The sequence below is a fragment of the Castanea sativa genome, chromosome 3, assembly GCF_040712315.1.
Source record: "Castanea sativa cultivar Marrone di Chiusa Pesio chromosome 3, ASM4071231v1".
NCBI lineage: Eukaryota > Viridiplantae > Streptophyta > Magnoliopsida > Fagales > Fagaceae > Castanea > Castanea sativa.
In genome coordinates, this window is record NC_134015.1 from 1700997 (window position 1) to 1773085 (window position 72089).

Sequence of the window (72089 nt, forward strand, 5' to 3'; positions counted from 1 at the left end):
ATTGTTTGTCTTTATTGTTAATTATAATTAGTCTGTGTCTAATACTTAAATATTGAAATTGCATTGATATTTTGCATTTTAAATTCTAAAGATTGGTGGAAAAGTAAAGGAAATCATGATCCAATGTGGGGGTATATGTGTGTGTGTGTGTGTGTGTATATATATATATAATAATAATAAATCTAGAGATGAGCCTTCTATACTCTATAGTATAAGAAACAAGTGAATTATCAACAATAACAACAGAGCCTTAGTCCTAAAATTTGGGATTGGTTATGGATCCTCAAAAGTTTAGAAAGGGTCAGCCATATGAATTCTTTTCCTCCATTCTATCCTATCTAAAGTCATGCTCTTTTACTTCCCTAATTGACAAGTCTTTTTTTTTATTACTTCTACTAATGGTTCATTACTAGCTCTCCTCTGGACCTGAATTAAGTGACTAAATTTTATAGTGTATTAACTTCATCAATTTCAGTCTTTTAGGAACAATAGATGGCATCCTTCCCAATATAACACACACACACACACAAAAACAATAAGAGTCAATCTTGATAAAGGTAGACATTAGCTTGTTGGGACTAGTTTTTTAATCTAGCAGGGAATAGAAATTTAAAAATACTGTCACTTGAATGGGCAAAATAAGGTCTTCATGAAGAAAGGTGTCCAATCAATTATAGGATGCCTTACCTTAAACCTAGCAAAAAATTTCTCCTTTTTTTTTTTAATTTAAAAAAAAAAAAAGGCATTTTAATGTCACATTTTAAACTACAAATGTGCAACATTATATCAATTCTTCATAAGCTTACCAATTGTTTGAAGTCTAACTGAGTCTATGTGCATCCATTGGTCAGCATGGTTGGACTTCAGATAAAGGGTAGGTAGTCATGGCCATAGCCACCCCCTGTAGTATGGAAGTGATGGATCAAGGGGAAAGGAGAAATTTTTTGTCATATTCTTTTTAATTCATTATGAAGAAAAGATACTAAGATAGAAAGATAGAAGCTAACTACTCTGCCAAGATGCATTATAGTATTTAACTGTTACCTGAAAAAAATTTGATACCCCATCTAATATTCTTCTATCAACATATTTCTACCAAACATTAATTAAAGATTCCCTGAATGCTCTTAAATCAACTTCCAGCTGCTACAATTTCCTTTATAAAGATCCAGCAAAATATGTCGATTATCCATTGAGACAATAACCCCCTGCACACCCTTTGAACTAGCTTCCATTTGAGCCTCTCCTCCTTGGTTGTCGCTGCTCAACTATAGCATCCAAGCAGCATACTTCTCCCTAGCTGTCCTTGCACTTGAAAAAAGAGCAATCAACAAAAGTGCTTCCAATGGTACACAATGGCCAAAATTAGGATCATCCCTTCTCCTGATACTTGAAGCAGTCCCCAAATCATCCTCAACATCAAGAGCATCTTTACAACTAACCATCCACCCCCTGCCATCCTCATGAAAAACATCAATCCAATGTTCTGTAACATTAACCCATGGATTGCGCAACTGCTGATGGGGGGGGGGGGGGGGGGAAGTGTGGCATTTTTCAGCTCATGCCCTCCACTCCTAGTGATAACATTCCTTTCTCTCCCACTCTCTACACACCTTTGTACTCGATCACCTATGTCTGTAACATTAACCCATGAAAATTGGCAAACTATATTTCATACCCTAAAACATAAGGCTAGAAATTACAAAAGTTGAAAATTGGTCAACTACCTTGCTCACCTTTCATCTGCCACCATATAATATGGATTACTCAGGAAATGGCCATGATACCCTTCCATGCTACCATATGAACTGATAAAGAAGTTTCTTCTGTAGCGTTCTCTAAAATGTGCATCCATGGGTCACAATTTGCTCCATCACTGAATCAAGCCAAGAATGAACTTTGCCCACAAACAAATCATCTTTCAGCATCATCATCCAAAAATCTTTACTTGAAGCTAAAATCATGAACCTAGAAACACAGAAATCATAGGTCCTCTTCTTCAGCGTGCTCTTCTTCGTCATCCTCTTCTTTGTCATTTTCTTCTGTCTTTGTTAAACAACCACCTCCCAAGATTCTACATGCCCAAACTGAAGGAAATTAGCAAGAGCAATTGGAGTTGTTTTCTCTATATGCAAATGAGTAAGATTTGTCACCGTGATCATTTTTTATTAGTAGAAACAATTGTAGATACATCATAGGATAACCGAATATAAGAAACCACATGCTTTGCTAGTTATGTGAATATGGCAAAATACAAATCGCCTAAATAGTAGTATAGATTACTCAGAATCTAATTAAACTTGTTATTAGATTTTAAATTTGTGGGACTGTTTGGCAATCGATTAGAATATTAGTTGATAAATTTAGCAAAATAAAAGAAGATGCCCAAGGACTAGATTTGACTAGCAACACTAAATCATGCCAAGAATGAACTTTGTCAACACACACAAACAAAAATCATCTTTCACCATCATTATCCAAAAATCTCTACTTGAAGCCATAACTCATGAACCTGGAAACACAGAGATCACAGGAACTATTTCATCATTGTCTTTCTACATGCCCAAAAGAAAACCATATGAGTTATTTGAGATTAGTCTTATATACGTAGCCTTAGATCAAGAAAATAAGCAAGACCCAAATATATAAAAATTTAACAGGAAATGAATGAGAAAGAGGTAGACGTTGGAGTTGTTTTCTTTATATATATGGAAATGACTGACATTTTAAAGGATGTTAATATGGATATATATTGAACCTATGAAGCAGTTAAACGAATCTAAGGAAGTAAGGAACCAGATGCTATGCATGCTAGTTATGTGTATAAGTACAACAATATATAATATAAATTGCCTAATTCAAATTACTGAGAACCAGATAAATTAATCAAGTAGCATTTTTTTTTTCTTTGGGAAATTTTGGCGGGCAATTAAAATGTTTAGTTGATTTTTTTTTCAAATTTTATATTCATATTTTGCAAAATAAAAGAAGTGACAGAAGAAGTTACCTCAACTGTCTATTTGCACAATCTTGTTATCAATCTTGCAATGCTGAATCAAGCTGAGAATGAACTTTACAGACACGCACACAAATGCAAATCATCTTTCACCATAATCATCCAAAAATCTGAACCTGTAGCTAAAATTGATGAGCCCAAAAACAAAGAGATCATAGGTGCTCTACTTCATCATCCTATTATTTGTCATGGAGTTCTTTGTCATCCTCTTCTTTGTCAACCTCATCTTCATCAGACTCTTTTTTTTTATCCTCAGCTTCATCAAACTCTTCTTCATAAAACTGAATATACATGCCCAAAAGAAAACCATATGAGTTATTTGAGATTAGTCAAATATACATAGCTGATTATACAAACCAATACTTACTGGAATAGGCATTTGCATAAGCTCAGGTCTTTCAGGATTTTGAAGATACATTTGATATTTATGAAAGTTTGTGTAGAAGGAACTTGTTCAAAAGGTTTAAAATATTAGAACATGTCAAACTTGCAACTCCCTATTCCCATTGCAAATCTACTCAGATTCTAAAGGTGCAGTGCAATAAAATGAAGTGCTAGTCTCCAACTCTTCCTAAGGGTGCAGCACAAGGTGAAGTGACAACTCCTCTCAAAAACAGAGGATCTTCTTCAATAAAAAAAATTTTGGGAGGGGGGGGGGGGGGCGGCGGCTGGAGGAGGCTGAATAAATAGACAAGATCGTCCAAAAAACTTCCAAAAGAAATGGTGTGTCCAAGTACATAGGCTGAATACATAACCATGTCTATGCAAAAAAGTACCAAAGAAATGGTACTCAAATTTTGCAGCCTACCCTGTACACAAACTCATAAATATATGGATTTGGGGTGACACTCATCTCTATAGGAACAGGCAATACAGCTAAGGTGCTTGACCATTCGACATGTGCCATCTAAAAATAACAAAGTAAGCCAATACAGCTAACATGAAATGCATACACACCAAGCAATATGAATACAGCAATATACAAATCGCCTAATTCAAATTACTGAGAATCTAATTAAAGTTATTATTAATTTTTTTAACTATGGGACTGTTTGGGATTCAATTAGAATATTTAATTTAATTAATATATTTAGAAAAATAAAAGAAGATGCACAAGGGCTAGATTCTTGTAACAGTGAATCAAGTCAAGAATGAACTTTGCTAACACACAAACACACACACAGAGACAAAAATCATCTTTCACCATCACATTGAACCTAGAAACATAGAGATCACAGGAACCATTTTAGTTCATCGTCTTTCTACGTGTACCAAAAGCAAAACATATGGGTTATTTGAGATTAGTCTTATATCCATAGCCTTAAATCAAGAAAATGAGCAAGACCCATATAAATGAATACGAAAGAGGTAGGTAGACATTGGAGCTGTTTTCTGTCTATACATATGCAAATGAATGAGATTTTTAAGGATATTCATTTGGATATTTATCAAGCAATTTTAGATAAATCACAAAATAACCCAATCTAAGCAACTACTTGCTAGTTATTTGAGATTAGTCTTATATACATATCCTTAAATCAAGAAAATGAGCAGGACCCATATATATATATACATATATATATATATATATATATATATATATATCTCGAAATGACTGAGATTTTTATTGAACCCATGAAGCAGTTAAAGGAATATAAGGAACCAGATGCTATGCCAATGCATGCTAGTTATGTACATGTACAAGTACAACAATATATAATATAAATCCCCTGATTCAAATCACTGAGAACCCCATAAATTCATCAACCAAGGTTTTTTTTTTTTCTGTGGGAAATTTTGGCAGACAATTAAAAAGTTCATTGATTTTTTGCCAAAAAAGAAGAAGAAGCCCAATGAGAAGAACTTACCTCTGTCTCTGCGTCAGAAGAAGTTCAATTCAAACCCAATTCATCAATTCAAATTTTGGCAGACAATAAGAATGTTAATTTATTTTGAAAAAAAAATTAATTTGATTTTTTGCAAAAGAAAAGAAGCCCAAGGAGAAAAAGAAGAAGTGCCCGAAGAAGTTACCTCTCGACCGTCTCTTTGCACAAACTCTTTATCAATTTCGATATTAGGTATGTGGGAAATCTTGGGCCACTCCTCTCCTGTCCCTCTTTTGCAGCATTCCTCCAGAATTGGACTCAGCCATAACTCCAAGTTCTGTAATGATGGAGTTGTACGAAGGAAGTTCGGCAGAGACTTTAACTTTTCGCAATTCCAGATTCTCAAATGTTGAAGACGTGGCATTATAGCGAATCTGACGCAGTCTTCTTCTTCTTGGTCCTCTTCTTCTCCTCCAATCCCATTCCATTCTTCCAACTCCTCCAAATTCAAAAAGATGAGAGATCTCAAATTTGGGAAAAGTGTTATTCTTGTATCGTCTTTCTCCCTTTCGAATTCTTCTATTCCCACAAATTCAACTCCCACCTTTTTCAATCTCTTCATATCCCCTATAGTCAATGATTCGACGTACTGAAGTTTACCTAGAGGAGGCAAATGCTCTAAAGATAACTCCGAAATTTCAAGTATTCTCAAATTTGTCAAGGACATCATCCAATTGGGAAACATGGTTGGTCCCCTGTAACTTCTAATGCTTAAATATTCCAAGTTAGGAGGTGGCTCTAAGGCATGCAGAACTAATGCATCTTTTTCCCTTATTATTTCCTCACCATCCCATTTGTCAAACGATAGGCTCAAAGTACGAAGGTTTATCTTCTTCTTCAGTTGTGCATTCGTGGCCTCACATGCATCTACCTCGCTCCCCAACCCAGTTATCTGAAAAGTCCCTTCAAGGTGGTTCAAATTTCTTAATTCTCCCAATTTACACCTTTCATTGTCATCCTTACCATTTACGTTGAAAAACTTTAATGTTCTAAGAGAAGTCAATCTCCCAAACCCTCTTGGAAACTTTACATTTAACCAACTGGAGTAGAAATCCAAATTAAGATGTCTTAGATTAATTAGCTTACTCATCCCCTGTGGCAATTTTAGGATCTCCTTGCCCTGAATTTTAATATTCAAAATTTGTAAATTGCATAGATTACAAATAGTTTCAGGCAATCCATCTCCACAATAACCGATTAATTTGAGATACCTCAAATGTATGAAATTTTCCACTGCATCTGGAAGTTCCTTTAACATACCAAGATATTTACAATTCAAAGTTAATGTCCGTAAACATCTAAAATGTTGGAATAAATTAGATAAGTTATCATTACCTTGATTGACCAGAATGAGAGTGCGTATATTTTTTCCACTATTAATGGACTCAGGAAATTTGGTATTTTCCAGAAGTTCTAACTGCAAATGGCGGGCATTTTTATAATTTACTCCCAAGCCTATGTCACTATTGATTGTGAAGCATTCATTTTTTGGCATTAATTGCGCAAAGTCATGCACTATGTCATGCATTTTGCACCTTGTTATCTTGTCATCACCTTTCACAAAATCTTGGAAGAAAGATCGAATGGCTAAATTTACAAAGTATGCTCTTGCAGTAATTTCCATCTCCATATTTGCCTCTGGCTTGATATATCCTAGTGCCATCCACATAAATGCCAACTCATCACTAGAAAAGACATAATCTTTTGGAAAGACGCCACAATATGAGAAACACTGTTTCAATGGTGAGGGCAAATCGTAATAACTTATTAACAATGGTGCAAAAAGACCTCTTTCAACATCTTTGAATTCCCACATACTACTATACAAAACCATTTCCCATTCTTCTTTACTTTTCTTGAAGCGCATTAAACTTCCTAGAGTCTTTGCAGCAAGTGGCAAGCCTTTACACTTCTTCGCTATTTTCTTGCCAATGTCTCTTAGTTGCTTACACACCTCAAAATTCTTATCACAAAATGCTATTTTACTAAACACCGACCAACAATCTTCCTCAGACAATACCTCCAAATTAATCATGCTCGCACTTTCCATCATCTTTGCAACTCTTCTTTTACGTGTGGTGACTATAATTCTACTACCTGGGGCACTATTTTGGAGTGCAAGTCTAAATGGCTCCCATGATGTGAAGTCTTCAGTCCATACATCATCAAAGACAAGAAAAATCTTTCTCCCCTTAATCAATTCACATATTTTTTCTAATAGATTTTGCAATTCAGTAATGTTGGACTCACTACCTCCAAAAGCTTGAACAATTGCTTCGGCGACCCTACACAGATCTAAAGGATCAGAAACACAAACCCACACTTTTTTTTCAAAATGAGCCTCTACCTCATGATGATTATAGGCTAGTTGGGCAAGAGCAGTTTTTCCAATACCACCCATGCCCACTAAAGAGATGACATGGGGGTTTATCTCTTCTTCACTACCCTTGCCTAATAAGATTCTCACTAGATCATCCCTAACTTTATCACGACCAAGAATTTTAGACACATCAACAAAGGAAGTAGTTCTTGGTCTCTCAACTACTTCTTCATTGTCCCTAGTCAATACAAACTTGTACATCTCTCCCTCTCTGTCAATCTCATCTAATTTTTCATTAAGTTCTTTTATCTTATGAGCAATATCACGATGCTGAAAAAGATTAGGAATTGAGATGGGGGGCCATACCTTCCTCTTCTTAGCAGCACTAGTTTCAGCTTTTTCTTCATCATCTTTTTGTTGTTTCTCAATCTCGGCTTTGATCATGGCAGTGTTCCACTCATCCAACACATCGTCCATCTGGTAGGATACGTCTTTGAGCTTATCTAACCAAAGCTTCACAGCTTCCTCCTTCACTTGCCGTTTCTCTGCATCATTGAGCATTGCCTGGATGGTGTGGAATTTGCTTTCAAGCTTCTGGACTTCTCCCTTGACATTAGCAATCGACGTGAACTCTGAAGTAATGAAATAACTAAGCTGGTCCTTGATAGCAGAAACAAGAGCCCAAGCCATTGTTTAGAAGTTGGAAATGGAAATTTGTTTGTTTAACACGAGTACTGAAAGAGCAAATGGCAACTGGCTGATGAAAGAAGAGAACAAAGAGGAGATTAAAGTTTGAGTCCCCACGTTAAAGATCTTTCATATTTAAACGAAAGCTAGTCGGAAAATGATGTAGCCAATTGATCTTTTTAGGCTAGCCCTGCTTTCGGTTATATGGCCCACTTGACTCCACTATTCCATACTTCCCCCAGTCATTTATTTTTTCTTTTTCTTTTTTTTTGGGGGGGGGGTCTTTTTTTCTTTTTTATCATTTGATGATGTTTGGGTAAAATTTATTCCATTGGTTTTCATTTGGATTATTATTATTGATATTATTTGATTATCTATATTGACAACTGGTTATTTCAACATTTTAAAATATTTTTCGTAAAAATTTGTTTGATTCTAAACTTATTGCTTACTATTTACTATTCTCATAACAAATCCTTACATATTTCCAAAATAGTGGTAAATTGATAATTTTTTTTTCTAAATAGTAGTAGTGGGCCATTTTCACCTCTCACAACATGAATTCACTATAAGCTTGAATCTTTTATAAGCGCCAATCTAAGCAAGAGAAGTTTTGCTTGGAAAGCTCAAATGTGAAATGTTTGACCATAATGACTGGTATGGTTCTTAGAAAGTCCAAAGACTTCTTTTGAGTTTCATTCTGTAACTTCCCTGATATTGCAATGTAATAAGAATTAATTGTCACTTGAAAGTTTAAAAGGTTTCATGTGCATTTTAATCTCTCTCTTTTTAACTTTTATTTGATTATTTATTGTAAGTTAACAAAAAAATAGTGCACCTAGAAAAAGTGGGTCTTTTTTATTTATTAAGCTGATAAAATAAATAAATAACTTGAACATTATTTTTCTTTTTAAAGATAATTACAATATGCTATTAACTTCATAGGTCAAATCATTTCCCCCTTAGGACCCCAAACATTTTGTGCATACAGAGGTACCAACTCACCTAATCTTCCACTTTAAGTGGCAAAAGAAAATAGTAGTCAACAAAACCAAAACAGTCTAGGTTTACAATATTTTTTGGAAAGATTAATGTCGTCGGTTGTAATTAGTAAATAATAAAAATAATATTAATGATGAGGCATATAAAAATGATGTTGCTTCAATCACATTTTTAACATATTGCAAGGTATCTCTAACTGCACTAAAAAGTAAAATAACAACAATAAGTTTTTTTTTTTTTTTTTTTTTGAGAAAACACCATTGTTGGAAAAAGTAAAGGCACCGTAATTGTATTCTAGTACAAAATTTCAAAGGTAGCCCACCTTCCTTTACTGTGTCCACTATCTTAAATCTAAGGGCCAACTTTGGTTTAATCAACCATAAGTTCACACCACGATTATCAAAATCAAAATCTTACTTCTTACATAGGATGAGAGGGAGAATCATATGGATCGGACTGTAGGGTTGAATTAAGGATCAAAAATCGCTAGAGACTATACCTAATTATCAAGATATGTTAAAGAAAAAAATTTAATAAAAATTAATTATAAAAGGAAAAAACTACTACGTTATAAATTACTAATATATAAACAAACTCCAAACTCGAACTTTCAAAATTGCATGTTCCAGCACCCAAAACAAACTTAACGTCCTAAAGTAACAATATAACGCAAAGTACAATGTTTCTGGGTACACCATGGTAATAACACAAGCATATAAGAATGAATATTTTCTAAATGGTTATCTCTCACTCATTCTAAATACAAATTGGTCAAATTTGTATTCATTTTAAAGTCTTGGATATATACTTTATAATAGATAAAGTAGCACTCAAATTTTTTAAAAGTTAGTCCTACGTTCAGATATTTCAGTAAGCAAAGCATCCATTGGAATTCACTATCTAAAAAACTTGAGGCCAACTCTAGCCAATGAAGACCACAAAAGTCATAAACTTTATTTATTTTAGACTATTGTTCTTTTTCTTTTTCTTTTTCTTTGTCCATCATCATGGGACCCAAAGAAAGAGACACATAAACCCAATTTGATGGCCACATTTTCAAAATAGGCTTTAGACAGTGCGGGATCATTTTAGGCTTTTTGTGGGCCCAATGTGGTTTTGGTGGGAGATTTTAAACAATTTCTATCGATGGTGGAAAAATGGTCGTTAGGCTTGTTTCACAAATTTGAGCATTTAGCACTTATGGCCATTTGGATTAAGGTTGGAGAGAGGGGGAGTGAAAGGGAGTACAGTAAAGTTTGTTGAAAATAGACTAATTTTGGACAAACTTTACTTACTCCCCCTCCCTCTCTCAATCCGAACATATCATTAGAGATTGTTTTAAATGGTTGTGGACTTTAAATTTTGGGTTTTGGTGGACCAAATTTAGGGAACGTTTTTACAAGGACCTAGGAAAATGGAAATTAATTTTTCCATATGTCCAAGTTATACACTTGCCTTGAACTATAGCAAAACCAATACCAATTAATTAGTGGAAAGACAAAAGCACCATAATTTTATTTCCACGTTCATCCACTAGCTTAAGCTTAAGGGCAAATTATGATTAGTAAAGTCTATTTGGTATATCATCAGTTCACAACATGGTTATTAAGATCAAAGTCCTACAAGGATTGGTGAGATGGTCATATGGATCAGATTGTAGATTGAATCAAGAATCATAGGATTCTACTTCACGTTATTAAAAAAAAAAGTGTAAAATCACCGATAATATATAATATGGAAAGAAGTGGTATCCCTAACCTTACTCGAAAGCAAAATCAACACCGATTAGTGGAAAAGGCGAAAGCACCATAATTGTAGCCTAGAAAAAGAAAAAGGTTTCAAATGTATCCCCATGTTATTTCTAGCAATCCACTAGCTCAAGTTTAAGGGATTGATATCAGGTGTCGTACCATGCAATTGCACATTAAAGATTGAGATTAAAAATTTCAAAAGTCACTTTTAGTCCTAGCTCTTGAAAAAAAAAATTAACCTTTAATTTTTCACAATTTTACTTTTACACTTATTTTTATAACTTCTCTCACACACCTTAAGGTGAATCAGGGTGTTGTCTATTCTAGTCAATGAAGTATATGTGGTATATTCCTGATTGGCTGTGTTACTTGAGGGACAACTTGTGGTGGGTATTTGCTGCCAATTGGGAGCATGTTAATTGGAAGATCCTTACCACTAGCCATTAGTAGCTGAACAAAATTACAAAAGCAAAACCCACCTAATTTTCCAATGAGTCAAAAAAGTATATTGAAAAGGCAAGAGCACCATATATAATATAATGGTGGGTCGGCTGAGTTGAATCTTTTCTTTTTGCACAGATTAACTTTAGATTTTATCTTTGATTGGATCTGCATTTCAGTGGAAAATTCATCCTAGTATTAGTGTTAGCATAAACAATGTCTTACAACCCCATCTTTAGATTAAGAGCATAAACAATTTCTTACAGCCCCATCTGTTTGACAAAATAACGAAATGTGCTCATTGATGACAATACAATGATTGTGATTAAGAGGAATTTCACATGGAGTGTGAAAATTGCCATTGATAAATACAATAAGCTGGAAATGGAATTAGAAAATGAGTCACCAAGGAGCTGAGTTTCACTTGGAGAGTTAAAATTGTTGAAAAGAAGTATGGAGAATTATCTTATAATGTTGACATTTACACTTTTGAATTTTGTTCAACTTAGTAGAGCATTTGTAGCTTTATCATTCATCCAATTTCTAAAATTTGAAGCGTAAAATTTATTGTTGTCAAGTTTCTGTTGTGCTACCTTATTCGCCACGTCATTGGCCACATAATCTTTTTTTTTTCTTATTAATTTTTTTTTCATAATTTTTTTTGACAATATTAAATATACAAATAGATTGACTTTACACATTCATCTGAGATGGTTTTAATTTTACATATAATTTTGCCTTTACATATTAATTTACTTTAATTTAGATATTTATAACTAAACAATAAAATAAAATAAAATAAAAATGTCTGTACATATTCATCTATACTATATATATATATATATATATATATATATATATATATATATATAATATTGGAAGTTTTGCAATAAAAGTTACAAAACTCTTTTTTGCACCTCATCATTAGTATCCTTTCTTATTATTTTTTTTTTCATTTTTTTATTTTGTTCAATCTTTCATCTCCTCCAATCATTGTTTTCTTAAAATTTTTGTTTGATTATTTTTATAGACATAAAATTTTCTCATTTATATATTCTTAAATTAATGCTACCGTCTCACTTTTTTCAGTCTTTTATCTACTTTCACCTTTCATCTTCCATCTTAATTTTCATATAAATTTCTTATTACTTCATTTCCACCTCTCTTCCATATTCCTTCCAAGTTGTTCACGACAAAAAATGTTTATACTCTCTCTCCCTCCAATTTTGTTTCTCTTCTGGTGATTTTTTTTTATTGTTTCAACCACTTTTTTCCATTAATTGTTTTTTTTTTTTGTTATTGTTTATTTAGTTGTCACATCACATTTGTTTCTCTTTTTGAAAAATTTGTATAAACTTTTATGTATGTTTGGGTATTTTGGTATTCCAATTCCATATCACAAGATCCTTTTCTTTACCCCATTGGTTTGATTTTATTTGGGTTAGTAATTAGTTGTTTTGCAAGTTAGAATTTATTTTTTTAGTGATTCATTTAGACGTTAAAGGACGAGACTTTGCTAAGTTTTGTTTATTTTTTAATCCTTTTGGGTTGACAAATTTGTAGTTTTTGTAAAGGAAGTACTTTTAATAGTTGTATTAGAAGTAATTTATAGCACCACTTATTCAAACAAAAGTAAAGGTCAAAGTGATATATTTTAGCTTTTGCAATTATATTATTGTTGTTGTTGTTGTTGTTGTTTTATAATGATGCATATTGAAATTTAATTATGGGATTTTGCTAATAATTGTTTATTTGATAATCTTTTTGAGTGGACGAATTAGTAGTTTTTGCAAAGGAAATTGTCTTAATAGATTATCAACATCAAATTGTTTTCCTAAATGATCCAACTAATCATTATTAAGCGACAATTGATATACGGCATTTTGTTTGTTTGCAAAGTATCTTTATATGGGTATGTTTTGATTCAATATATATTTATTAATGTATTAAGATAAACAATGTATTCATGAAGATAGATAATGATCATTTTTTGTATACTTCAAAAAGTAGAGATAATGAAAATTTAAAATGAAAATTTCTTATGATAAAAACACTTTGTTACATCTATCATATACATTAATTTACATAGAGATTCTATCATATGCTGGTAAATTGGTAGGCCATTAGTTTATTTTAATCCACTCTATGGGACCTTAGTCTAGTTCTCAACGTTGAATTATCTTATAATGTCGACATTTACACTTTTGAATTTTATTCACCTCTGTTGAGCATCTGTATCTTTATCATGCTTTGTTTCACCCATTATGCCTTTACTTTTTCAGTCAGCTAAAGAAAACGTTCTCCAATAAGATCATCATTGAAATGAAAAAGGAAACCCCACTTAATTAAAATTAGTGCATATATAGCAACTCATGCCTAGAAAAAGCTTAGGTTTTTATTTTATTTTATTTTTTCTTTGCTACATGATCTCTTCTATTAACCTATTGACAAGGAAAAAGAGTTTCCCCACTTATTAGAAAGTCATGAACTTATTTATTTATTTATTTTGTATTATATTCCCTTTTCTTTTTCTTTGTCTTCCATAATGAGACCCTGAAGAAAAAGACATTTGTGCCACATCACTAGCATCCTTTCTTATTTTTTATTTTTGCATTTTTTTACTTTGTTCAACCTTTCATCTTCTTCAACCGTTGTCTTCTTACTTCAATCTTTCATCTCCTCCAATTATTGTCTTCTTAAAATTTTCATTTGATTCTCTTTATAGATACGAATTTTTCTCCTTTATATATTCTTAAATTCTACCGTTTCACTTTTTTCAATCTTTTATCTACTTTCACCATTTATCTTCCATCTTAAATTTCATATAAATTTCTTATTATTTCATTTCGACCTCTCTCTCATATTCCTTCCAAGTTATTCACGACAAAAAATGTTTATACTCTCTCTCCCTCCAATTTTGTCTCTTTTGGTGATTTTTTAATTGTTTCAACCACTTATTTTTCCATTAATAGTTTTTTTGTTATTGTTTATTTAATTGTCACATCACATTTGTTTCTCTTTTTTGAAAATTTGTATCACTTTTATGTATATCTAGGTATTTTGGTATTCCAATTCCATATCATAAGATCTTTTTCTTTACCCATTGGTTTGATATGATTTGGGTTAATAATTAGTTGCTTTGCAAGTTAGAATTTATTTTTTAGTGATTCATTTAGATGTTAAACTATTAGACTTTACTAAGTTTTGTTTATTTTTTAATCCTTTTGGGTTGACAGATTTGTAGTTTTTGTAAAGAAAGTACTTTTAATAGTTGTATAAGAAGTAAGTTATAGCGCCACTTATTCAGACAAAAGTAAAAGTCAATTAAACGAAAATAATTGGATAAGTGATATATTTTACCTTTTGCAATTATTATTATTATTATAATAGAAACTTAATTATGAGATCTTGCTAATATATATATATTTTTTTATACAACATAGAATTTCTACTTTATCCTAATCTAAGTGTATATGTGTATGAAGCTCCCTCCTGAAGACTTGAACCCCGGCCCTTGCCCCCCACACCCCACAAGCACTTATACTTGTGGCGTGACAAATTTGTAGTTTTTGCTAAGAAAGTTATCTTAATAGATTATCAACAATAAATTGTTTTCCTAAATGATCCAACTAATCATTGTTAAGCGACAATTAATAAGGCATTTTGTTTGTTTGCAAAGTATTTTTATATGGGTATGTTTTGATTCAATATATATTTATTAATGCATTAAGATAAACAATGTATTCAAAAAGAGAGATAATGATCATACTTTGTGTGTGTGTGTATATATATATTTTTAGGGAGTTTTAACCTATGAAGTCTGCTTCTGATGATTGTTTTTTTATCATCAAGCCAAGACACCAACCAGTTTTTGGTGTAGGCGAGGATTGAACCCCAGGTCTCTTATTCAACTATCAGAAATTTTACCAATTAAGCTAACTGGAACCCACATACTTTGTATATTTCAAAAACACATTGTTACACATGACTAATTAATCATAATATAATACTTTATGAATATTTTAGAAAATAATTATATATTGTGTATTCTATTACAAAATAATCACGTATTTTTGCGCATCATGCGAGGTTGTGACTAGTTACAACTAAAATTAGAAAGTCCCTTTGAGGTCAGTTTTTTCTTTTCTTCCATTGAAGTTCTTTGATTTATTACTGCAATTTTATGGTCTGTGTTGGATTTTCTTTTGTGGGGTTGTAGACATTGTTGTTGTTGCTGTTTTTTTTTTTTTTTTTGCCAATTTTCAATTGTTAGTCTATTTCTTTGTATTCATGTTTACAATTTTTCTTTACATAATTGCATTTTTCACATTAAAATTGTTTATGTCTAATGAATTAGAATGCATTTCACTGATTTAGTACATAGTCATTAATTTGCCTCCATTTTTTATTTCAATTTTGAGTTAATTTATTGTTCTGGATTTGTCCTGATTTGTTTGTTTTTAATGGTTTTTATGCATGTTCTCTTCCTCACACCTCGACGCCCATCGTGTCAATAATTGGTGATGACCAATTACTCACGACTATTTGCAAGGTGTCTGCATTCCTCTTTCTTATTATATTTTCTTATGCATTATATCAATTTTATTTGATTCATTAAGCGTCTTTGAATTTGGAATTTTTATTTTATTTTACAATTTTACATATTAGTTTAGTTAGAGTTTTTGTTAGACAAAGTTAAGATGCTCCTGATAATTAAATTGGGATAGAAGCTTCTCACTTGTTGGCTAGATTGCGAATTTTCTCAAAATAATATACTTTAAAAAAATTAGATGTTGTACTACATCAGTTTTCTACTATTCCAACCTTGCTCCCCAATTATTATTGGAAGAGTAGTCTTAAAAATTGTATTGCGTAATAGTTTAAATATGTTCATATTAATCTATGCAAAGTTAATTTATGTGATATTATTAGTTTTTAGATAATACATCATTAAATTGAAGTTATATATAGCAGAACTTTTTTTTTTTTTTCTCATTTTGGACTTTGTGAGAAAGTTATATTTATCCATTTCAACATAATTACAACTTAGTATTTTCCACATAATCACAAAATAAAATACAAAAAGTGTTAGCATGTTCGCCTAGATCTGCATTTCGGTGGAAAATTCATCCTAGCATGTTTCACACATAGGTCTTTCCCACTCCTACAGAAGCAATATGATAAATTCCCTAAACCAAATCATATTAAAATTTACAAGCAGCCTGCCCAATATTTATTCACTAGTTCCATATGAATATTTTACTAACAGAAACAGATTTAGAGCATAAACAATGTCTTACAACCCCATCTGTTCGATAAAATAACGATATGTGCTCATTGTTGACAATATAAGAAATTGTAATTAAGAGGAATTTCACTTGGAGAGTGAAATTACAATTCACAATACAAGAAACAGGTACTGGAGTTAGAAAATGATTCACAAGGAGAAACTAAAATAGCAATAATTGTTAAAAGGAAAATGTTAACGAATGCATTAAAGACATTTTTTAGTGAACCATTTTAAAAAAGTTTTTATGGGAAAAGAATAAAAAGTGATTAATGTTCTGATAGTTTTTTCAATTTTTTCAAAAAAGTGATATAAAAATTTTTCTAAAATTGTTTATTAACAATTATCCTAAGGACATCCATTAATATGATTCATTGTTAACAAGACGTATAAAATAAAATTCAATACATATAATTGTTAACTTTTCCATCAATTTCAACATTGCTTTTTATTTTATTTTTCAATCCACTTGCATATACATTAATTTACATCGAGATTCTATCATATGGTTGGTAAATAACTAGGCCATTAGTTTATATTATTCCACTCTATGGGACCTAAACTAGTCCTTAATGTTGAATTATCTTATAATGTCGACATTTACACTTTTGAATTATCTGTAACTTTGTCATGCTTTGTTTCACCCATTATGCCTTTATTTTTTTAGTCCAATAAGGAACATCATTGAAATGAAATGGAAACCCCACTTAAATTAGTGCATAGCAACTGACGCATAGAAAAAGCTTTGGTTTTTGTTTTTTATACTTTCTTTAATTGCAACATGATCTCTTCTATTAACTTACCGACAAGAAAAAAGAGTTTCCCCCACTTATTAGAAAATCATGAACTTTTTTATTTATTTATTTTGTATTATATTTCCTTTTCTTTTTCTTTGTCCTCCATAATGAGACCCAAAAGAAAAAGACATTTGAACCTAGTTTGATGCTTACTATTACTAATGGTCAATTATGGAACCAAGATTTCAAGCCAAGGGGCTGGATTATAAGGAAAAAAAAAACACACAAACTTTAAATAAGCATTCATATAGTATTAACAAACTATCATCTAAAACAAATATAAAAAAAAAAAAATCATTATTTCTTAGTACATTAAGATTTAATCATTTACCAACAAAGACAAAAGATACAAAACATCATTGTTTCTTAATACATTACAATGCAGTCACCTATGAAAAGAGAACTTGGCGCTCTTTTAAATCTTTGAAATATTTATAATTGAATCCAAACTAAATATCAAAACTGTTGTCCCTTTCAATGTATAACATCAAAAACTAAAAAAATAAAAATAAAATAAGAATTATGTTTATTATCTTACAAAAGGAGTAATTGTAATTATTGAGTAAAAGCGAATACAAGAATGTGGGTAATATACGTGATGCATCAATTATAAATTTAAACTTCTCAATTTATAGATTTATTAGTTTCATAAATTTATCTTAGTTCAAAATAATAGTTAAAGCATTATGATGTGCGACATTTTTATTTTATGACGTATTTGTTGATCTCTTTATCTTTGTTTTTGTGATTTGTCTTTTAATTTTTATTGGCCTCAAAAATAGTATCAATAGCATTTAAATATTCAACTTATACACATTGTTGCCCCACTAACACCACTCTAAATTTATTATCCTCTGCCAGCACTATCAATCTGATGCCCCCTTTTTTTTTTTTCTTCCTTGAATCAACATGGTGAATTTTGGCTAAAATAGTGGCTTGTTAGGCTGGATTGTAATTTATAAAAATGGCCGAAAGATTGTTGCTTGGGCTGGGTTTTTTTTTGGGACTGAGAAATATTGTTGTTTTGACTGCATTATGACCTTGTTTGGGTTTAATGTTGTTATTTGGGTTAAGATTTTAGTTTTGAAGGGGGCAAGCTTTTTGAAGCAAGGGGGCCCAACTCTAATTTTTCTTGGGTCTAAATTAAATTAGGTTATATGTCTAATTTTTCTTGGTTTAATTTTTCTTGGGTAATGTCTGGAGGGAACCGGGCCCCATGGGCCCATATGTGGGTCCAACTCTAATTTATTTATTTATTTATTTTTAAGGGGAGAGATATTTGAGTTCAAGAGCTTTGATCATGTTCAAAACGACTTCTAATGAAATTTAAAATAGGTAATGGATGTATACAAATTAACAATACAATACTTCACATGCTTCACAATGCAGTTGAATCTCATCAGTACGAACTCCTCAAAAGTCAAAAGGATTATCAAAATTACAAATCAAACAAATGGCACTTGAATTTTAGCTGCACAAGCTAGCCATTTAGGCTTTTGACCATTTGATTACATTTACAGATCCACACAAAAGCGCAACCTATGTGAACAACATATATATGTATAAGACTCCAATGCGTCTTTCAGCAGCTTCTAAAGCCACCTTGTTGATTTGACCTTTAACAAACTGGCCGGTTCAAGATTATTAAGAGTCCAGTGCGTCTTTCAGTTACAATGTTTCATGTTTGGTTATTCATGGTCAGAAAAGTGAAATTTGACAGAAGTATAGCTGGCTTCTTCTTGAAATCCATGGCATGTTACATTCACGATGTTGATTGGGGCTTCATCTACAAGCATTTTTGCTTCACAGAGGAGAGAAAGGGAGCTTTGTTGTTCGACAATAATGAGCTTTGCCATTTTGCCTATGAATTTCTCTCAATCGGCTATCTTGCACCGGAACGTGTGACATGAAGGATGCATCCTTGCTTAACAATTTTCACCAGTATAGACTGCGTTTCTCCAATAGGTTTAGACTGCAATAGTTTAACAAACGAGGCCATTGATTTAGGATGAATAGGAAAAAATTGAAAAACTTATGAGTAAAGCTTGAGAATTAAAAAGTTTCAACTACAGGTTTATTATGGTGAATATAATGAAACTTTTTACTTAGGAAATCAAAATGATTCTATCAATTGACAATAAAGAGAGAACTTCTCTTCTATTTCCCTTTTCTATAAAAGAACAATTATGCTCGCAATTTCTTAAACTCTTCTAACCTCCAACCATCCAAAGATCATTCTGGTGTTTGATTCCCAACCCATCAATTCTAACAAATTCTCAATAAGAAGTACAGCATATTGACAATTCTTGTAATTGTTTTGTTATGCTGCATATAAGACCGTTCTTTGAATTAAACATTGTATGTAGACAAAATTTAATTTGAACATTATATAAAGAAATCTTGGACTAGCCCTCTTAATTCCCTGCAAATCGCAACTTATTTACTATGATTTTAAACTCACATGGACACAGAAGATTACCATTGAGCAATACTTGTGGTAATAAATAAAAATTCATATTGACAATTACATAATTATATTGCTTTCCTTCTTTAGATAATAAGAAAAAGCTAACAGGAAGCACCTTAGTATGAGAAAAAGAAGAAGAAGAAATAGGTACCTGTAGTAGATGAGATATGTAGAACCAGTCCACCAGAACCCAGAGTTTATATGGTTCACGTTCTTTGAAAAATTCATGGTCAATAACACATATGCCAGACAAAAACAAAGGAAAAAAAAAATACAAATAAAACAGAGAAGCAAGTGAGAGTTGCTATTTCAATTGAAGCTATTGTTGTAGTTTAAGAGTACAAAAAAGTTGATGAAAAAAGTACATAACTCTCAATATATCCTTCTTTTTACTTCAATTCTCTTACCAAGAACACTGATGCTACAACTGCTTGGCAATTGTAATATCATAAAGGTCATATTAAGTCCCCTTCTAAATATATGTTCAAGTCAAGGGGAAAAAAAAATTCAAACCTTCCTGATGATGGGGAGAAAACAGAGGGCATATAGGCTGGAAAGGATGAAATTGAAGGCCAATCTTTCAAATCATCATTACTATAAAACTCACTACTGTAGTGCACCATTCTCCATGCTTAATTATAACTTCAAGCGCGAGTTGTTTTATTATGTTAATGACCCTTGTCTACGGTTTAAATCATACCAACAGATTAACGCGGTGAAAGACCGCGCTAAGAATTTCACATACGGTATACGGCATTAACTACTTGAGGAGTGACTGAACCAGATTGCCCAGAGAAATCTCTCCTCGGCTTATTGTTATGGTACCTGTCCGACCTGAAATCCCTTCTCTCCTACGGGATAACCTTCGCCTTACCCTTACCTTGTTGTTGATCTTCCTCAACCCTTTTGTACTCGTCGATGCGATCCATGAGGCGACGTACACTTCACACGGGCTTTTTGGTCAGAGATTTCCTTAAATCATGATCAGTTGGGAGACCCACTTTGAAAGTGTTAATCGCCACTTCATCAAAATCTCTGTCGATTTCGTTAAACATTTTCCAGTACCTATTAAAATATGCTTTCAAAGTCTCACCCTCCCTCATGGCCATAAATAACAATGAGTCCAAAGGCCGAGGGACTCTGCTGCATGTAATGAATCAAGACGCGAATGCCCTGGTGAGTTCCATGAAAGAATCGACAGACCCCGGCTTTAGTCCGTTAAACCATCTCATAGCAACAGGTCCCAAGCTAGAGGGAAAGACTTTGCCCATCAAGGATTCATTCTGAGAATGTACCGCCATCCTCTGATTAAAATGGCTCACGTGTTCGACTGGGTCTGTCCTGCCATTATAGATGGTGAAGGTGGGCTGAGTGAACTGCCGTGGAAGCCTTTCCTTCTCGATCCTGCATGAGAAAGGGGACTTGGAGAGTTGGTGCAACGCTCGGCTCATAGCATCGTTCTCTAAGCCCCTGGAGGGAAACTTCTTATGCTTACGACTTGGAAGTTCATCCTTCTCGTAAGAGGAGGTTTCGCTAGGGGGAGTCTTGGACCTGGACTGTAATTGCTTTCCCGTGACCCCCCAGAGGAAGGATTAGACGGAGGTGAAGCCCGCCTTCGTCTGACACGGAGTAGCTTTTTCTTGAGGTGGTCAATCTCCCTCTGCATGGCCTCAGCATCATCCTCATAGGTGGCCTTACTCCCACCACGAGAGTGGCTTGTATCAGGGTGTGGCGTATGCACACTTCCCTCTCGATCCCTCCGACGCTTGAGACGCTCAAAATGATCTTCGCACTAGGACCCCTGAGACTTTGCATGACGCGAACCTAAGCCTACCATCATGTTCCAATTCCTTCAACACTTGATTTCCCACAGACGGCGCCAATTATAAGTGCACAATTTGTACCTGGACCCAAACGAGTGATGAGCTCAGGCCCAAAGAGCCTTATATAATGAAAGTTGTAGAGTATGAGTTTGAAACCTAGGTTAGAGATATTGGAAAGTTGATAAACAGGCCAGAATGCCGTAGTATGCAAGTAATAGATGAATATGACAAAAAACCCTCCTCGAACATAAGCCGAGGACAATTTGTATAGCCTTTCTTTCTCTAAGCAAAATATTACAATTTGTAACTTCCAAAAAAGATCCCCCTCTTCTTTCCTCTCTCGTCTTCATATATCCTTCTTCTTCTCCCTTGTTTCATCCACGTGTAGCATAGATTTTCTTCCTAGATACTTGTCACATCTACCACCTTCTTAAAGTCTTCCAATAATAGCTGGAAGGCTGAATACTACTGTTCAAAGGTCATTTCTCCATTAATGCGGCCAGGGAGGTAGATGCAAGGCCTTTAATACGGTAGTAGTAGCTTTTTCCTCAGATATTTCTCACACGTTCTTGCTTCTAACGGGTGCTTGGATCACACATTTACCCAACAAATCTTCCAGAATTCTGTCTCTAAACCCTTTAGCAAGTCCCATGGCCTTTACCGGGCCTGTTCGAGGAGATACTCCTCTTCGGATAACTCATCGGACCATTATAATGCAGACTGACCTGTGGGCCTAGGAGACTCTGATTGAACAGACTTATACCAACCAACCAAGCCCAAGGCCCAAATGTTCATTTTAAGCATTTTTACCCCCCACAGTCATTTTTACATAAAAAAATTATGATATATAAATTTAAATAGATGTTATTTAATTTATATCTAAATATAGATAGGAATTCGATTAAAATCATTGCTTTAGGCGTCAAATTCTATTGGGCCAGCTTTGATGATAATTGGTATATAACATAATAAAAGTAGTGTTAATGATGGATTCAGATAAAAGTAATGTCACTCTAATCACAACAAGTCATGTCAACATTTTAGAAAAATGATGTCCTTAGGAATAAAATCATACGTTTTACTCTTATGTTATACTTTGTACTCTACTATATGTCCTTTTTTTTTCATTTTAAACTTTGATTATTATTATTATTATTATTATTATTATTATTATTATATAAACATGTGACAAATTATAATTAGTAGAGCATATATAAAATGGACTATTCAATATGGGACAAAAGATTTTTATTCATGTCCCTGGTATTACTTGAAAAATCTTCACTTCCTTACTATAATTTTAATATATGTATATGTTTACTAGCTGGACACCTCATAGAAATTAAATTTAATTGGTTTGCATGTTAGTTTCAAATCACAAGAGAGAATCCATTTTACTGTACATTTTATTTATTAGATCAAACAATATATTTGCCGCCTTAGAATTATAAATGGTAAAGCAATTGATAAACTTTTAAATTTATAATATTTAATCCAAACCATGAAATATGTTCATTTTAAGCTCAAGCCTTTGACTCTTTGAAAGCAACATCCCTTTCCCTGTGTACCCTATTGATCCTACCAACCGTTACTTAGAACCAAAACTTGATCAACATGGTTCCTTTACAACTACATCAACTATTGACTATCTAAAATGGTTGGATTCCCAGCCTGCATGCTCCGCCTTGTATGTTTCATTTGGAAATTTTTTTGAGCTTTCAAGCACTCAAATGGATGAATTTGCAGTTTCGCTTTGTAGTAGTGGTGTTCGGTTCTTGTGGGTGGCGCGTGGGGAAGCTTCTAGGCTGAAAGAAACTTGTGGTGGTGATAAAGGGTTAGTAGTGCCTTGGTGTGACCAACTAAGAGTGTTGTGCCATCCTTCTGTAGGTGGATTTTGGTCCCATTCTGGATGGAATTCAGTCCAAGAAACTATTTATGCAGGCATTCCAATGCTTGCTTTTCCCTTTTTTTTGGATCAAGTTCCTAACAGTAGGAAAATTGAGGAAGACTGGAAGATTGGGTGGAGGGTAAGGAGAGCAGAGATAGGAAGTGAAATTTTGGTGGCAACAGAAGATATATTACAACACATACAAAGGTTTATGGATCTTGAAAGTTGTGAGGGAAAAGAAACTAGGCAAAGAGTAAGAGAACTTAAAAATATGTGTGATCAAGCGACTGCTAAAAGTGGATTATTTGATTTTCAATTGGATGCATTTGTTATTGACTTTTTAGAAGGCAATATCAACCATTAAGAAGTTTCGTTATTTTGTTGTCATCAATAACTAGACGAATTATAGCAATTGTAATATATGGAATTTGTGGCTTTTTTTTTTTTTTTTAAAGAGAATTGGTGGGGGTAATTATTGGGTACTCTTGGAGTACCATAAATCTGTACGCCCCCTCTTACATAATTGTGGGTCCCACTAATTAAATTTATTGTGAGATTCACAACTCATATGAAAAGAGGGAGTATGCATTTATGGTACTCCTAAAATATTCAATAATTTTCCGAATTGGTCTAACTTGTTGAACATGAATATGGAATTAGTAGTAAATGTATAATACTATTATCTCAACTAAGTTAACGTGCAAATAAGTTTTTTGCAAATGGTTGATTTAGGCCATTTAATGCAATTATGACCTTAAGTTGCTTAAGGTGATTAATGGCATTATTAATATTTTTGTAATAGTGGTGATGGTTACATACTGTGTATACGGGACACATTTTAGCTAAAATGTGTAACTCAACGTTTGTAACAATAATTAGCATTTTTGTAATTTCAAGCTTCTATATTTTGATAAACCTCAAGACAAGTGGTTGCCAACAACAGTAAGCGATAGCCAGCAACATTTAGTTGATTTGTAGTGGCAATTGGCAAATTATTAATGTTGTTGGTCCCAAATGTGGATGGCAGTCCAATTAGGGAAGAAGTCACACTATAGGATAGAATAGAGAAAAATTATGTATTGTCCAAATTGTGGACTATGTCAATCCAACCCAAGAGCCGTTCCAAATGGGTTGGATCCAATTCGATTGGAACTACTAAATTACACATTTTTAACATTTAATCTAAACTGCAAATAGTTTTTAAAATAAGAGAATATTAGGTATCGTTTACATCTCGGCCTTTTAGAACTAAATGACATATCATACCATTTTTCTTCTTGAAAATAGGTGACAGACTACATGAACGGTCTTGTAATGTTTCATACCAAAGGCATTGGTTAGAACAAAAGATGAGATACGAATTGATAAATGACTCAATTTATATTATAAGATGAGTAATTATTAGTTCACTTAACATACGTTAGTGCCCACACCATACACAATTTATTTCTTGAACTAAAATGCGTGTACATTGTAGGTAATAGATAGTGTTTAATAGACACTGCCCTTTATAAGATAGAATATGATAGATTTTTAAAGCATTGTGAGAAGACGTGACTTTGCAAAATGACAATTAGCTTAGTTCGTTGACAATGATAATTTCAAGTTATTCTGTTCTTCAAGGACTCACGAGAGTACCTTGTAGCCAACGTTGGCAGGAGGCTATCAATCCCTGGAACAGATTATACAAACCAATATTTATGAAAGTTTGTGCAAAAAGAATTTTTTCAGAAATGTTAAATATATTGGTGCATGTCTCATTCGCAACTACCTATGTAAATTCCCAATTACAAAACTACTCGGATGCTAAAGGTGGTGCAATGCAATGAAGTCCCATGTGTGAAGCACAGGGTTGAAGAATGACTCTCAAAAACAGAGCTACAAAACACTTTATTTAAATGAGAAGCAGCAATAACCATGGATTTAAGTGGAACTTAGATTTGGGTTTTTATGGTGGACCAAAATTTAGTTGATCTGATACTAGGTTGGAATTGGCCCAATACATTAAAGAACGTTTGGATAGGGACCAACGAAATGTAGTGTTGAAATTACTGTTTCCATATGCCGGGACATACATACAACCACCTAACTAGAAACCTTATGAAATCAAAATCATTTTCTTTGAACGGGCACTATCTCTAGGGAAATGCTGTTAAACCATAAATGAAAAAAGAGTTTACTACTGCTAATGAAAAAAAAGAAAAGAAAAGAAAAAGTAACTGATGTATACAATATTCTCACTACACTGCACAAGCTCTACGATACAAGATTTGGGTTTTTATGGTGGCCCAAAATTTAGTTGATCTGATAGTAGGTTGGAATTGGCCCAATACATTAACGAACGTCTGGAATCTTTGGATAGGGACCAAGGAAATGTAGTGTTGAAATCAAAATCATTTCTTTGAACAGGCACTATCTCTAGGGAAATGCTGTTACACCAATCTGGTTCTCATTGCCCAAATCTCTAAAGTCATAAATGAAAAAAAGAGTTTACCACTGCTAATGAAAAAAAAAAAAGAAAAAAGTAACTGGTGTATACAAAATTCTCACTACACTTCACAAGCTCAACAACCTCTGTACGAACTCCTCAGATGCAAAAGGATTGTATAACAATTACAAATCAACTTCAAGGCATAAATCCTTCATGAACCAAGCTAACAGGACCAACAGCAATTGAATATACATTAGCTGCACTAGCCATTTAGGCTTTTTTGATTATTTGATTACTGGTCCACACAAAGTGCACACACAAACAATTTTAATGTACTAACAACCTGCTTCTAAAGCCAAATCGTTGACTTGACCTTTAGCAAACTGGTTGATTCAAGAATATTAAGATTCCGGCATGTCTTTCAGCTGCAATATTTTATCTTTGGTTGTTGATGATCATAAAGCTGAAATTTGAAAGAAATATTGGTTATACAAATAAAATTTTCCTCTTAACAAAAGCAATCTACATACTTTTGAAATCACGTCCCTATAATGACAAACTTGATAACATTCAAACACAAAAGAACATGGAAACAGGTATTTACAGATATAGATAAAGCCAGTTGATTCCTATCCATATGTCACTGCTTGACATTGTTTCTTCTTGACATCCGTGATATGCTAGATTCAGGATGTTGATTGGAGCCTCATCTATAAGCCTTTTTGTGTCCATGACTTTGTTAAAAAGGACAATGCTTCCGGGAGGAGAGAAACAGAGCTTTGTTGTTTTGATATATAGAACTTTTCCGTTCTGCATATGGGGCCTTTTCAATTAGCTATCTCGCACCAACATGTAAGACATGGCTATATGAGGTGCATCATTGCTTAATGATTTTCACCAGCATAAGCTACACTTCTCCAATATGTTTAGACTGCATAGGTTGAACAAAGAAGGTTGTAGCTTTGGGACAAAGGGAAGAAAATACAAAAGCAAAGCCTGAGAAATAAAAAATTTCAACAGGTTTATTATGGAAAATCAAACGAAATATTTTACTTTGACATGAAAATTATTTTTTTTTTGATAAGTAATCCGGAAGCTTTTATAAATAAAGGAAAGAAAGTCATACAAGGAGTTCATGATAATGAACAATAAGAAAAAACTACTAGGAAACAAAGTTAAGGGAGGGCAAAAACTCAGCGAGAGAAGAGCAATTAGAAAACCCTCAACAACGAGACCACTCTAAGAAACTACGCTGGCATAATAGATTCAACTCAACCAAGGTCTTCTCTTTGTCTTCAAAGGAACGACGATTTCGTTCCAACCACACAGTCCACATTAGGCACCCTGGAACCAAATTCCATATGTCCGACTTATCCTTTCCATGCCACTGATGCCAACAAGGAATCAACTCTGCCACCGACCCTGGCATAACCCAAAGAATCCCAAAGGTCTGAAGCATACAAGACCAAAGAGAATGGGTAACAGGACAATGCAAAAGAAGATGGTTAACCGACTCCCCATCCTTGCAACACAAGCAACACCTATTAGCCAAGGGCCGACCCTTAAGCATAAGGTTGTCCAAGGTGAGGATCCGACCATGAGCAGCAGACCACAGAAAGAAAGCCACGCGCTTGGGGATCTTCGGTTTCCAAACCCCCTTCCAAGGAAGCCAAGAATTCGAAGCACCTCGGATCGCGAGGTAGTAAGACCGAGTGTCAAACATACCATCCCCTTTAAGCCGCCAGTAAAGGGTATCTCTCCTACTCCCCTGTGGAATGCGGGATTGGATAAGCCGGAGTAGAGAATACGAAGCAGCCAACTCCCAATCTTCAAACGCTCTATAAAACGTTAAATTCCATACTCTAACAGTACCCCCTTCTAGAATCCATAAAACCTCAAAGATACAGGCATCCTTAACCGCTGAACACACATAAAGCTCAGGATAGAGAACTTTTAGGGTATCGTCACCAATCCACCTATCATGCCAAAAACGAATACGAGTTCCTTGCCCCACTACAAAAGAAAGATGCTTAGAAAAGTCCTCCCAACCTTCGTTAATGCTTCTCCAAAGGCCGCACCCATGGGACCTCCTGCAGTCTCTAGTCCTCCACCCCCTTTGATCCTCGCCATATTTTGAAGAGATAACCCGACGCCACAAGTGGGTATCTTCATGGCCATATCTCCACAGCCACTTCCCTAATAAAGCTTGATTAAACGAAACCACCTTTCTTAACCCCAATCCACCCATCTCAACGGGTAAACACACCTTATCCCAAGCCACCAAAGGATATTTAAAACCCCCCTCAGAAGACCCCCAAAGGAAATTCCTCTGAATACTTTCCAATCTAGTCGCCACTGCTTTAGGAATAGTAAAGAGAGATAGAAAGTATGTCGGGAGACTTGAGAGAGTACTCTTAAGTAACATGAGCCTACCACCCTTCGATAAATAGAGACGCTTCCACCCAGAGAGCCTCTTCTCCATCTTTTCCAAAATAGGATTCCAGATCAAGGGAGACTTAAAAGAAGATCCCAAAGGCATCCCCAAATATTTCATAGGCAAACTGCCTACTCTACACTGAAGCACATTAGCCAAAGCATCTAGATTATTCACCTCCCCAACGGGGACAATCTCGTTTTTCCCAACATTGACCTTCAAACCCGTAAACGCCTGAAAACAAGACAACACCATCCTAATAGACAGCAGCTGCTCCCTTGAGGCCTCACAGAATATGATGGTGTCATCCGCAAATAAAAGATGGGAAATACTCACCCCAGCAGAGTTCACAGCTCCCACCTGAAATCCCCGAATAAGATTACACTCCTCTGTCTTCTTCAAAAGTCTACTTAAAACCTCCATTATCAAAAGAAACAATAACGGAGATAGGGGATCCCCTTGTCTCAACCCACGGGAGCTACCAAAAAAACCTTTAGGGGACCCATTTACTAGGACAGAGAAACGGACAGACGAAATGCAAGCCTTGATCCACCCCCTCCATTTCACCCTAAAACCCATCCGGCCCAACAAATAAAACAGGGCCTCCCAGTTCACATGATCATAGGCTTTCTCAATGTCCAGCTTGCAAACCACACCCAAAACTCTGCTCTTCAACCTACTATCCAAGCATTCATTTGCAACAAGCACTGAATCCAGAATCTGCCTTCCGCCAACAAACGAATTCTGAGTCTCAGAGATGAGATTATCCAAAACCCTCCGCATCCTATTAGCCAACACCTTGGATAACAGCTTATAAACACTACCCACCAAACTAATGGGGCGAAAGTCTTTAATATTAACGGCACTACACTTCTTAGGAATTAAAGTGAGAAACGAAGCATTCAAAGACCGTTCAAACGAAGAATGTCTATAGAAATCTTCAAAAAATTCCATTACATCCCTTTCCACGACACTCCAACATTTCTGAAAAAAGGCCAAGGTGAAGCCATCAGGACCAGGGGCTTTATCCCCCTCCATCTCCTTTAATACCTGGAAGACTTCCTCCTTCGAAAACTCCTTCTCTAATAACACCCGATCATCCTCTTCAATACTAGCAAACTCTAACCCATCCATAGAAGGACGCCCCACCTCAGTTTCCTTATACAACTCTTGGTAAAAAAGGACTATTTGAGAGCGTACATCGTGCTCATCCTCATAAAGAATACCATTCACCTCCATCCTTTTAATCTGATTAGCGTTTCTATGGGAGTTTGCTACTCTATGAAAAAACCGAGTATTATTATCTCCCTCTTTCACAAATAAGGCTCTAGACTTTTGCCTCCAAGATGTCTCCTCAAGAGAAGCCAGATGCTCTATGTCTCCTTTGAGTTGAATGCGCCAACTCTGATCCTCATTTGAGAGACCCACTAGCTCCTCTCTCACATCTAACCCCATCAGCTCAGTTAGCTTATTCTTCTTTCTAAAAGCCAAATCACCAAATTCCTCTCTGTTCCACTTTTTTAGGTCTGCTTTTAGAGCCTTCAATTTTTGGGCCAAGATGAAACTTGGAGAACCCTCAAAACTGTAGCCATCCCACCACTGCTTAACTCTATCCACAAAACCCTCATCCTTTAACCACATGTTCTCAAATTTAAAGGCACTACGACCACGCCAAACAACACCAGCAAACTTCTCTTCTATTTCCTTATTATAGTCTAAAGCTCAAACCCATCGCAAGATCAATATGGTGTTTTGATTTTTCACCCACAAATTCTAGCAAATTCTCAATTAGTACACCACCATACTGAATATCGTAGTAAATTTCTGTGTGTGCTGGACATAACCATTATAGCATGGTAGCATTATATTTAATTGATGCCAGAGGTTTAGCAAAATTCCAAACAGTGCGTGACTGAGATAAAATCAGCAATTGAAAAACAACAATATGGAAAATGTAAGCTTTGACCAGACCTCTTAATCCCCAGTAACTTCCAATTTGTTGACTATGATTTAAAACTTAGATAACCACATGGTGGAATGATGTTGAGCTATTTTATTGGAATCATATAGAACTACATAATGAGGATTACACACACAAATATACCTCCTAGATAACTTAAAAAGTCTAAAAGAAACGCACCTTAATTATGAGAAGTTAAAAACAAAGGAAAGAAAAATGCAAACCTTCAGTGTAATAACCCTGATGTTGAGGAGAAAATAGATGACATTAAGGCCTTAATATATGAAATCTGAGGTCAAAAGATGTTCATCACTATAAAACTCAACACTATAGCGCACTACACCATTCTCCGTGCTTATAACTTCAAAAACTCACTGGCTACTAGATTGATGAGCTTCTTCTGTGATCTGAATCATTAGTGACAACCATACCCAACAGATTAATGTAGAGAAAGCTATAAGAAACTAAATAGTTACATGCCAAACAGAGAACCTATAAAGCCAGCAGAGGAATAATGAAGGACTAATTCAAGAAAATTTGGTCATTGGCAATATTAGTAAGTAAAGAGGAAAAACTTACTTCCCTTGGCAGTTCAAAATCCATGCTCGCATCCCCAAGCACTCACCGAACATCCTTTCTCTGTCCTCAGAGGCCTATTGCAAAGCAAGGAATGTTTTCTAGTGGCTGGAATTAGGGCTTATTCAGGGTAACAAGCATCATCAGAAGTAAGAAGTTTGCAAAGAAGGCATAACTTTTTTAATGATTAGAATTATACTACTATTAATCACAATGGATATCAGTGTAATGATCTAAAGTGAATATATATATATATATATATAGTAGCCTAACCTTAATTTCAAGGGTCTATGACATGTTATGATGAATTTCAAAGTCTATGCAACAAACAAGGGATGAGCATCATAGGCAATCAAAGTAGTAGTCATTATGATTTTTTTTTTTTTTTCTAAATAAAGAAATGCGACTACTAGGACAGACTCCAGAAGCAGAGGGCCAATTTCTACAGCAAACTTTACTACTATGCCTTGCAACGTATTTAACTCATAAGCAATATGAGGAGCATAAAGATAATCCAGAAAATATAAACCTAATTCCTACAACAACACAGAGCTACCAAAGACTATTCAAATGAGAAGCAGAAATAAGTATGGATTTGACAATCAAACAGACAAAATGGAAGTTAAAGGAAAAATATACCATATAATATATTTGGGAGGCAACATCTTTCTTGATTTCCTTTGTGAGTGGTGGTGTCAAGATCATGTTCATTTCCTTCCTCAACTGAATTCTTGACATCCTTGATGGGGTTTCCTCTTTGAGATTGATCTTATCTTCCTTGTCCGTCAGAAATAATCTGCCCACAAGGTATATGTTAATCTGTTGGTCGAATGCTATTTGTAACACGTAGAGGACTTTGTCTAATATCTGAAAACATGAATGACAAACAGAAGAAGATTGTTTTGAGATTTAAACATAGACTACACAAGGAGATGAGCTAGAGATGACAATTGTCGATGATTTTAGGAGTTGTAGCGGCAAAAGCTTTTTAGGGTACTCCAAATTTCCTACAGAGATGAATACTGTTTAACACAAGTTTCAAACGTATAAATTATAATTTTCTAGCAAATTCTTCTTGATATCAAATAGTCCAGTCCTTTCAAAACTAGGGAACTTAAAAACTCCAATTTTAAATCCATAAAAAAAAAAAAAACAAAAGAAAAACCAATAAAATGGTAAACAAGTTACATTACCTCATAAACCAAAAACGCCACTCTTGAGCTATGTCTACTCCCATTAAATAAAACTGGTGTAGATACAAATGAAAATTTAATAAACAGATATACTGGAGCAGTTTGCAATGAAAAGTTGTCTTTACTTAGAAAATATACAATGCTTCAAGTTATAATTAATTTCTTCCAAACGAATCAATATGAGATTACATCCCAGCTTTAAGGAACATTCTTTCATTAGATAGAAAATATATCAGGCTAAGCTAAAGTGCTTTTGAAGGCTAATTAAACAGTGCTAAACAACCAATAATAATTAAATCAGATACCTTGCATTGATGTAAGGAAGAAACTTTTCTGTTTAAGCAATATCTTCATTTTAGATTTTAGCCACAGGCCAAATAAATCAGACTTGTACTCTTGATATGGTTTCCAACATCTTGAAGGAAATAAACCAAGCTGTGGAGGAAACTCCTTGAGTGAGACAGATGGAAATAAGAAAGCAAGGAAGTCACAACAAACCAATAAAGAATTTGATTTACTACCAAGAATGTTGTTCTATGATTGTTACTTGATCAAACCTTTTGTAATGTCTTCATATCTACTGCTGGTTGCTTCCCCAACTTTGCACTCATCCATGCCATGAAACACATTTGCCTCTGAGACAAAGAAAACGCACAAAATATTGACATAAGACTAGATGAATGAAAAAGGGATTGAGTGATGGGTTTGGGCTATGGGTGCTTCCCTCTTTTATCTTAAACTTGTTGAATGAAAAAAGGATTCAAGCATTCAAATTGTAGATGGCAGGCTGAGTAAAGGTGTTATTTGAAAATTAAACTTGTTTCTTTTCATATGTAACCAAATCAAATGGACTATTAAAGAAAACAAGATCAAAGGTTAAGCTTGTTTGCAGCATCTTTGAAGTGATAATAACAAGATCATATGTAACCAAATCAAATGGGCTTTTGAACCATTTTTTTTTTATAAGTAATGGGGCTTTTGTACATGAAGCCTTTCGCCTGATGTTAAGATTAAATCAAACCAAATGAGGAAAGAAGAAGATGAAGAAGAAGGTGTTACCCATGACTGGATCAGAATTGCAATGCCAAATCTGAACTTGTAGCTAAAATATGAACACCGAAAAGGGGGAATTTCTTGTCTTTTACATAGGAATAGGATTGAACTGTTGGTGTCAGTGTTTTTGAGATTTTGTCATTTTCTTCTATGTCGTCGACATCTGCCCATGGCCAGTTCCAAGGACTCTACATGCCCAAAAGAAAACCATTTGGGTATTTTGTGTTCTGTTTGTTAATAAGCAGACTTGCATTTGGAGTTCTTTCTTCAGCAATGGGTAGAGCTGGGCCGGCCCGCCCCATTTTTACCTGGCCCTTGGCCTCAATGGGTCGGGCCAAATGGAACTTGATCAAGCTTTGCATGTGAGGTAGGAATTAAAACCTGGATCAAATATAACTAATACTAAAAAAAAAAAAATTCCCTATTTTGCCAAAGGCATTAAATTCTCTAAATGCTTAAAATGTTGATAAGGGATGCCAAAATAACCTCACAAAAAAAAAAAAAAAAAAGCTAAGAGAATGTTTATTACATTATCACCTTGCTAATATACATCTCTCACCTGGTTAACAAAAAAATAAAAAGAAAAGGTAGTGTCCTTCAAAAGGAATTCTAGTAGTAAAGGGTATATGTATATGGCTTTCCAACTGAGTTTCCTTTCTTCACCTCTGCTACACTAATAATATCAGTGTGTCCAACCTTCTTCCACAGAGTAGCAGCCAAACTTACAACATTAACTCCTTCACCAATCACCACCACTTTATCTTTCTCTACTCCTTTTATACTCACAGAGTTCACACCTGCAAAGGAAAAATATATAATTTAAGTCTAGACTTCAACATATTTTATATCTTATTTTTTACTATGTGATCTGACACAATTGAGAATATACTTTAAGATGTTTCCACATCTTAGAAAACTTGATTGACAAAGAAGTTTCAACATCAACAAAATATGGTGACAGAAAATGGCAAAACTTTATACAAATTGCAAATCAAAGTCATATAGATATAAGAATATGGTAAAAATTGCATAACTATGTGTCAATTATCGTAGTTTTGAAACACATGATGAGCTTTATGATTCATATAACACTAACCGTCTACTATAGCTGCAACTTTGAGTGCCTTAGTTTGGCATTTTTCGCTATTCATTTGAACCTTTATCACAATCTTTTGCTGAAAATTAAACCATGAAAGAGATCATGAGAAATTTTTTTTTGTAAATATAAGACCCAAAAAGGAAGAAGAGAACAAAGAAGCAATATATGAATTATGATTGCAAATAATACCGTCATGCTGAAAATTTGATGTTGTTGTAACCAAAAGCTAAGAAAGTATACGATCGCAAATTTTGTCTAATGTGAGGTGAAAGCTTGAATATATGTGTGAAAACACAAAAACTGTTTAGACCCCCAAATAAAATTTACGGCTCGGTTGATTTTACTCTAACTTAAACCAATTGCAAAATAGAGTAAATGCGAGCGTACAAACAATAAAACTACTCTAAGCCATATTCATCAAATATCAACAATAAAATGAAAGCTAAAAGAGTAGGAAAGAAAGATGCAAACACAAGATAACACCGAGACGTGTTATCCAAGAGGAAACCTCAGAACTTGGCGAAAAACCTCTCCGCTGTCCTCCAAGCAGAAAATCGATCCACTAGAGAATAAGTTGGAGTACACGAATAATAAAAGACTCTCCAAGCCTAGTCTACCCTATGTACTTGAACCCTCCAAGCTCCTACTACCAACCGACTTGATGAAGTATTGTCTTCTCTAGCTCTCCGGATCACGCAATTCAGCCTAATTGCATCCACCAAACAAATGGCTTCTTCCAATGCTTCTTAGCGGCACTAAAACCTCACTTTACACTCAAAATGAGTGTGGTAAGTGTTTGGGCTATCAACCTCTCAAGGATTTGGATATGAAGAGATAGGAGTTGAGGAAAACTACAAAGGATTGTGTAGAGGATTGTGAGTATAACAATCTCTAACTCTCAAGAGTTTTTGTCTAGGGTTTTCTCTCTGAAAGGCACTCCTCTCAATATGTGGATAATGATGGTATATATAGTGTGGGTGAAGACATAGTAGAGCAGATATGCCAAAATAGTAAAACAGAATGTTTCGTTGTACTTCGCAGGTAAAGTATCTCGTGGGAAGGCCTTACCCGTGAAATACTCGCGAAAACCAGCTGTCATGACTCTTCACATTCCAGTCATGTGCTGTGCACATGGCTCACTTCGCAGGAAGTCTTCTCGCGAGCTACCCACGAAAACTCATTTGATCTTCAATGTTGTCTTAAGTCTTCACACTCTCTCTCACACACAACCTTCACAATGAAATCCCACATAAAATATAGGGTACATAAGATTGAACAAAATTCTAATCAAATTTGGCACGGAATTAAAGTCAATACAAAATAGTTTTAAATCACAACTTTACAATCTCCCCCTTTGGCTATTCTGTGACAAAACCCTTAAAACATACTCTAGACTTAAACGTGAGTTTGAGAACAGTGGTAAAACTCACTCACACCTAATCTAGAAGGTGTGAAGCACTTGCACGTATACACCTGTATCCTGAAATACTCGCACACAAACAAAACTTTCATTAAGCTTATGACAAGTTGAATACAAGGTACGTATATGAGCAAGTAAAACGCGATCAAGGTAATAAACAATATATAAACTATGAAGCATAACTTGATCAAACATGACCAGTCATTAAAGAATGACTACAATGATCATTTAACTAGTAAATGATCATCCGAGCACGCAATGCAATTAAGAGCAACGCAAAAATCAATTGCATGTCCAATAAACAACTAATGCAAAACACAAGAAGTATTTGCATCAAGTGATGAAATGGATCCTTGATGCAAATACTTTGATGCAATAAGGTCTCATCCTTCTTTACAACTAAGGTTTGATCGGCATATCCTCTTTTAAATCCTCTATCCAAAAGGTAATTTGTAAGCCGATCATACCAAGCTCTAGGTGCTTGTTTCAAACCATAGAATGCCTTCTTCAATCTCAAAACATGATCCGGGTAGTAAGGATCTTGGAAACCTTTGGGTTGTTCAACAAAGACTTCTTCATTAAGGTACCCATTGAGAAAGACACATTTCACATTCATTTGGTAGAGTTTGAAATCCATAATACATGCAATTGACAAAAGGATGCAAATAGACTCAAGTCTAGCAACGGGAGAAAAGGATTCATCAAAGTTTACTCCTTCTACTTGAGTGTAACCTTGAGCCACCAACCGAGACTTATTCCTTATTATCTCACCTTCTTCATTGGTCTTGTTTTTGAAGATCCATTTGGTACCGATGATATGAGCGTCTTTGGGCCTTGGAACAAGTTCCCATACATCATTCCTTAAGAATTGATTCAGTTCTTCATGCATTGAATCCACCCAATTCTCATCTTATAGGGCTTCTTCTACCTTTTTCGGCTCAAATTAAGCAAGGTAACAATGATAAGTCACATGGTTTGCAATAAGTGTGCTTCCCTTCCTAAGATGAAAACCTTTATCTAGAGAACTGATAATGTTACTTTTCAGACGATTCTTAACCACTCTAGATGATGGCTTCTTTGAGGTGGACACTTCATCATTTCGAGAGATAGGTGGATGAACTTTCGGAGGGGTGAGAGGATTTGGTAATCTAGATAATGATCTTGTCTCCACTCTAGAATTCACGGGGGTTGATTCTCTTTCCGTTGTACCGTTTTCCACTTCAACATCTTGGGCTTTAATCCCAACAGTAGTTTCTTTGGAGCTTGTTCCTTCCCCACTATCCTCAATATCTACTTTTGTTATGGCATCATCAATGAACACATTGATGGATTCCATCACCGTCTTTGTTCTCTTGTTGAAAACTCTATATGCCCGGCTAGTGGTTGAGTATCCGAGAAAGATACCTTCATCACTTTTTGCATCGAATTTTTCAAGGTTCTCCCAATCATTTAGAATGTAGCACTTGCTCCCAAAGACTCGGAAGTACTTCACTTTTGGCTTCTTCCCATTTCAAATTTAATATGCGGTCTTCTTTGTTCTCTCTCGGAAGAATATTCTATTGCCAATGTGACATGAGGTGTTCACGGCTTCTCTTCAAAATTTTTGAGGAATTTGCTTGTTGAGCAACATAACTCTTGCCATTTCTTGAATCACCCAGTTCTTCCTTTCCACCACTTCATTTTGTTGAGGAGTTTTAGGAGCTGAAAACTCTTTCTTGATTCCATTCTTCTTGCAAAAAGACTCAAATCTAGCATTCTCAAACTCCTTGCCATGGTCACTTCTTATCTTGACGATTGGTACACCTTTCTCGTTTTGAAGCCTCTTGCAAAGATTCTTCATCTTCTCAAATGCTTCTGATTTCTCTCTAAGAAATTTCACCCAAGTATATCTTGAGAAATCATCGACAATGACCATAATATACCGTTTTCCTCCTAGGCTTTCGATTCTTGTGGGCCCCATTAAATCAATATGGAGAAGCTCTAAACAACGTGATGTAGAAATCACATTCACCTTTTGATGGTTCGCCTTTGTTTGTTTCCCCATTTGACAAGCGCCACAAATAGTCTTCTCCACCTTTCCAAATTTTGGGAGCCCCACGACGGCTTAGAGTTTGGACACTTTTGCTACTTGTTTGAAGTTTGCATGGCCAAATCTTTGATGCCAAAGTTCCTACAAATCAACTCGGGCACTCCTACAAAAGATGTTTGGTGTAGCAACTACTCCATAGCAATGTTGGTAGTCCTATTTCCCTCCAAGACTTGAATCCCTACTTCATTGATGATCACACACCCCTTCTTTGAGAATTGAACAAGAAAGTCCTCATCACATATTTGAGTGATGCTCAAGAGATTCGCCTTAAGCCCTTTGATATATAGAACATCTTTCAATAAAGGTAGCCCCAGTATCTCAATAGTCCCTTTGCTAAGAATTTGAGCATGGCTTCCATCCCCAAATGTCACATAATCACAAACCTTCTCTTTGAGAGACTTAAAAAATGATTTATCTCTTGTCATATGGCGTGAACATCCACTATCAAGATACTATAAACAAGAATTGAATACTTTCAAAGAGGTGTGCACAAACAAGCAAGCATGGGATAAACACTCTTGACCTTTAAAAAGAAAATCATCTTCATTTTCTATTCTCTTACTAGATTGAATTCTCTTTTTAAGATAATCAACCTTGTCACACAATATTCTATTTCTTCTTTTATACTTCTCAATCAAAGAATTTGACTCACATGGGCTATTGTGTGAGACATGGTTCTTGTGTTCAAAATATTTTAGCATGTGAACAAACATTCTAGCATGTTTCTTTGTTTTTAATAACTCTAGGAGTTTATTGTTGGGACAATCTTTAAAAATACTCATAGAGTTATTATCATAAACATTTGAACCACAATTCAACATAGCCTTTTCCATAGCTTCATCCATAGTTACAAGAGGTCTAAGATCACACTAAGGATATAGAAATCTGACAAAGTGTACTCGCTTTGATACCAATTGAATGCTCACTTAGTGTGTAAAAATGCTAGTGAATGTTTAGGTCCCCGATTTCAAAATTACCAACACAAGCTTATACTTAAACAATATATGTGCGGAATGATAAGTACAAGCAATATCTAAATCGGTAAAACATTCTAAACCATAATTAATCACAAACACAGCAACAATTAAAAGGTAAAGAGTAAAAGAAGAGAGATGCAAACACAAAGATGACACCAGAACGTGTTATTGAAGAGGAAACTGAAGAATTTGGCGAAAAACCTCTCCACCGCCCTCCAAGCGGTAAAATGATCTACTAGAAAATCAATTGGGATACGTGAATAGCAATGAACCCTCCAAGCCTAATCTACCCGATGCACCTAAGCTCTCCAAGCTTCTTACTCCAATAATGTTAAGCCTAACTGTGTCTTCTCTAGCTTTCCAGATCCCGCAAAAAGCTCATTGCATCAACCAAAATGAATTGGTCCTCTTTGAACTGCTTCCCAAGCACCAAATGACCTTGTCACAGATATGGGTATGGTGAGGTAAGGATTTGGTTAAGTGTCCTCTCAAGGTTATGTCAATGGAAAGGATGAGAATGGAGGAATTTTTGAAAAACCAAATGTCTAAGATTGTGGATGAGTCAATCTTGGTTTTCTCTAGGGTTTATCTCTCAAAATTCTCTCCAAAAACTCTCTACATTTCGTGGATATAAGGGTATTTATAGTAGGATATGCAAGGAATGTGAAGAGTCATTTTTTTTGCAAAATAGGGGGTTCTGGTGACTCACTCACGACTGGGACAAGTCGCGAGTTCCAGTCGCGAAATAACTAACTGGCCTGACTGTCCTTTTTTGTCCTATAGTGCTCCAGTTGTCATGACCCTTCAACTTCTTGCATGCTTCACACATATGACATTTTGGTGGGTCACCAGTCACGAGTCACTCGCGAGCTCCAGTCGCGAGTCACTCTTGAGCTTCAGTCACGAGAATGCTCTTGAATGCACATACACTTGAATTCTTCACACTCTCTCACACACAACCCTTACATAGTTCCAACCTAAATACAGGGTATTTAATTACTGAATTATAAGTAAATTTGGCACAGAATAAAAACAACATATGATTAAATAAATTCAACCTTACACACACAATACTTCACTCACACGGCTTGTTGCTTTTTGACACACCCAAAAACTAAGCACCATTTCTATATTTATACTTGTTTTATCTCGGTTAAGAAGCTTCTAGCTTCATTTTTTTAATTACAATAAAATACTATCTTTCTTCAAGCTTCTAGATATTGTACAAAGTTGTGGCTGGAATTTATTTAGCCAAGGAAGTCTCTAGGAAATCCCGGAGAGAGAGAAATTGAGATAAACTCCAGATATTTCTAGAGATGAGAGAGTTAGTGTTGATTTCTAACATGCTGAACATATTTTCTCCGTCCTTTGAGGTCTTTTGTAAAGTGACTAACTTTTTCCTAGTGGCAGGGATTTAGGGCTTATTTAGGTTAACAAACATCATTAGAAACAATAACTATTCAAAGAAAACATACTTTTTTAAATGATTAGAATTATAATACTTTAAATCACAATTAACAACAATGTTAATCGTCTAAAATAAATATATAGTAGCCTAACTTCTATGGAAAGGAGCTATAACATGTTACGAGGAATTTCGAAGTATAGGCATTAAACAAGGGATGAGCATCATGAGCAATACATAAGAAATCAAAGAGTGATAAGAATGACTCTTTATTTTTATTTTTTTAATATAATTATTTTTAAAATTAGGTTCACTAGTAGGACAGACTATTTCTTGTAGCAAAGTGTCAATTATACCGTAAACTTTACTACTAGAAAATATCATTTTAATTCCTATAATTAAACAAAGCTACCAAACACTTTATTTAAATGGGAAGCAGCAAGAACTATGGAATCTGTGAGTTCCAATTAGCTCAACGGGTAAAGTCTTTGATGGTTGAATAAAAGATCTAGGGTTCAATCCCTGCCTACACTAAAAACTGATTGGTGTTTTGGTCTGATGATAAAGAGAGGACGCCACCAAATCGGACGCCATCGAAGTTCAGGGAAAAATATATTTATCCAAAAATAAAAAGTTAAGGGAAAAATGTACCATATATGATATTTTGAGTCGCTTTACTTTCCTCACTTTCCTTTGGTAATGAATGCGTAGAGTTCATGGTTATTTTGTTCCACAGCTAAATCCTTAAAATTCCTCCCATTTCTTCCAACAAACCATAACAGCCTATCTTTTGATGTTTTATCATTGTATTCATCCTTGATCCTATCTTCATCCAAAAATAAAAAGTTAAGGGAAAAATATACCATATATGATATTTTGAGTCGCTTTACCTTCCTCACTTTCCTTTGGTAATGAATGCGTAGAGTTCATGGTTATTTTGTTCCACAGCTAAATCCTTAAAATTCCTCCTATATCTTCCAACAAACCATAACAGCCTATCTTTTGATGTTTTATCATTGTCTTCATCCTTGATCCTATCTTCAAGACAATTAGAAAGCTTCTATGTATGATAATATGGAACAGAGTTTTGCTGGGTTCGCCTCCCCTCCCATTTCAAACTCGAATTTTTTTTTCCATTAAACTTTATTATTAAAAGAATATTGTTATTTGACAAGGTTCGAAAGAAAGTGGAAAACTAGCATCTCGAGTTTTTAAAACTCGAGTTCAATAGCAAATCGAGTTTTCAAAACTCAAGCTCCGGGCTTCTGATTTAGTGATGTGGACAAAAATTCCATGTGGAACTCGAGTCTCTAAGACTTGAGTTCCAGTGGGTACTTACTGCACAACAAGACGAAGAGATCCATGAAGAAGAAGAAAATAAAAGAAGAAGAAGAAGAAGAAGAGATCGTGAGCGCATTGTAGTCTGCAAATCGTGAACTGCACCGTAGATCGACGAAGAAGAAGAGATCGTGAACTGCACCGTAGATTGACGAAGAAGAAGAGATCGTGAACTGCACCCATGGAGATTGTGAACTGCATCGTAGATCGATGATCGGGATGTGCTTGGTGAAGACTGAGTTTGTGTGTGCCATGGGTCTTCTTCTTTGCTGTGGATCTTCTTCTTCTTTCTTTCTTTCTGCTGGGTTTCCTTCTTTCTTCTTTCTTCCTTCTGAGTTTTCTTTCTTTCTGCTGGGTTTTTCTGGGTTTGTAGTTTGCTGTTGCGTGTATTTTGAAATCGAGTGTAAAAGACTCGAGATCTATGTGGCTAAAACATGTCCAAATCAGCAAGTTAGAAGCGAGTTTTTAAAACTTGAGTTTTAAATGGAACTCGAGTTTTTAAAACTCGGATGCTAATTTGCAACTTACTTTCATAGCCGTACTAACTTACTATATTTTATCTCTTCACTGCGTTGGCATGCAAATATCCCCTTTCAAACTCTCACGTTTTCTCCAGTTTTAATATAGGTGAAAGACACTGGCAGGCCAACAATCTAAAGGCTAAAAAAGACCCACGTCATTCTCTCTCTCTCTCTCTCTCTCTCTCTCTCTCATTCTATCTCAATTACAGACCAAGCAAACCCGCTGCCATACTCATACACCCAAGACGTGAAATTCAATTTTTTCTTCTTTATAATTTGTCTTTCTTTCCCTTTCCTTGCTCCAATCTCTCTCCAATATCATCACTGTCAACCGGGTATTAGAGCTAAGACCAGATCTCGCTAGAGAAGAAAGCATCACCCAAATTGAAACAAAATTTTTTGGACAAATTCAAAGAACCCAGAAGAGGTAAAGCAAGAACTCTCTCAAAATTTGTCTCTCTGTCTCCCTCAAAAAGAAACCCCAAGAATAACCTTGCATAACCCATAACAGTAAAATCGAAGAAATTTAAGCCTCATACCAGTACCCATAATCAATCACCCATCCATCAAATATATCACAAAATGAAGTGATAGAAACAAAAAGAGAGAAGAGTAATCATGCAGCAGTGATGAAATCAGTAGCAAGAGGGAGAGACATAGACGTTGGAAATTAGGAATATAAAATCAAAGAAAAATTTGTTGAGCTTCTAAGTATTTGCAGCAGCGATCTTGATGTGCTGGCCACGCGTCTCAGATGGCGTCTCCGGCATTATTTCCGACTACTACTTGCCGTCCTTATCCAATCTTCTGCTCAAATGTTGATATTCAATCCTCTGAGTTAACATTTTCTACATCTTCATGCTATTTTGTTTTGAAAACGAAATGGGTTGGTAACGTAAGGCCTGAACTGGTTCAGCAAATGTTCAAAACTTTCTAAGGGTCAGTAGGTCAATTGAATTAGGACAGGTTAACAGTCTACTTTGGGCTTTAAAACATTTGTCTTACTTATAATTTTTATTTGGTCCAATGAGATTTTGACGCTTTATATGACGTGAGTTGCAATACTTGCAGGTAAATCTGGTCGATTGGCTGAAAATCATGGTTGGAAGCAGACGATCAGAAGAAGTGGTAGACACAAATATTGAAGCCAGACCATCAACAAGAGCCCTTAAACGTGCTCTTTTGAGGTGTGTTGATCCAGATTCCGAGAAAAGACCTAAGATGAGCCAGGTTGTCCGCATGCTTGAATCTGAAGAGTATCCCATACCAAGAGAGGTTAGTTTCTGAATTTTTCTCAATAGCATGAACGATATATTTATATCTTTTTGTAACTTTAGTAATATCAGATTTGATTGCTGGGGCAGTCCTATGTTGAAATCTGCACACATTTTCCAGTGTTTGAGGCTTTTCTTTTTGCATGATCAAACAGACTAGTTCTGTCTTTCTAGTAAGCTGCTTCTTTTCTTTTCTTTTTTTTTAACTTTTTATTTTTACTGTTATTACCCCTCCCCCATCCCTGGCCCCTCCCATGCATTAAATTTTTTTCCCTTTTTTATGTTGAATTGAAGTCATCAAATTCTTTTCAATTATTGTTATAAATTATATTTGACTTAATTTAATGCCATGGAAATTTAATTTCATACTCTAAAAAGAGGAATGATATGTCCACAACATTTTTACAATATTTTTACAACAAATTCTGAGTGGCAGGATGTTACTGGTTGTTATTGTTGGGACAAAAAAGTAATCTTAGTGTTAGGTTCAAATTTGAACCAATAACAACTAATCACCTATGATTTGCTATAAAAATATTGTGGACATATCAACTCTCATCTATAAATCTATGGTTGACAGCCACTCTTCTTTTTGACATTTCAAGTGGCCAAGCTACCTACACCAACCACTTTTATATTCATCTCACATTTTGTTCCCTGCTGCTTTAAATAATTTTACTTTCCTCTGCTCAAGCTCCGATCTGTGAGCTTTAATCTCCGATCCCCGACAAAAACTTTCTCCGATCTGTGAACTTTGATCTCCGATCCTCCGATCTGTGAGCTTTGATCTCCGATCCCCGACAGAAATTTTCTCCGATCTGTGAGCTTTGATCTCCGATTCCCGACATAAATTTTCTCTGATCTGTGAGCACGTAATTGCAAGTAGACCGCACCAGTGCTCTGTCTGCCACTTACAAACACTCCATCCAGTGCTCTGCTTTCTTCTTCCCCAATTTATTTTCCGTTCATGTGTTAATTCTTACTAAGTTGAATAATTTTCTTAATACATATCTTTAGTATTTTTCCGATCGCAAATCGATGGGCACAGAAAACGCCTCCTCATGTTTTCCTCCTTCTTCTACTTCTACGCCTAGATGGACATACAAATACGATGTCTTTCTCAGTTTCAGAGGCTCCGACACCCGCAAAAAATTTACAAGCCATCTGTACGAAGCATTGAAACGGAATGGCATAACCACTTTTAGAGACGATGAAAGTCTCGATCGAGGAGCATTCATTAAACCAGAACTCTTGAAAGCAATAGAAGAATCAAAGATTGCTGTCGTTATTTTCTCTAGAGACTATGCTTCATCGAGTTGGTGCTTGACTGAACTAGCAAAGGTCTACGAGTGCATGGGCAAGAAGAAGCTGATAGTTCTGCCTGTTTTCCATGACGTGGATCTTAGTGATGTGCGCAAACTGAGGGGGACTTTTGAGGATGCCTTTGCAAAACATCTCATTGATAACACTGAGAATGTGCAAACTTGGAAAGATGTTGTGACGGAAGTTGCTAGTATCTCTGGATGGGATTTACGGGATGAGTAATAATTTTTTTTTTTTTTTATACCATTTTTCGCTACTTTCTTTATTTGGCCACATGACAACTTTCATTGTCTCCTGTATATTACAACCTAGGAAAAAATTATAAGCTCCAATTGTACTTTGGTTGAAAAACATTGCATGCATAATGTTAGAAATCAACACTAATTCTCTTGTCTCTATAAATTTTTTGAGTTTCACTCAATTTACTTTTTTCTGGAATTTTCTAGAAACTTCTAGAACTTCTCATACAATCTCTCTCTCTCTAGAAATTTCTCTCTAATTCTAGGCATTTTTCTCTTGATCTCTTTTCGGAATTCTCTCCAAAATAGTTCTCTAGAAGCTTTCTTACACTAGTGAATTTCAGCCACAAATTTATAAAGTGTCTAGAAGGTTGGAGAATGACGTTAATTTAATGCCAATAAATAGGAAGAAGCTAGAAGCTTCAAGTCGGTTTCCTAACTAACATACATCTAGTATAAATAGATGGAATGGTGTGAAGTGAGTGTGTGTCACAAAGCCCCAAGTGAGAGATGTGTGCAGTTGTATGAGGTAAAGTGTGTGCCATAGGTAGCAAGTGTGTAGAGTGAAATAGAGTCAAGAGCTAGTGTGTGTAGGTGTCTAGAAGTGAGGTGTGTGCAAGTGTATTTGGTAAGTAAGTGCCGTGTTTGTAGTGCACCTAGTGTCAGTTTATGGGAGTCAAGCATTCTTGCTTGTAAAGTGTTGTAATTCAAAGAGTCAAGTTTTAAATAAAAGCTCTTTGTTCAGTCTTTTGTTCAACAATCTAGTGTTAGAGTTTCCGCTAACTCAACACATAATTTATACCACATATGAGTTCCTCTTTTGCTACTGAACAAAGCTAAGATTTTACTTTTGATGAATGTTTTATCCCTAAATTAATGTATCTAGCTCCGCCTCATCAAAATTAATGTTTTGCTATATTTTTTGCAGACCTGAATCAACGATTATCGAAAAAATCATTAAGAGGATAAACAATGAGTTGGATCGTGAAGTCCCAAGTGTTTCCGAGCACCTTATTGGAATGGAATCTCGTGTGCAGGAAATGTTGGATTTATGTTTGGGTGAAAGGTTAGATTGTGTCCGTTTTATTGGGATTTGTGGTATAGGTGGAATTGGTAAAACAACTCTTGCTCGAGAAATTTATAATAAAATTTTTCGTGACTTTGAAGCTAGCAGCTTTATTGATAATATTAGAGAGGAATCTAAAAATCAACGTCTAGTTTCTTTACAAAAACAACTTCTTTCTAAGATCCTCATGAGTACCCAAAAATATATATCGAATGTTTATGAGGGAATCAATGTTCTAAGGAAGCGACTTCGCAATAAGAAAGTTCTTATTGTTCTTGATGATGTGAATGAAGAAGAACAACTAAAAGCATTAGCTGGGAAAGATGAATGGTTTGGTTTAGGGAGTATAATCATTGTAACTAGTAGAGATAGGCATTTGTTAAGAAGGCATGGAGTGAAACATATATATGAAGCCAAAGAGTTGAATGACGATGAAGCTTTAGAACTTTTTAGTTGGGAAGCTTTCAAGAAACCTCATCCTGAAGAAAATTATGTGGATTTGACTAAGCATTTTGTGAAGTACGCTGACGGCCTTCCCTTAGCTCTTGAAGTTTTAGGTTCTTTGTTAGTTGGAAAAAGAATAGATGAATGGAAAAGTGCCCTAGAAAAACTAAAAGAGGAACCTGATAACAAAATTTTTAATATTCTTAAAATAAGTTTTGATGGGCTAACAAAAATGCAACAAGAATTATTTTTGGATATTGCATGTTTTTTTAAAGGAGAGTACAAGGATGGCATAATAGATATAGTTCAAAGCTTTGGTTTCTGTCCAGTCTACAATATTGGTTTTCTTGTAGACAAATCTCTCATAACCATTGATGAATATGGAACTTTGTGGATGCATGATTTGCTACAAGAAATGGGTCAAGACATTGTTCGTCGTGAATCCCTTAAAGAGCTTGGTAGACGTAGCAGGTTATGGCGTTATGAGGATGTCCTGCATGTATTGAAAAATAATATTGTAAGTTGACATGTCTAAACTTGAATTTAGAGAAGTATATATATATATATTTTTTTTTTTTTCACATTCTTCTAAGAATTTTTCTAATTTTATTGTTCTTGGTTACTAGGGAACAAAGTTTGTTGAAGGTATAGTCTTAAAGATGCCTACAATTAAAAAGGAACACTTGAGTGTTGAAGCCTTCTCAAACATGACAAATTTGAGATTCCTTAAAATTGGTTATGTGCAACCTCCACAAGACCTCATTAGAGGTCCTATCCAACTTCCACAAGGCCTCAATTATCTTTCTAATGAGTTACGTGTAGTAGATTGGCATGGATATCCTTTAAAATCCTTGCCAACTAGTTTCCAGCCAAACAAACTTGTTGAATTGAGAATGCATTGCAGTGACTTGAAACAACTATGGAAAGGAATTATGGTAAGATTTTCATATACATTGATTTGTATTTTCTGCTTAATCATTAAGGCTTGAGTTTGTCTAATTATTTCTAGTTTTATAATAGGTTTTAAACGAGTTAAAACTCATTGACCTCAGTGACTCTCAAAACTTGATTGAGATCCCGGACCTTAGTGGAGCCCCAAATCTTCAGCAGTTGATTCTCCAACGTTGTACAAGACTATATAAGATACATGCATCTCTTGGAAATCTCAATAGGCTTATTCGATTGGATTTGAATGGTTGTAAATGTCTCGAAAGCCTTCCTCACAAGATCAGCTTGGTAGCTCTTGAATTTTTCAATCTTAGTGGTTGTTCAAAACTGAAGAAGTTTCCAGATATTGTGGAAAATATGTCATGTTTGTCAAAACCTTTTTTGAGTGAGATTGCTATAAAAGATTGCAAAAACCTTTCAAGTCTCCCTATTGCAATTTGTAGTTTGATGTCTCTAAAAACTCTCAATTTATCTGGCTGCTCAAAACTTGATGAATTGCCAAAAAATTTGGGGAAAATCGAAGGTTTGGAGGAGTTAGACTTGAGTGGGACTGCTATAACGAGCCTACCTTCATCCATTATTCATTTAAAAACTCTTAAAGTACTATCTCTCTCTGGATGCGTGGGGCTATCATCTAATAAGCTCACGAGGTTTCCTTTAATGCAACCTAGAAGAAGTCTAGATCCCATAGGCATGCTAGAGCGTTCTTTAATAGGCTTATGCTCTTTGACCAAACTTGACCTAAGTTATTGCAATGTTCAGACAATTCCTAATGATCTTGGGTGCTTGTCATCTTTAAAACGTTTAAATCTAAGGGGAAATAATTTTGTTTGCCTTCCTGAAAGTATCATTCAACTATCTAATCTGAGAGAACTTTTTATTGGTGGTTGCGCTCATCTTCAAATGTTGCCCAAGCTTCCATTAAATATTGAGTATATTGATGCAACAAAGTGTATCTCACTGGAAACATTATCGTTAAGACCAGAATATGATTTCCGGCCGGATTTTCGTCTTCTCAATTGCGACAAATTGATCAAGAATCAAGGCTACAGTGACCTATTTTCAACAATGCTAAGACATTATATCATTAATCCCCAGGTCTGTTTGTCTCTCTCTCCCTCTCTCCCTTTCTCTCACTTGTGAAGTTCTAAGCATCATGAATTGTATGTTTCAGGGTCAACAAGATGGTATTGGTTACCATGTCACGATACCTGGGAGTGAAATTCCAAAATGGTTTAGCCACCAAAATGTAGGGGGTTCAGTGAATCTGCAAGTGCCCTCAGATTTATTAAGTAACAAATTGATGGGAATCGTTGTGTGCGCTGTTTTTGTATTCCGTAAGCATCATCCACTTCACCAACTTCATATTCAAGATTATGGAGATTGGATAGGTACGCATGAGCTTCGATGTTCCTTTGGTGGATCTGGAATAAGCTTGAGCATTATTTTATCCGAGGAATTTGGTAAGATTGAATCGTATCAGCTTTGCCTGCAATATTATCCCTCAACATACTTTCGAGAGGATTGGAAAGAAATATTGAATCAAGTCGACGCTAACGGATTCAGCCAGATTGAAGTTAAATTTGAACCCGAAGGTCCAGGCTTGGAGGTTACAAAATGCGGGGCCCATCTGGTATTTGAGCGAGACATTAAAGACCTAAACCAAACTAAGGCTGGGCCTAGCAACTGCATCATCACTCCCTATGATGAGGATGGTTTTGAAGAATCAGAAAAAGATACAAAAATTAAGCGAAGCAGTGATGACTCTGATAGGGAAGGAGCTGGACCTAGTGGAGAAGCTACCTCTAATGATGAACCACCACACCTAAATCTAATTGAAAATTGGTTTGGGAATTCTGATTGTGAGGAAGAAGAATCTCAATGAAAGTTATAGCTTTTATGAAATCTGCACTGCTGATCAACTTTTCTCTCTGATTTTATTTAAGTCACCATCTTTTCTCCCTCTTACATGAGATTGTTTGTAGTTGAGTATTTCTTTTTTCTTTTTGAAAATTCATTGCCAATTCTTTTAGTTTGGTAATTTGTTTTCTAATTTCTGCTAGCTACCTCATACAGGATACGAAGAAGTATTTATTTGGATTTTGTTGAAAAGGAGACACTGTCACGTTGCTAACTGACGAAAAAGCATGTGGAACTGATTGTATGGTAGTCATTTTCGTTCAATTGTGTTGGATGGTATATTCAGAACTCACTGTTATTGCTCTCTTTTTATAGTATTTACTACGACTTTCCATAGGAGGATGCAATAGATGCATGGCACTCCAGTGTCATAAACTCAAATGGAATGAAGAAAATTTGGGCCCCTGTTTCCAAGTGAACTATTTTATCTTTTAGAAGTAGGACAACTATTTTGACTTCACACCACACCACCCATTGTTTGGTTGATTGGAAAGCTGTGGAAATTTTCCTTTTTGGTATTTGTATTTTGTGTTGAGTTTGTCCTTGAATTAGGCCTGAAACAGTTGAATTTGGTTCCTGATTTCTGACTTGTTTTTCTGGGTCCCAATATAACAAACTTACAAAATAGGATTCGTATCCTCTGTATTCCTGTGCTCTACCGCATTTAAGAGTTCATTAAATCCTAACCACTCTTTAATGATTTAATGGTTTAGATTCTGCCATGTCAGCATTTCATTAATAATATTCTTGAAATAATAAAATAATGTTGTAAACAAAACAATTAAGATGATTGTTAATGAAATGCTGACATGGCAAAATCTAGACCATTAAATCATTAAAGAGTGGTTAGGATTTAATGAACTCTACTTGGTAGCATCCTGAACTCTGTATGATTCGAATCCTACAAAATATCATTATTTTCTGTTTTTATTTTAATAATTTGATTTAAGGACGAAATTTTGTCTAGAACTCCTGATGTGCATGTGTCTATATGACAAGTTAGCTCTGTTGAGTTAATAGAGTAAAGCTATAGTATTGATTTCTTTCTTTAGAATATTTGCAGTAGATGGATACTATGCTATCAATTATATCATTTGTTTGGTTATTGCTGGTCAAAATCATATTTTTAATGTACTCAGTACAAACTTTTATTTTATCTTATTTTGCCTGTTATCAGACTACGATCGTCCAACTACCATCCTTGTCAATTTGGAAAAAGAAACTTCTCGTCTTATTTGTCATTTGGAAACTGATGTCAAGTGGTTCCATCTATGTGCATTGATGTGGGCCATGTGGCAGTCCTATATATTGTGTGAATCACGTACAGATTGGTTGAATCAATACAATTGCATGGAAGCTTCTATTGCAACTGCCAAAGCTTGAATGTGCAGAAGTGTGGGCTTTTTCACTACAAGAGTTCTTTATCTGATAATTGGGGTCTCATTTGTCAATTGATGGTTGATAATGGAGAAAGATATAAGCAAAATTGTAATTGTGAAGCAAGACCCTGAAGATTTAGAAGCTATGTTGAAGAAGTTCAGCCTAAAAGACTCAGAATACACATTGATTTCATGCTTAAGGACAAGGGAAAACGAGATGTAGAATATCCTCTTGCATTGCTGCCTTCATTACTTTTGAGCTTTTCCTTCTAAGCTATACTGGTATGCATCCACCCCCTAGTTTTCTGTCATAGATTTATTTCAAATAGCTCATTTATTTCCTCTTTTCTTTGTGATTTGATTAAATATTACTTCCCCATGGTGTAACTTCAACTCACAAGTCACATCAGTACTGCCTCATTTGGATTTTTTCAAGATTTTTGAGGATGAATACTTCAAAAGTGAGTAGAGATTTATACCAAACTTATGCATTTCCTATATTTAGATTTCCTGTCAATCAAATTTTCCAAGGTTGTATACCTACATGAACTTGGGCCTAGTTTTTTTTTTGGATGAATGAAAAATATTATTAAGAAAACACTCAATACAAAGCCACACGCAGCATAACAATAGCAACAACAGAACAACTAGACATGATATAGACATATTTGAAGCAGAGCAGAACCCTCTTTAAAGAAACACTTTCTGGATTTTCTGAATGCAATATTGACTCTTACTTGGACACCAAATACAATGACAATAGCACCTAGCATAGAATTTATAGACGTCGCAGGAAACACAGGCAGGAAACAATTTAGCACGACTGCACAGGATTCCCTGGCTTCATTTTGAGAAATGATAGTGGAATATTCCAACTTTTACATAGAGATATATTCATGCTAGAGTCTATGAAATTCCCTCTAGCTGCCATCCTTACACCAATCTCGCATTTCTTCAACTGCTCCTCACTTTAAATATTCCCTCCATGAATTCTGGCATTTCTATGACTCCATAAATGGTATCTTAAAAATCAAACACTGCCTCTCTCTCTCTCTCTCTAGAAATTTCTCTCTTGCTCTCTCTAGAATTTTCTTTCTACAAGACTCTTTTGCACAGTTAAAGTCCAGCCACAGTTTTAGGATGTCTAGAAGCTTAGAGAAAGCAGTTTACTGTTACTGGGCTAGAAATATCAAAGCTGGTGACTTAACCGACTTGAACCAAGTATAAATAGGAAGTGATGGTGCTTATTTGGTGTGTGAAGTGTAAGCACCAATTCCTAGTGTGAGTGTATATGTCCTTACAAGAGTGAGTGTGGTAAAGTAAATTGCATGTGTCCGTTGTGCGGAGCTAGTGCAAGTGAGTTGGTGTGTGCATTATAAGAATTTAGTTTTGAAAAATTGTGAAAGGCAAAAGTTGATGTGTGTCTATTGTGTAAGCAAAGTGTGGTGTGTGTCTATGCAGAAGTGTCTTGTCTTTAATTTGAAATCAAAATTTGTTTTGTTCTTCCTTATGTCTTGTGGTCTTTTTCTTTCCTCAACATGGTATATAACACCTGCCATGCTAACTTACATATGGAAAAACTAACATAAGGAAGCTTTAAGACTCTTACCTATTAAACTTTCCAACCCCCATTCAGCAACCTTATTTCAATTTGTTTCAGGAGAGTCTATAAAGATTCTGTTCATAACTTCACTCCACTGTCTATGCAACTTCTTCAGAATGCATACAGAACATCCCCTTGTACCCCCACTAGAAGTGTTTACCCCAAGAGGATAATATGTATCTCATAACAAGCCAAGCGATGAAAGCATGTGCTGCATGTCTCTGAATGGCTGTAGAAGACCAGATTAGCACTTACGGTATTGTTAACATCTGATACTAGGGATCTTACGATATTGTTAACATCACATTTTTTACATAGCGAACTAGCTTTCTGAAGGGAGACACCCATCAATCTAGGCACAACTACTGCTTCTGCTCAAGATTAAAAATCACAAACCAGAATAAGATTTGGAAGTTAAGGAAAAATAATAAAACCATTTCTCTGTCCAATAAAAACATTTTCCAAATAACAGGTGATTTCAGAATTTTTCCTGCAGATGAAGTCAAAGATTGTTGACTACAATGGATTGATTAGTTTCTACAGAAAGCAATGGATTCTTGGAGTTGAAAAGTTTATTTTATCTTACATTAAGCTGCAAAGGTTTAATTCACTGAATGACTAGTTGAAGGGCATTGTCCTGTGAGGTCAATGATAGGAAACGAGGACCATGCCATGCCTTGCCTTATTACCTTATTAAGGTCAGAAGGGAAGTCTAAAAATTAGTAGCTCTTGAGCATGTTTACTTGGGTGATAGCTGAGTGTAAGAAGCTTATTATCATTTTCTCATTTTTATTTTTAAGTTTCAAATGATAAAATGGGAAATACTACCTTCTGCTCAATTCTACATACAACATAAGCGTCCCACTACATAGTTCCGACATGTATGATATTGTTGACAGGATATCATGGATGTATCTGGTGTGACACTGGTTATAATTGGACCTAACAGCATTGTATAAATGCCCCTTGGCCCTAACAGGTCTATCTCTTTCTCCAATGTCCCCCAGAGGAGGTTTGCTTTGTATAGAAACCAGAGAATTGGACCTAAGTGGATTCCAGACAAGTGTTTTCCTTTAATAGGCTTAAAATTTTTTATCAGTGATGTTATGATCATATATATAATATTAAGTAGATTTACTAAGTTAATTAAGATTTATTTGGTAGGTGATTCTTGATGGTGTTAAAATATACGTGTGTTATGAGATGAAAATAATTATTTGATACAAATCTATATATATCTAAAAGTTAAGTCGTAAGATTTATCGTCGCTACGCTCTAACAGCCACATCAATGTCAACATCATTATCTTTTCTCTTTCCAATTTTCCTATAAATTTTTTAACATTTACTCTCTTTAAAAATTTTTTTTTTTTTACACTTTCTCTAACCTTTCTCTATTCCTTACCTTTTAATCTCCCCACTACCCTCTACCTTAGTATCACTCTTGATCTTTCCCTTCATCTTCATTTTTTTTTTGTCCTTTCTTATTCACACTCTTACTATAAATTTGTCATTCTCTCTTCCATTTTTTACATATTTTTCCCTCACAAAAAGGTTCTCTCTCTCTCTCTCTCTCTCTCTCTCTCTCTCTCTCTCTCTCAATTTTTGGTGATTTTTTTTTAAATTTTTCTTTAGTCTTTGCTGAATGTTCAAAAAGTGTGTAAAACACCTATGAACGTTTAGACCCCCAATTTACAAATTACCAACACAAGTTTATAATCAAACAATGTATGTGCGGAATATGACAATAAGCTAAATCAGAATTGGTAAAACAATCTAAACCATAAATAATCACAACCACAGTAGCAATAAAAGGTAAAGATTAAGGGAAGAGAGATGCAAACACAAAGACAACACAACGATGTGTTATCGAAGAGGAAACCGAAGTCCTCGGTGTAAAACCTCTCCGCCGCCCTCCAAGCGGTCAATAATCCACTAAAGAATGAAGTTGGGATACATGAATAGCAGAAAACCCTCCAAGCCTAATCTACCCAGTGTACTTAAGCCTTCCAAACTTCTACTCCAACAAGGTAACACCGAACCTTTGTCTTCTTTAGCTTACCGGATTCCGCTATAGCCTATAGCATCAACCAATATCAATTGGTCCCTTCCTAACTGCTTCCTAAGCACCAAATAACCTTCTCACAGATATGGGTATGGTGAGAAAAGGATTTAGCTAAAATGTATCTCTCAAGGATGTAATAATAGAAAGGGTGAGAGTAGAGGAATTTTGGAGAATCAAAGGATGAAGATTGTGGATGAGTCAATCTTGTTTTTTTCTCTATGGTTTCTCTCTCAAAACTCTCACTGGGTATTTATACTGGTATGTTTGGAATGCGAAAAGTCAGTTTTAGCCAAACAAGGCATTCTGGCGACTCAAGCTCGTGACTAGAACGAGTCGCGAGTTTGAGTCGCGAGCTAATTGCCTGGCCAGCTGGAGGTTTTGTCATGTAGTGCGATAGCTGGCGTGACCCTTTAGCTCCCCCTGCATGCTTCACATGTGTGCCTTTTTGGCGACTCGCCAGTTGCGAACCAGTCGCGAGCCCCTGCTTGAGTGCATATTCTTGAACATTTCTTCACTCTTTCTCACACACTACCCTTACATGATTCCCACCTAAATACAAGGGTTTCTAATGCTGAATAGCAAATTGGCACGGAATAAAGCCAATAAAATGATTGAATAAATTCAATCTTACAATCTCCCTCTTTGGTTATTCCATGACAAAACCTTAAAACAAACTCTAGACTTAACATGTGAGTTGGGAACAATGAACAAAACTCACTCACACCTAACTCGGAATCCGTGAGGCTCTTGAACCATACAGACAAGTATTTCCCGAAAGCAACACAATACGATCATTGTAAGTAGAAAACTTGAAATGCATATGGAGCAAGTACAATGCGATTAAGCAATAATGAATAACAACAAGAAACATGACTTGACCAAAAAGGAACAATCACTATAACTAGTGACTACAAAGATCATTCTTACAAGGAATGAACATCCGGACATGCAAGCAAATAAGCTTAATGCAAAGTATCATTTGCATGTCCAACACTCAACCGATACGGCAACACAAGGTAATTGCATCAAGGATAAAAAATCCAACAAGGGCACAAGAGTGATGTACTAAAAGAAATACATAACATTAACTAGAAGTACTTAGTTACAAAGCTAAGGTACAAAAAAAAAAAAAAGAACTCGAATATCATCTGGAAATATATAAACCAAAGTACCCAAAAACTTGGAACAAAGAATTAAAGCCATATCCAGACAAGTGTTTTCCTTTAATAGGCTTAAAATTTTTTATCAATGATGTTATGATCATATATATAATATTAAGTAGATTTACTAAGTTAATTAAGATTTATTTGGTAGGTGATTCTTGATGGTGTTAAAATATACGTGTGTTATGAGATGAAAATAATTATTTGATACAAATCTATATATATCTAAAAGCTGAAGCGTAGCATTTATTGTTGCTACGCTCTAGTTGAGCCACATCAATGTCAACGTCATTATCTTTTCTCTTTCCAATTTTCCTATAATTTTTTTAACATTTACTCTCTTTAAATTTTTTTTTTTTTTTTTACACTTTCTCTAACCTTTCTCTATTCCTTACCTTTTAATCTCCCCACTACCCTCTACCTTAGTATCACTCTTGATCTTTCCCTTCATCTTCATTTTTTTTTTGTCCTTTCTTATTCACACTCTTACTATAAATTTGTCATTCTCTCTTCCATTTTTTACATATTTTTCCCTCACAAAAAGGTTCTCTCTCTCTCTCTCTCTCTCTCTCTCTCTCTCTCAATTTTTGGTGATTTTTTTTTAAATTTTTCTTTAGTCTTTGCTGAATGTTCAAAAAGTGTGTAAAACACCTATGAACGTTTAGACCCCCAATTTACAAATTACCAACACAAGTTTATAATCAAACAATGTATATGGGGAATATGACAATAAGCTAAATCATAATTGGTAAAACAATCTAAACCATAAATAATCACAACTATAGCAGCAATTAAAGGTAAAGATTAAGGAAAGAGAGATGCAAACACAAAGACAACACAGTGATGTGTTATCGAAGAGGAAACCAAAGTCCTCAGCGTAAAATCTCTCCGCCGCCCTCCAAACGGTCAATAATCCACTAGAGAATGAAGTTGGGATACATGAACAGCAGAAGACCCTCCAAACCTAATCTACCTAGCGTACCTAAGCCCTCCAAGCTCTTACTCCAATGAGGTTACGCCGAACATTTGTCTTCTCTAGCTTACCGGATTCCGCTATAGCCCATAGCATCAACCAATATCAATTGGTCCCTTTCTAATCGTTTTCCCAAGCACCAAATAACCTTCTCACAGATATGGGTATAGTGAGAAAATGATTTGGCTAAAATGTACCTTTCAAGGATGTAACAATGGAAAGGGTGAGAGTAGAGGAATTTTGGAGAATCAAACGATGAAGATTGTGGATGAGTCAATCTTGTTTTTTTCTTTAGGGTTTCTCTCTCAAAATTCTCTTTGGAAGCTCTCTACAATACGTGGAAATAAGGGATATTTATACTGGTGTGTGTTTGGAATGCGAAAAGTCAGTTTTAGCCAGACAGGGTATTTTGGCAACTCGAGCTCACGACTAGAACGAGTCGCGAGTTTGAGTCGCGAGCTAACTGCCTAGCCAGCTGGAGATTTTGTCTTGTAGTGCGACAACTGGCGTGACCCTTCAGCTCCCCTTGCATGCTTAACACGTGTGCCTTTTTGGCAACTCGCTAGTCGCGAACCAGTCGCGAGGTCCAGTCGCGAGCCACTGCTTGAGTGCACACTCTTGAGCTTTTCTTCACACTCTCTCACACACTCGCCCTTACATGATTCCCACCTAAATACAAAGATTTCTAAATGCCGAATTACAAGCAAATTGGCACGGAATAAAGCCAACAAAATGATTGAATAAATTCAATCTTACATCTGCTTTAGGTTGATAAATTGTTGTGTTCTTTAGAACTTTATATTGAGCTGATGCAATTTAGTCTTGTAATTTAAGTTTTTTAATTGTTAAGTTTATTACATGTGTTTTTCTTTAAATTCTTAGCTTGGGTTGCTTCGAATTCATCTATTTAGTTGTTCTATATATGTTATTTTTGTACAACATGGCATTTGTTCTATGAAATTCCTTTTAGACTTGATACGTTATCTTTTCATTTGATTTTTTTTTCCTCTCCTTATGTGTAGTGATTGACTTCTGGCAAAAAAAATATTCTATTTATATATTTAGAAATTTATTTTTTCTTAGTTCCAACTGTTTAAATTTTGTATGGGCCATAAATATGTAAACAACAAGCTTCTAAAGCTACCTTGTTGATTGAAACTTAGCAAACTGGCTTATTCAAGATTATTATAAAGACTCAAAGTGCCTTTTTTAGCTGCAATATTTTATCTTTGGTTATTATTGATAAAAAAAAAAAAGGAAATTTAACAGAAGTATCTCTTGACATTGTTTAAGCTCTTCTGAATTCCATCCATCCCAAGATTAATCTGGTGTCAGATTCCGGACTCATCAATTCTGGTAAATTCTTTATAAGGAGTACAAGTACAACATACTGAACATTTGAGTAAGTTTCGGTGAAAGATTGGACTCATGCTTAACGTCCATTTTTTTTAATGCTTTTTTTTTTCTTATAAATTATTTATAAAAAATTATATAAAAGAAATATGAGAATAAATTTATACAAACACTATTTTTAACCTTCTTATTTTTTTTTTTTAACTAAAAAAAAAAAATCACTCCACTTTTTCACCCAACCAAACGCGTAATGAAAAAATATTAAAATCTTTTCCAACCCTGCATTTTTTTTTTATAGTCTCATTTTTCCGACCAACATTTTTTATGATCTCACTTTTTCATCCGAACCAAACGGTCGCTAACTTACATTTTTTTTTTTTTCTTCCTAAGATTAAAACCAACCTTTGTTTCAAAATGATCGAAGAATACTAAACCCATGAGTAAGAGTGAATATTGAAATAGACCAAAGTACACAAAAGATAACTCAACTGTATCCGTGAGTTTTTCTCTAAAAAAAATTGTATCCTCGAGCTAATGGAATAGGCAGGCCTAGCAGGGCCGTGCGGCCATGCCCTTGTTTGAGTGATATTCTAAGGGTGGAGCCCTTTTTATGGGTGGGTTTGGATTGCGCGTCCGTGTTCAGCGCTTTCCGTCTTTCTTCTTCTTCTTCTTTTTTTTTTTTTTTTTTTTTCTACAAGGGACAAAATGCCTTTGCATATATTGTGCATGTACTTTTCAGCAATTTTTTATTAAAAATAGGCCCGCAGTTCTATTTATACATTTAAAAATTATTTTGCTACAATATTTTCAGTTTTTAACTTTCAACTGTATCCAAATAGACCTTATATAAAAAGCAGTTATGCTGCTACAGTGTCTTGGCACTGTACATCCAGTGTTTTTGCACTGTGCAGCATTGTAGCTACAACAGTGCTTTGGTTTAGTGAGTCTTTTTTTTTTTTTTTAGTAATCAGTTTGTGTTTTTTTTTTCTTTTAAATATTGATGTAAGCTGACATTTATATTGCTATACTGACACAACAAATTTCAAAATATTTTCACAATTATTGACGTGTTAATTTCTTACAAGTCGAAATAAAATAATAAAATAAAATGAGATTGGTTTTTTTTTTTTCCTAGTAATTGGTTTGTGTTTTTTTTTCTTTTAAATATTGATGTAAGCTAACGTTTATATTGTTATACTGACATAATAAATTTCACAATATTTTCATAATTATTGATGTGTCAATTTCTTACAAGTCGAAATAAAATAATAAAATATGAGACTGTAGCCAACCACAACTGAAAATAAATGTTATAACACTTATTGTTATCACAATACACTATAGCACTATAACTACAACAGTGCTTTAGTTTAGTTTTCACAATTTTTGACATGTCAATTCCTTACAAGTCAAAATAAAATAATAAAATAAAATTCAGTGTCCATTTGAAGCTTTTTCATATTTGTTTATTTACTTTTTCTTTTTGTCTCAATTTAAAAAATAAAATAAGTGTAAGTTTTTTGTCACATATATAATATAAAATTATAATTTTTTTTTTATCTTATATTTAGCAAAAAGCTCTGGGCTTGTTTTGTGTTCTTGTTTAAACAATAGTTTTCGTTGTTTAAATAACAGTACACTTATTTTTACAATATTTTTTTGCTCACACATATTTCCACAACACTTAAATAATGTTACTAAAAATCTCTTACCAAATAGACATTTTATTGTCAAATGGACACTCAATAATGTGATGATACACAATAAATTTCATAATTGAAAAATAAATTTTTTAAAAAATTGTTGCAACAATTATATTTATCACAATACACTATAACAATTTTGCTACAACCGGGCTTTGGTTTATTTATTCACTTTTTTTTTTTTTCCAGTAATCAGTTTGTGTTTTTTTTTCTTTTAAATATTGATATATATGCTGACATTTATATTGTTATATTGACACAACAAATTTCACAATATTTTCACAATTATTCACGTGTCAATTTCTTACCAATCGAAATAAAATAATAAAATATGAGACTGGAACCAACCACAGCTGAAAATAAATGTTTTGAAAAAATGTTACAACACTTATTGTTATCACAATATTTTCACAATTGTTGAGATCTCAGTTTCTTATAGATCAAAAAAAAAAAATGCTAAGCCCAACACATTTTAACATTAATTTCTACAGTGCCTAAAGTTTTTTTTTTTTTTTCCAGTAATCGGTTTGTATTTTTTTTTCTTTTAAATATTTATATAACTGGCATATATATATTGTTATACAAACACAAAAAATTTCACAATATTTTTACAATTATTGAGGTATCAAATTCTTACAAGTCGAAATAAAAAAAAAATTAAATATTAGACTGTGACCAACCATAATTGAAAATAAATTTTTTGAGAAAATGTTACAACACTTATTGTTATCACAATATTTTCATAATTGTTGAGATCTCAGTTTCTTATATATCAAATAAAAAATTGCTAAATTCACAACATTTTAACATTAATTTCACAATAAATCATAGGTAAGCTATTATTGATGGATAGCACTGGAGGTATAGTGCTTTTGGTTTATTCAACTAGCACTGTAGCTATAGTTCCTAAAGGTTTTTTTTTTTTTTTTTTTTTTTTCTAGTAATTGGTTTGTGTTTTTTTTTCTTTGAAATATTTATGTAAGTTGACATATATATTGTTATACTGACACAACAAATTTCACAATATTTTCACAATTATTAACGTGTCAATTTCTTACAAGCCAAAATAAAATAATAAAATATGAAACTATAACTAACCACAACTAAAAATAAATGTTTTGAGAAAATATTATAACACTTATTATTATCACAATATTTTTACAATTTTTGAGATCTTAGTTTCTTATAGATCAAATAAAAAAAATGTTAAGTTCACAACATTTTAATATTAATTTCTACCTTGCCTAAAGGTTTTTTTTTTTTTCTAGTAATAGGTTTGTGTTTTTTTTTTTCTTTTAAATATTTATGTAAGCTGGCATATATATTATTATACCGACACAACAAATTTTACAATATTTTTACAAATATTAAAGTATCAATTTCTTACAAGTCAAAATAAAATAATAAAATTTGAGACTGTAATCAACCACAACTGAAAATAAATTTTTTGAGAATAACAATAACAATGTTATCAATTTAAAACCAATAATAACTTGTCATTTAGATTTTGTTCTAAAAATTGTATGAATGTAGCATTTCTCTCAAATAAAATAAAAAAATATCTATTCGGATTTTAAAAATGAAGATATTGTAAAAATATTGTAATATTTTGTTGTATTCTTAGATTTATTTTTTAATATAGTCAAATTGGGTGAGCCAAAATTTATGGTTTCACACACAAAATTTATATTAATTTTCTCAATACTGGGGCAGCACGTGCAGCCAATACTAGTAAATGTCTAAATAGCTAATTTTTTTATTATAACATTTCAATTTTTATATTAGCATACAACTCACTAAAGTAATATAACTATATAATAAAAAATAATATAAAAGATTGTCCTCTCTCTTCTAATTTTTGACTCTCTACCCCTCTATCTCTCGAGAAATTATTGGGACCTCACTGATGTGGTCCTTCCAGGTCCCAACACCCAATAAAAAAACGCCACATAACCATCTTTTTTTTATGCAGCTTCCACATCAAACCAAAGTTAACTATAGTTAGAAAATCAAATCAAAGTTAAAACTCAGCTCTACTTACTCACTTACCCACAGCCGGATTTAACCCAAAATCAACCGAATAGATACATATCTGCCTCTTTCTCCTCTCTCCCTCTAACTCTATTTCCCCAAAATCTCTCCAGAGAAGATATTGGGCAAACCCAGCCGAAAACACTCTGTGATTATGTGGGAGATGCAGAGCCGAGATGGGTGGCCCATCAGATTCGTGTAGCAGAACCGGGAAATGTTCTCAGAAACCATCACCGGCGGCAACAACAACAGCGATCCATTATCTGCTGCTGCTTCTTCTGCCTCTTCTTCTTACCACACGTGTCCCCTCATCTCCGCTGGCCGCCACCAGAGCTTCACGAATTCCTTGCGACGAGTCCAGAGTTGCGAGGACCCGGCAATACTGAATACGATGTGTTTCAATGATAACTCCTCTTCTTCGTCTTGCTTTTCCGTTTCAGAAAGGCTGGAGATGTCGACAATGTCTTGAAGGACCACTGATGAGATGAAGGCATACAAATGTTTTAAGTTCTTTTCAATTTTTAATGTGAGGAAGGTTGTGATTGTGAGTCATTTAGTTGGTGGGTTCCATGATTTTTGCATTTGAACATTGTTGTTGATGCTGCAAAGATTGATGTCCCAAAGTTTTGAATAAAGATTGTATTAGTGGTATTTGGTTGTAGGCTTGCTGCTAACTTGGAGGAATTGGTTCTGATGTCAATTGTTTATGTGGTGTGGGTATAGTTGTTTTAATTTGGAGTTGTAAATGCGAAGCTCAGTTATCTTTGAATTAGTTTGTATGTTAGGCTATATTAGCTATGTTAGCTTTTAGTTATTGTATTTGCAAATAATTTTTGTGTTTATAAATGAGGTTCATCTTTTTGTTTTGGTGTTGGGATCTCATTGTAAATTTTGTTTATTTTGACAATAAAATTTCTCATTTGGTAGACTATTAGTGATGTTTTTTTGAGAGAAATGTTAGAAATTTTATTGATGTAAAGCTATTGTATTAAAAAAACTTTGGCCATGAGCATCCTGGGTAGCACATGAAGGCCACAAGAAGTTACATTACAACCCAATGTTACATTTGCCAGGGCCAAAACAATGAAAGAAAAAACATATCCCAGCTTTGGGACCTAGGCAGCAAGCAGATGAGTTGAAAAACAGCACAACCAGCACTTTTTTTTTAGTCAAATGGCAGCTGCAACTTCAGTTACATTCCCTTTTTTTTTTTTTTTTGCATCCTAGTTTGGTTTACTAAAGGATAAGCAAAGGAAAAAAACAACCCAATTGTCCTAGAATATCTACCAGCTGCAGCAACATCTGCAGTTCTGTCAGGAAGAGGACAGAAAAAAGAGGCCAAGAAAAAAAATAGTTTAGTTTAATGGCAGTTGGCCAAAGACAATCAAGAATTGAGCAAATAAATTGATATTTTTGGTGACTCAAAAAGTCTTCAAAAAACATCTGGATGGTGATCACCTGTTTGCATTTGATTGACTATTAATAGCAGCATACATGACTTGTTTGCTAACAAATCCAACGCACATTGAACCTGAGATAGCAGCAGCCTTCAATGTGTCAACCACCCAAGGAATCCAGAGTCATCAGAATTTGTACAGAACAAAGGGATCCCCGTACTAGTTTTGGTACCAATATGGTACATACCAGCCATTTGGCTGACACAAAACAAAATTTAAAACTTTGTTCCATGCCAGGGGAAGGACAAATGCATGCCTTAAAATTGAATCAATAAAAATTTGATTAAATTCATCATAGATTGTTAGATTAAGAAAGGTTCAAAGAAAAGAATAAATATCATTATGTTTATCTTAACCTGGTAAGTCTTATGTCTTACATGTTCTCAAGCAAACATTAGCTTGAGTTCCCATGATAACCACCTACAGAAAACAGAACATGACTCAACTCCAACTCTGCTTTTTTTTTTTTTTGAAGGTAACTTACACACACCTAGTTTTTCTGACCCCCCACATCACCCTCCACCGTGCTCTTAGGAGAGGAGATGCCATTTGAGCTCATTGGCAACTTTGGGCAATTTAAATTCATAGGATTCTAAGAATCACATGAAATGCCCAACAGTATGAATTAAACCATTTCAAATTACAATAGAATAAAAATGTATATAAGCCTTTTTGATTTTGTTGATAGAGGGGGATGGAGAAAGTGGACCAAACAGAAACACATTACCCTGCGTCTTCAAGCGTAAGTTCATATGTGAAGTCAAAAACCAAAATGGCACAGATTACAAACAAAGATTGAATGAGGTCACCTTTAAAATTAGAGAACATCCAATATAGAAATGGAATGAGTGCTTAATGTGCTTTCCTAAGCCACATAACTCATGAATCTCAACATTGACGAAACAAGTTACCTGAATAATGTTACTCCTTGTTCAAGACTTTGGGAACTTTACTATATGGTTCTTCATAGCTAGGAACAGCAGCAATCATGGACTCCCTGTTGAGGAAAAATTTAAATATTAATTGCATTGGAAATTCACCCACCCACCTCTCCACTACAGGAAAGAGAACAAACCATCTCACCTATTCTCAAATTTTTCAGGAATATCATCACGCAAATTGCTGTCTTCAGTATCTGCAGATGGTGAAAATAAATCAAATCACCATGACAATGGATTGAGCGGGTAAAATAAAATTTTGGGTTTCAGAAATTGGGTGAGAAGTGGCTAACACAGTGGGTTAACACTAGTTGATTTTGGCTAATTGATTTTGGTTTGATTTTCTAAGTATAGTTAAGTTAATGGGTAAATGGTGATGTGGAAGCTGAGTAAAAAAGATGATTATGTGGCATTTTTTTATTGGGTGTTGGGACCTGGGAGGACCACATCAGTGGTCCTCCTAGAGGTCCCAATAATTTCTCCTATCTCTCAACCACCCATAGTATTTTTATAATAAATTTTTTTTTACAACTTGATACAGTAGTTTGTATTTATACTCTTCTCCAATAGGTTTTCTAAAGCCAAATTTGGAGAGCAAACAAACCAAAAAACACCTCCAACAGCCTCTCCAACTCCAATTTTTTTTTTAGATTTGCTACAGTAGCTCTCCAGACATGGAGAGTACTGTAGCAATCACTATAGCATATCCAAAGAATTTCTTCCCTTCAAATATTGTCCGGTTGAATAAAAAATTACTTTTTTCTCTTTCCTCCCAATCTCTTTCTCTCTTCTTTATCTCAACGGCTACAAAACGCAAAATACAATCCAAACACGAAAATAATTTTTCTCATAAACCAAATGAAATCTGAAAAAAAAAAGGAAAAAAGAAAAAAAAAAGAAAAAAAGAGAGACCTGTTCATGAGCAAAAGAATTAATTCAGTCTCAGTAATCACAACCGATTAAAACATTAATCAAACTCAAGAACACAATCTTAAAATTAATCAAATCATAACAATAAAAGCAAAAAAAAAAAAAAAAAAAAAGATAGAAGCCATCTGACCCATGGTGGAGCAAGCAAGTAACCCATGGTGGAGCAAAAAAGAGACAACACCTCATGTGTCCTTCAATCAACGGTGGAGCAAGCAACTGAAAAAAGTAAAAAAAGAAAAGAAAAAAAGAGAGAGAGCCAGAGAGAGCTGGAGAGAGTGAAAGAGGCATCCGAATGATTTAGAAAAGAAAAAGAAGGGTAGATAGAGTGGGAGTGGGATAGGTGTGTGGTGGAGAAAAAAATAAAAACAAAAATAAAAACAAAAACAAAAACGTATGGATGTAATGAGGTTTGGAAAAATAATATAAAAAATAAGAAATGCAATTAAAAAATACTACTACAATATTTTCGTAATAAATTTTAAGTAATAAATTGTTATTAGCTAATATTGGTGAGTAAAAAAATAATTTCAGTAGGTTTAAATTAGAACTAGTAACAACTTTCCACAAAATTTTGATGTGATTTTTGTAAAAGTATTGCGAAAAATGTTGTTGATATAACACTTTTCATTGAAAAATATAATTGTTAGGAATGAATAAAGGAAGAAAAAATGATGATAAAAAAAGAATAAAGAATGAAATGAGAAATAATATTCAAATGAGATGGAGAAAAGGATAGAGAAATTGGAAAGTGTATTTGAAAAAGTAAATGCGTAAAAGGTAAAATGAATCGTTCACTCTCCAAATAGTACAAATATTTTTAGTGATTGTTGGAGATGCTCTAAAAACTCACTGGAGTATTGATGTAAAAAAAAATTAGATATACACAGCCGGATTTTTTTTTTATATTTTGGAATGTAAAATAGCAATTTGGGGTTTTACAACCCCTAATCCTGCTCTTAAAGTATTCACTTCATCTAAAAGGAAAAAAAAAATGCAACTACCATAGGGGTGGCTTGATGGTAGGAGTGTTTAAATTGCTTTACTTGGTGAGTGGTTCAAGTGATAGCCTTAACAAGGCCTCGGTGTTATAAATTGTATTACCTATTGTCACCACGTGACGTAGTTCACTCATTTTTTTTATTCCTTTGAGGACTCACTCTCTGAACGATGAAGTCCCATGCACTAGTCATAGTTCACATTGAATAGTCTTTTCTTTGATCAATGAAGTTCATGCGCACTAAATTAATAGGATTGAGATAAGGAACAATTGCTAATAGCAATTACACCCTCACCCTCTTATAATCTTTTTTAAATTTTTTTATTTTTACTATTTTTTAATACCTACTCGTGTCATCTCAATCCAAATTTATAGTACACACTGACTAGTTATATCATCTTCTCTTCTTTTAAAGGTTTGCAGTGATCGATGAAGTCTGTGTAGTATGTTCATGATAGGCCAATAATGTATTGACCCTTTTATGGTAATTTAACCAATTAATTAAGTCAATTAATATACAATATGCGTGGTAACACAAACAAATCACCAACTAAAGTAAATGCAAGGGAAAATAAATTTAACACAGGTGATTTGTTTACAAATGGAGAAAACTACCGAGACAAAACCTCACCGGGTGAATTTAAGGTTACCACTCCCGATAATCTACTATTATCAAAACAAGCGGTTACATGTAAAGGAATCATAATACTTTATACAAACCTACAGTTGAACTTTTACCCCAATACACAATTGGACTTGTAATGTAGAGACAATCTTTTCTTTCAATGCACGGCTCCAAGTATGCGACTAACCAATCGATGCACGGATCTCGCACGTAACTAACGCACCAACTTGAGAAAGATGTTGGCTGCAAAGTTCTTCGCTCATCCACACAATGAAAATCAAGAAGCTCTTTGGTTACGTAACCCTACGACGTACAAACGTAGTAGCTTCTTTAAGAGAAAGATGAACTAGGGCAAATTATCTCCGATCAAAATTTGAGTGAATAATCACTTTGCATCAAGTTTCAACAACTGAAACGGTCCTTAAAATAATCCTTATATATGTCTAGGATTTTGTGCGAAAAGAAAACCTAAACACATAACATGGATATGTGTGAAAAACAGATCTGAAAAACTGAATTTTGTAATTCTCGATAGATACCGCTTTCGAGATTCGAGTTCTTTAAATCTCAATAGATACATCTGTCGAGCTATCTGTTGAGTTTTAAAGAACAACACTTCTTCACTTTATTCTTGGATAAATTTGCATGACTTCAATACTTGAACTTGAACTCTTGTTTCTTGAAGTATTAAACACATCTTAGATCTACCCAATTATAAGTAAAGTGCATTTTGTCAAAGGATTAGTCAATTCTAAATGACATAGGTTCTTAACATAATCCACATATGTCCTAACAACCATCAACGGAGAGTACCAAATATGGAAATGAATAGGTACGTATGCATGAACAATGCATGAGCATGTAACGTTTAGAATTTACACTCTTCTCTTCTTCACTCTTGAGAGAGCCCACTCTGATCAATGAAATTCACGTGTTACTTACATCGATCATCGTCCCCACAATTCGACTCTTCTTTTAAGGGTTCACACCGGTTGATGAAGTCCATGCAAGATGTTTAAAATGGATTGGGATCCGGTGTAATTGCACCATGCAATTCACCCAAGTCCCTCACTTTTTTTTTATACTTTTTTATCTTTACTTTTTTACTTTTCCTCATTTTTTATATTTAATGGTTGAGATTTATATTTACTTTTCCTCATTTTTTGCAACTTTAAATCTCAACCATCTATACCAATTGCATTAGATGCAATACCTAGGGAATTGCACCTGATCTCAATCCGTTCAGAACTCATATTTTTCTCTTCTCCACTTTTGACAGGGCCCACTCGAATAAGTGAAATTCACACGTTACATTGATCATCACTCCCCACAATTCACACTCTATTCAAAACTCTTCCAAAAATAAATTTTCCACTTTTATTATAAAGTCCCTAATCATTTTATTTATTTATTTTGTATAATACTAATATACTTTTTTTTTTTATAGTACTACTATACTTCTTTGTCGTCCTGCATGATGTTCCTAATGCAAAACCATCGCTACGCTCTTGTTTTTTTTTTTTTTTGGTTAAATTATTATTATTATTTCTTTTTTATGGTAACCAAGGATATTATTAAAGTTCATAAAAAAAGGGTATTATTAAAGACAAAAAAACATTACGGAATTAATTTTGCAATCATGTTAGTTAGGCGACCAAAATTGACATATATTAATTATATGGCCCATAGTCGGAGACTTGACTCGAGTTTTCTACAGAAAAACTTGAGAATATATATATATATATATATATATATATATATATATATATATATATAAAAGCTTTTAGTGAAACTTGAGTTTCAGAGACTCAAGTTTCAAATATAGCTATATAACTAATATGTTTCAATTTTAGTCACATAATTAATATGTTTGCGAAATTAACTTATTGGACAAAGAAAACCCCTTTTGTTGTTAAGGAAAACTTTACATATTTCTTCCAAAGTTTCAATTATTCCCTTCCCTTTTAACAAGAAATACACACACACACATATACATATATAAAGATGAAATTTAAGATTGACATTAATTGGTAAGGTTTTATATAAGGGTCTGTTTGAATTGAGAGGGGAGGAAAGAGGAATAGAGGGGAGTAGAGTAGAGTTGGCTGAAAATAGACTAATTTTTGGTCAATTCTACTCTACTCTACTCACTCTCAATCCAAACGAACCATAATAGATTGTTAGGACATATGTGTTTCATGTATTAAGAACATATGTCATTAGTTTATGTAATTGGCTAATCCTTTAACAACATGCACTTTACTTGTAATTGGGTAGATTTAGAATGTGTTTAATGCTTCAAGAAACTGTGTTTCAAGATCAAGTGTTGATGTCATCAAGTCTGCCCAAGAAACAAGCTGAAGAGTGCAAGTTCATTAAAGCTCAACAGCTAGCTCGACAACTAGTATGTGTCGAGGTTTAAAGAGCTGTTCCAACCCCGTGGCTCGACAGCTGCTCGACAAATGCTCGACACCTCTATCTGTCGAGATTTAAGAAAAATAGATTCTGAGTTCTGTTTTGATTCCAATCCGTGGATGTGTCTTTGGGCTTTCTTTTCTTCTAACCCTAGACATGTAAAAAGATTATTTTAAGGGCCGTAAAAGGAAAAAAATGTTGCACAAAGCATTGAGAAATCTTTGTTCAAGCAAGTTGTGACCTGAGACAAAGTTCTTGCCCTAGTTCATCTCTTATATGAAGAAGTTGTTGTGTCTTTACACCGTAGGGTTTTGTAACCAAGCATCTTCTAGATCTTCATCGTGTGGATGAATTGAAAATTTTTGCTGCCAGCAACCTTTCTGATTGGTGATTGAAGTCGCGTACTGGGATCCGCGCAATTGGTTAGTCACGTACTTGGGAGCCGTGCATCAAAAGGAGAAATTGTCACTACAAAACAAGTCCAATTGTGTATTGGAGTAAGGGTTCAACTGTAGGTTGGTAAGGTACTTGGGATTCCTTTACTTGTAACCGCGTGTTGTGATGATAGTAGAATTTCGGGAGTGGTGACCTTAAATCACCCGGTGGGGTTTTTGCCGTGTAGGTTTTTCCCATTCGTAAACAAATCACCGTGTCAATTTATTTTCTGCTGCATACTTAGTTTAATTGGTGATTTGTTTGTGCTACTATACAATTTGCATGTTAATTTGATTAATTAATAACTTGGCTAATTAATCAACTTAATCCATCACAAGGGGTCAACACGTTTTTGGCCTATCATAGATAATTAGAATAGATCCACGTATAAATGCATAAATAAAATGATGCAAATTGATAATCGAAGATATGATCAATCACTTATAACTTACAACTTGTAATTAACACCTACATTTTCTTTTAGGTCACTCTTACATGTTCCAATGAAGTCCACTTGGAACATCATACATTTACAATCCAATCAACCATAAATAAAACCAAATCAGTAAGTTTATAGGAGCCCTAGCATTAGCTACTCTAAAACTGATATTACCTTGATCCATGGTTTTCAACTTGAGATCTCGCCCCCCAATTAAGAACCAAGACTAGCATTGTAACCAACACACTACCCGGACTCCTTGTGCCTAATTATGATCTATTATTCTACTTATTTTATACTTACTTGATTTATTATTTTTCTTCTTATTATATCATCTCTTTCTAAATTTATTAAATATTACTAAATGTGTTTTCCTTGCCAAATTTACTCGTAATTTAAGAATAATTCATTTAAATGGGAATTTACTAAAATAATTAAAAGCGATTTCTTTTTAATTTAATCAAAATGATTTCTACTTGTTCTGCCTCCCGAGCAACAACTGAAACCAACTGCTTAATGAGATCAGTAACAAGTCCCTCAGCCATACTTGGAGAGTGAAATTCCGGTTGATAATACAGAGGACAAGAAGTGGAGATAGATTAGAAAGTGTGATTCAGTCTTCAGAAAAGGGAAACTCAAAACCAAATAACAAACACGCAACTTCAATGAACCTATAAATATATTCTTCCTGATTAGAAATTTGTAGAGTAAAACTCAAAATAATTGAAGCCCCACCAAACCAATAAGGGAAAAAAGCAAAAGCATCCCTTGCCCATTGGAACCCAGGGTCTCAAAAGCCTGAGGGCCTACTATGGTCAATGAAGTCCACACGGTGCATTATCATTTATCAGTTCACTATTCACACTGATCTCAGCTTTTCTTCAACCCACCGACAAGTAATTATACAAAAGTCATGAACCACGATGCATGGGACCCTGACGAAAAGACGGACAATGAACCCAGTAATGGAAAAACCATTTACCTCTTGTCGGTAAGGAAAACTTGGGAGATCCTTTTTATTTTTCACAGTTTGGGATGTTAAAAATTTCCTCCAATTATTTTATTCCGTCATTAATGGAAAATTTTCTCTTTTCTTTCGCTAAATCTATGATCCTCTTTTTGAAAAAGTCATCACCTCTTGGTAGTTAGTAATGTTTATAGAGATAAGCCTAGATTCACGGATTGGAAAATGCAAAAGCATTGCAAATTGTAAATTTGATCACTTGTGAATTATAAGTTATAATACAAAATATGTGTTCCAAACATCTCATGGGCAAACCAAATTATCATAACCATAGCCAAATTACTTCTAAATTTTTATATAGCTTTGAATTTTCAGTTAGGCTAAATATTCTTTTAAACTTGATCTTCTACATCTACTATATTACATACACACTCTCCTAAAAAAAATATATATATATACTATATTACACACGTATTTTGATATCCACAGACCACAAGTATTGAGATTCGATTAATTTTCACAAAACTTTTTTTTTTTTTTATACTTTATTTTGTTACCCTTTATTTATTTATTTTTTTATGGTACTAATATACTTCTCTTTTGGTATAAGACTACTATTCTTCTTTGTCGTCCTCCATGACGAGACCATATGAATCTCTTATTATTCCTAATGCAAAACCATTATTACACTCTTCTGACTTGTCAGTTTCTTCTTTTTCCATCTCATTTTAAAACAGTATTAGTTATATGATTAAAATTAGAACATATTAGTTATGTGGCCAATTAATCTCAAAAATTCGAGTTTCCTAACGAAAATCTTTGATAATATATATATATATATATATATATATATATATATATATATATATATATATACACTTTAGTGGAACTCAAGTTCTTCACATTGAAACTTGAGTTCCAAATATAACCATATAACTAATATGTTTCAATTTTAGTCACATAACTAATATATTTACAAAATTAGCTTAACGGACAAAAAAAAATCCCTCTTGTCAATAAGGAAAACTTTACAAATTGCTTCTAATTATTCCCTTTTCTTTTTATAAGAAATGGACCCTTTTTGGCCTCAATCTCTCTCTCTCTCTCTCTCTCTCTCTATATATATATATATATATATATATATATATATATATATATATACTAAAGGCCAGTTGAGGCCATGTGCGGAAGATACGTATAAAGGCCGGCCGAGGCCATGATAATACGTATATGAAAATATGATAGTGTCATCTCGATTACAATGCTAAGGGTTGTAAAGAGGAGGCAAAATCCGAACTCTTGGTCGGAAGTGGAGGGAATTTTGGAGTAGCTGCAGTTTCTCTCAAAATTGGACCTGCCTCTGTATGGAGATAGGGCTTCCTCATATAGGATGGAGGAGGCCTTGGATGCTGGCTGGTGATTGCTGAAATTGCGGAGAGTAAATTGCTTTTACTGAGGTGAAAGTTGATTCCACCGAAAGCAACAGGAACTCCGGATGATTGTGTCGGTGAACAAGAAACTTTCACCGTTCATGCTACGTTGATT

General features: G+C 34.4%; 3 protein-coding genes, 1 long non-coding RNA gene and 1 pseudogene across 7 annotated transcripts; 2 read left to right on the forward strand and 3 right to left on the reverse strand.

Moving 5' to 3' along the window:
• Positions 1 to 3195: 3195 nt before the first annotated feature.
• On the reverse strand, positions 3196 to 7964 carry LOC142630057 (putative disease resistance protein RGA4). Its single transcript, XM_075804131.1, has 2 exons — positions 5048 to 7964; positions 3196 to 3297 (listed from the first exon to the last, which is right to left on the reverse strand). The coding sequence occupies exons 1-2, from the start codon at positions 7910 to 7912 to the stop codon at positions 3196 to 3198; spliced, it is 2967 nt and encodes a 988-aa protein (XP_075660246.1). The 5' UTR covers positions 7913 to 7964.
• A 10917-nt stretch (positions 7965 to 18881) lies between these two features.
• Positions 18882 to 23729, forward strand: LOC142627874 (UDP-glycosyltransferase 87A2-like; annotated as a pseudogene).
• A 2386-nt stretch (positions 23730 to 26115) lies between these two features.
• LOC142630019 (uncharacterized) lies at positions 26116 to 33197 on the reverse strand. The gene is made up of 8 exons (XM_075804075.1): positions 33019 to 33197; positions 32265 to 32594; positions 31960 to 32012; positions 31406 to 31562; positions 30770 to 30843; positions 30415 to 30597; positions 26401 to 26727; positions 26116 to 26259 (listed from the first exon to the last, which is right to left on the reverse strand). Exons 3-6 carry the CDS (start codon positions 32001 to 32003, stop codon positions 30546 to 30548), a joined length of 327 nt encoding a protein of 108 aa, XP_075660190.1. The 5' UTR covers positions 32004 to 32012; positions 32265 to 32594; positions 33019 to 33197; the 3' UTR covers positions 26116 to 26259; positions 26401 to 26727; positions 30415 to 30545.
• A 10621-nt stretch (positions 33198 to 43818) lies between these two features.
• LOC142627567 (TMV resistance protein N-like) lies at positions 43819 to 49106 on the forward strand. Its single transcript, XM_075801442.1, has 5 exons — positions 43819 to 44676; positions 45626 to 46724; positions 46834 to 47142; positions 47228 to 48253; positions 48330 to 49106. Exons 1-5 carry the CDS (start codon positions 44174 to 44176, stop codon positions 49038 to 49040), a joined length of 3648 nt encoding a protein of 1215 aa, XP_075657557.1. The 5' UTR covers positions 43819 to 44173; the 3' UTR covers positions 49041 to 49106.
• Positions 49107 to 61173: 12067 nt separating this feature from the next.
• LOC142627672 (uncharacterized) lies at positions 61174 to 64934 on the reverse strand. Of its 4 annotated transcripts, none has more exons than XR_012842916.1 (6): positions 64800 to 64934; positions 63885 to 63936; positions 63713 to 63798; positions 63179 to 63221; positions 62803 to 63057; positions 61174 to 62654 (listed from the first exon to the last, which is right to left on the reverse strand). It is a non-coding gene; the product is annotated as an uncharacterized LOC142627672 (long non-coding RNA). The 4 variants fall into 4 exon arrangements; XR_012842915.1 differs by having other exon boundaries at positions 63158 to 63221; XR_012842917.1 differs by lacking the exon at positions 63179 to 63221 and having other exon boundaries at positions 62803 to 62875.
• Positions 64935 to 72089: the final 7155 nt, after the last annotated feature.

Excerpts from the sequence above, each read along its gene's own strand:
- LOC142630057 (XM_075804131.1), bottom strand. The coding sequence starts at position 7,912 with ATGGCTTGGGCTCTTGTTTCTGCTATCAAGGACCAGCTTAGTTATTTC. Across the intron at positions 3,298-5,047 it reads TGCAAAGAGACGGTCGAGAG|TTTTATGAAGAAGAGTTTGA; the intron begins GTAACTTCTTCG and ends ATGTATATTCAG.
- LOC142630019 (XM_075804075.1), bottom strand. The coding sequence starts at position 32,003 with ATGGGAGTAGACATAGCTCAAGAGTGGCGTTTTTGGTTTATGAG. Across the intron at positions 30,844-31,405 it reads CCTCCCAAATATATTATATG|GCCTCTGAGGACAGAGAAAG; the intron begins GTATATTTTTCC and ends GCTTTGCAATAG. Across the intron at positions 30,598-30,769 it reads ATTTTGAACTGCCAAGGGAA|ATCACAGAAGAAGCTCATCA; the intron begins GTAAGTTTTTCC and ends CTAATGATTCAG.
- LOC142627567 (XM_075801442.1), top strand. The coding sequence starts at position 44,174 with ATGGGCACAGAAAACGCCTCCTCATGTTTTCCTCCTTCTTCTACTTCT. Across the intron at positions 44,677-45,625 it reads GGATGGGATTTACGGGATGA|ACCTGAATCAACGATTATCG; the intron begins GTAATAATTTTT and ends TATTTTTTGCAG. Across the intron at positions 48,254-48,329 it reads ATTATATCATTAATCCCCAG|GGTCAACAAGATGGTATTGG; the intron begins GTCTGTTTGTCT and ends TGTATGTTTCAG.